At 47.9% G+C, this 70,647-nt stretch overlaps 5 protein-coding genes across 6 annotated transcripts; 4 read left to right on the forward strand and 1 right to left on the reverse strand.

Moving 5' to 3' along the window:
- Positions 1-17,460: 17,460 nt before the first annotated feature.
- On the forward strand, positions 17,461-22,354 carry LOC123098595 (nuclear pore complex protein NUP96). The gene is made up of 5 exons (XM_044520632.1): positions 17,461-20,246; positions 20,408-20,531; positions 21,119-21,267; positions 21,345-21,442; positions 21,787-22,354. Exons 1-5 carry the CDS (start codon positions 17,787-17,789, stop codon positions 21,980-21,982), a joined length of 3,027 nt encoding a protein of 1,008 aa, XP_044376567.1. The 5' UTR covers positions 17,461-17,786; the 3' UTR covers positions 21,983-22,354.
- Positions 22,355-23,160: 806 nt separating this feature from the next.
- On the forward strand, positions 23,161-23,754 carry LOC123098596 (uncharacterized). Its single transcript, XM_044520633.1, has one exon. It carries the CDS (start codon positions 23,315-23,317, stop codon positions 23,588-23,590), a length of 276 nt encoding a protein of 91 aa, XP_044376568.1. The 5' UTR covers positions 23,161-23,314; the 3' UTR covers positions 23,591-23,754.
- A 5,342-nt stretch (positions 23,755-29,096) lies between these two features.
- On the forward strand, positions 29,097-29,573 carry LOC123098597 (uncharacterized). The gene has a single exon (XM_044520634.1). It carries the CDS (start codon positions 29,164-29,166, stop codon positions 29,407-29,409), a length of 246 nt encoding a protein of 81 aa, XP_044376569.1. The 5' UTR covers positions 29,097-29,163; the 3' UTR covers positions 29,410-29,573.
- Positions 29,574-31,276: 1,703 nt separating this feature from the next.
- Positions 31,277-31,874, forward strand: LOC123098598 (uncharacterized). The gene has a single exon (XM_044520635.1). It carries the CDS (start codon positions 31,492-31,494, stop codon positions 31,738-31,740), a length of 249 nt encoding a protein of 82 aa, XP_044376570.1. The 5' UTR covers positions 31,277-31,491; the 3' UTR covers positions 31,741-31,874.
- A 5,785-nt stretch (positions 31,875-37,659) lies between these two features.
- LOC123100306 (putative MO25-like protein At5g47540) lies at positions 37,660-44,048 on the reverse strand. Of its 2 annotated transcripts, none has more exons than XM_044522249.1 (11): positions 43,411-44,048; positions 42,508-42,669; positions 42,241-42,359; positions 41,971-42,045; positions 41,632-41,725; positions 41,333-41,392; positions 40,822-40,890; positions 40,219-40,317; positions 38,294-38,338; positions 38,092-38,194; positions 37,660-37,990 (listed from the first exon to the last, which is right to left on the reverse strand). In XM_044522249.1, exons 1-11 carry the CDS (start codon positions 43,597-43,599, stop codon positions 37,926-37,928), a joined length of 1,080 nt encoding a protein of 359 aa, XP_044378184.1. In that variant the 5' UTR covers positions 43,600-44,048; the 3' UTR covers positions 37,660-37,925. The 2 variants fall into 2 exon arrangements, with proteins under 2 accessions (XP_044378184.1, XP_044378183.1); XM_044522248.1 differs by having other exon boundaries at positions 37,660-38,017.
- Between the last annotated feature and the right edge of the window lie 26,599 nt (positions 44,049-70,647).

The following is a 70,647-nucleotide window of genomic DNA, read 5'->3' on the forward strand; positions in this document are numbered from 1 at the left end:
AGGTGTCTCCAAAGGTACTTGTTGGGTTGGCGTATTTCGAGATTAGGATTTGTCACTCCGATTGTCGGAGAGGTATCTCTGGGCCCACTCGGTAATGCACATCACTATAAGCCTTGCAAGCATTGTGACTAATGAGTTAGTTGCGAGATGATGTATTACGGAACGAGTAAAGAGACTTGCCGGTAACGAGATTGAACTAGGTATCGAGATACCGACGATCGAATCTCGGGCAAGTAACATACCGATGACAAAGGGAACAACGTATGTTGTTATGCGGTCTGACCGATAAAGATCTTCGTAGAATATGTGGGAGCCAATATGGGCATCCAGGTCCCGCTATTGGTTATTGACCGGAGAGGTGTCTCGGTCATGTCTACATAGTTCTCGAACCCAAAGGGTCCGCACGCTTAAAGTTACGATGACAGTTATATTATGAGTTTATGTGATTTGATGTACCAAAGGTTGTTCGGAGTCCCGGATGTGATCACGGACATGACGAGGAGTCTCGAAATGGTCGAGACGTAAAGATTGATATATTGGACGACTATATTCGGACACCGGAAGTGTTCCGGAGAAGTTTTGGATTAAACCGGAGTGCCGGAGGGTTACCGGAACCCCCCGGGGAAGTATTGGGCCTTGGTGGGCCTTGAGGGGAGAGAGAGGGCAGCAGCCATGAGGTGGCGCGCCCCCTCCCAAGGGGAATCCTAGTTGGACTAGGAGAGGGGGGCGCAGCCCCCTTTCCCTCTCCCTCTCTTTCCTTCCCCCCCTTCTTTCCTAGTAGGACTAGGAAAGGGGAGTCCTACTCCTACTAGGAGGAGGACTCCCCCTCTCTCCTTGGCGCGCCTAGGGCAGCCGGCCTCCCCCTTGCTCCCTTATATACGGGGGCAGGGGGCACCTAAGAACACACTTGATATACGATATTTTAGCCGTGTGCGGTGCCCCCCTCCACCAGATTACACCTCGATAATACCGTCGCGGAGCTTAGGCGAAGCCCTGCGTCGGCGGAACATCATCATCATCACCACGCCGTCGTGCTGACGAAACTCTCCCTCAACACTCGGCTGGATCGGAGTTCGAGGGACGTCATCGAGCTGAACGTGTGTAGAACTTCGGAGGTGCCGTGCATTCGGTACTTGATCGGTCGGATCGTGAAGACGTACAAATACATCAACCGCGTTGTGATAAAGCTTCCGCTGTCGGTCTACGAGGGTACGTGGACAACGCTCTCCCCTCTCGTTGCTATGCATCACCATGATCTTGCGTGTGCGTAAGAAATTTTTTGAAATTACTACGTTCCCCAACAGTTGCATGGAGCAGACCTCGTCAAGCAAGGATATATATGGCGTGTTGGTGATGGTATGAATGTGGAGATTTGGAAGGATCCATGGATTCCGAGAGCATGGTCTAGAAGGGTTATCACACCGCGAGGTGCATGTCTTCTAACCCACGTCAACGAGTTGATTTGCCCAATTACTGGAGGGTGTGATGAACCTCTAATCAGAGACATTTTCTGGCCTGATGATGTAAAGCATATTCTTCAGATCCCGCTGAGAGAGGGCGTAGATGATTTTACTGCCTGGCACTTTGATGGAAGAGGAAGACATTCTGTCAGAGGTGCATACAAACTTCATGCCCAGCTAGAGAAGGAACGTAAAGGAAGGAGCACCGGCAGCAGTACTATGGTAGCTGGTGATCTGAATACTTGGCCTGACCAATCATGGAAGCGTATCTGGTCAATGCCGTGCCCACAGAACATCAGAATGTTCGTATGGCGTCTGAAACATAATTCGCTAGCCCTCTGCATAAATCTGGCAAACCGTGGTGTCAAACTTGATAGCACCAAGTGTTTCTTCTGTGGTCGGACGGATGAAGATGGGGCTCATTTGTTTGTCAAGTGCAAAGCAGTTAAGGTATTGTGGCGATCGCTTGATATGGAACATGTCCGGGCGCCACTTGAAGCAGCGCATTCAGTACATGAGACATTGGATATGTTATGGACCTTACAGGAGCAAGAGAGAGTTGCGATTTTAACCATGTGGTGGCAGTGGTGGCAGAACCGTAACAAGGTACGAGAAGGAGAGCTCCCTCTGTCAGCCGAGGAAATCGTTCGGCGAACGAAGAGCTATAGCCTTGAATATGCTGAGTTCTTTGGAAAGGATGTGAAAGCCAAATCTGACACACGCTGGAGACCGCTACCTGATGACATCATAAAGCTTAATGTGGACGGAGCTTTCAATGCTGGAGATGCTCATGCGGGATGGGGTGTGGTTGCTCGTAACAGCCATGGAAATATTCTTCATGCAGGTGTAGGAAGTACCAATGCTATCTTTGATGCTTTTGGGGCGGAGCTAAGAGCAATGGAACGTGCTATCACCATAGCTGCTGATCTTGGTATGCTACGGGTGGCTTTTGAAACAGATTCCAAACTGCTAGAAGAAGCGCTGGACTTTGCCTATGCCAAGTCGTCGCCCTACGCTCCAGTCATCGAGGACATGAAGCTACAAATGAAGATGTGGTTCTCATTCAGCGAGGTCCGAGCCTGTCGTCGTGAGGCCAATACTGTAGCCCACGAATTAGCTAAGATTGGTCAGTGTTGTTTTAATTCTGAAACTCTATACTGGGAGTCTGATGTTCCGCCCATTGTGGCTGGCTGTGCTTTGGGTGATATGCCCACGCACACGTAAGCAATAAAACTTTGCTTCCCCTAAAAAAAATCATCAATCCTGACAATCACTTTGGTGAGGGCATCACCCGATCTAGCGACATGACCACTCTAGCTTAGCCAGACCAGGGGGTGACCTTGCTCGAAAGGAGGGGTCATTAATGAAGGCCGCCACCGATACCCATGGAGCCACGTCGGCTCCTTGACAACACCGGACCAAACGCCATGTCGGGTGGTAGGTGCGACATATGCCAACGGATGGCTTATCATTGTGGGAGCCAGTAAGACGTCGCCGGTGCCTGGAAACGGGATAAGGCGAAGACATGCACGCCGGCGAATCTTACCCAGGTTCGGGGCTCTCCGTGAAGATAACACCCCTAGTCCTGCTTTGCGGGGTCTCCGCATGATCACTAGATCAACACAAGTGGCTACAAGTGGCTCCTTGAGCTGTTTGGCCAGAGGAAGAAGAAGGGCAAGGCTAGCTCTTCTCTTCTCTCTACGTGGTGTCTAAAAACCTCTCAGAGATCAACCCTTTGCATGGGTGCCCTGGGGGTTTATATAGGCCTACCCCCCAGGGGTACAATGGTAATCCGGCTGGACGTGGGTCCAGGCCGTCAGTGTCTGTATTCGCCGGCTTCTCCGCCGGCTCCTGGGGCCCGCCGACTGGTGGGTCCCGCCGGCGGCTGGTTACTGTAGCCTCGCCCCTGGTGACGAGGGCTTCGCCGAGGTAAGCATGGCTACAGTGCCGCCGTCTGGCGGGCTCTCACTGTAGCCTTACCCCGTCTTGTCTTCTTAATGATGCACATACTTCGAGGGAGGGAGGTGGCCAGCTATTTGGAGCCGGCTACGCCCCCGGTCGACTGGGGGAGGCCTGGCCGCCTTCGAGCATCTCTCTGGCTGAAGGGGCCCGCCGCCCGCGGGCCGTACTGGCGCCTGTCGTGGGTGGCGTCACGGTCAACGTGGCAACAGTGCCGCGCCGGACAGGGGATGCCCGACACGTACGGCACATTGTGGCCACGCGTGCTCCGGGATTCGGGGGTGGTAGGCTGTACTGTAGCCACGCCCCATCTCATCACCGTTAGGTGGGTGCAGTCCTTGAGGGTGCAATCTCGGCCGCTTGCCGGGAGCCGGTCCTCTCGTGGCCGGAATCGTGGAGTCGGTCTTCTTGCGGCCGGCTTCTGGGAGTCGGTCTCCTTGGGGCCGGCTTCCTGGAGTCGGCCATCTTGTGGTTATCTTCGGGAAGGTTCTTGAGGTCGGGTCGCCTTCCGGTAGTCGGCCTATGAGACAGCCGGCCAGGGGAAGGCGGCCCTGTGTGTTGGATGCTTGAAGGCTCGATCGGCTTGATAATTTCTTGAAGTGCCAGGGGGAGCCGGTTAGGCTACCCGTGGCCATTTACTCCGACAGTAGTCCCCGAAGCTGGTTGGGCTTCGAGGCTGAGAGGAGGACGAGAAGCTCAATCAGCTTCCTATCTTGAAGAGCCAGCAGCTAGGAGCCGGCTTTGGTCAGGTGCGCCGTCTTGTGAGGTTTTGAAGTCTGAAGGCGGGATCCAGCTGGTGTGCACGACGGGTTGCGAGCCGGCCGACTGCCGCCCGCACGCCACGTGGCACCCTCCGGCTGGAAAAGCCTGCCAGCCCACGTGCGCGACGGGACTCCGCCGCAGGTCGGGGCCCACCACTCCCACGCCTAGGCCTAGGTGTGGATCTTCTGTGGCCCAAAATGGGCCGTTCGCCTTCCAACGGCCGTTTCCGCACGCCGTTAGGGCGCAATGATCGCGGGACGTGGGGTCGTGGGCGTAGTTAATCCCACGTTCTCCCCACGCCTCGCCTCCTCGGCTCCGCCGCACGAGGCTATAAATAGGGGGAGGGGGAGTGGCAGACGCTCGCACGCTCACCTCGCTCCGCCATCTTCTTCTTCCTTCTCTCCGTTGTTGCCGCCCCTCGCCGTCGCGCCATCCCTCTAGTCTTCGCACTACCCCGCCGCATCGCCGCCGCGGGGCCGTGTTTTAGTCGTCGCCGCGCCCTTCCTCATCAGCTTCTTGCCGTCATGTAGCACGACAGAGACTGGGACGGCTCCACCGTCCATGCGGACCACATCGACTGCCTCCGCAAGACGCGGCGGCTGCCCGGCAGGGATTATGTGCGGGTCCGTCTCACGCCGGAGAGGGAGATCACACCGGCGCCGGAGGAAGGCGAGCGGGTAATCTTTCGCTCCCATTTCCTACGCGGACTTGGCCTGCCCGCGAGCGCCTTCTTCCGCTCCTTTCTTGAATTCTACCAGCTCCAGCCGCACCACCTCACTCCAAACACGGTGGTGCTGCTGTCCGCCTTCGTCACCCTGTGCGAGGGCTTCCTTGGCGTTCTCCCCACCCTCGAGCTCTGGGAGAATTCTTCCAGTCCAAGCTCGGCACCCGCATGCAGGGCGTGCCGGCTCAGAGCGGCGCCTTCATCGCGATGAGGAGGCCGGCAGCCGACAACCCCTTCCCTGCCATCACGCTGATCCAATCGGTGAAGCTCTGGCAGAAATCATACTTCTACGTGAAGAACGTCGCCCCGCAAGGCGACTTTGTCAACTTGCCGGCTTACGTAGCCGGCCCGCCGACTGGGAGGCGGCCTCAGTGGTCCTATCGGGCCAAAACGCTGTCGTCGGCTGGAGCCGCCGTCGTCGCCCGACTCCGGGTAATGATCCAGTCGGAGGGCCTGACCGGGTCCGACCTGCTGGCAACCTTCGTGGAGCGCCGGGTGCTCCAGCTCCAAAGCCGCCCTCATTTGATCTGTCAAATGAGCGGCCAACTCGATCCGAGTCGGATGTGCACCAAGGAGATGCCTCATGACGAGGTAGCTCACATGGTGAACTATCTCGCGAACTACAAGCTCTCCGCGGAGTGGCAGTTTGGCAAGGAGTCGTACTCCCGTGCCAATCCTCCGCCTGCGGTAAGCTTTCTTTTTCTTCTCTTCTTTACTTTTGTCACCAAGTTTCTCTTGGCCGACTCTGACCAGTCGGTTTGTCTTGATAGACCCTCCTCCTTCGACCATCAGCCGGGGCATCGGGGGCGGACCGCCAATTTCTCCCCGACCGGGCGGCGCATGACCTAGACGACCCCGACTTGGGGGCGGCCGCCATGGACGACAACACCGAGGGAGGAGGCGGCGAAGCAGACGGCGAAGCAGGCGGCTCCGGGCTTAGATCCAGCTTTGCCGACTGGCTGGATGACGACGAGGCGGAAATCATCCCGCGCCGCCAACCGTCGTCCGATCAAGGCACGGGCTCATTGCCGCGCCGGCTGCCCGAGGTGGCGCGCGGAAGCGCCGGGCCGCGTCGGGCCTATTCGGCAGTCGGCCGAAGAAGCCTAAGAGCACGGCGGCGGCGACCAGGCGGGACGAGGCTGCCGCGAAGGCGGCCCGCTTCCGCAAGGTGGTGAAGCAGCCGCAAAAGATTTCAGCGTAAGTGTCAACCTTCTCGCGTATTCCTTCTTTTTTGTCGATACTCTTCTTCTGAATCCTTGTTTTGATTCATCAAACAGGGCTCCGCTCTCTCTTGAGCGGACCGCTGCTGCCTCCATGGTTGGATCGGCGGGAGGATCCGCGAGCACCCGCCGCATGGACCCCCATGCCGAGCTTCAAGCGGCGACGGAGAGGAACGCGCGGGAGGCGCGGGAGGCGGAGGAGCTGAGGGCGGCCGCCGCCAAGGCGGCGCAGGGGATGGCGGAGGAGTCGGCGAAGGCGCAAGCCGACGCAGCGGCCAAGGCTCAGGCGGAGGCTGCAGCCGCAGAGGCAGCGGCAGGGGCCTTGCTTGTCACCCCACTGCGCGCCGTGGCGCCCGAGATCCCGGAGCCCCCGCCGGAGGAAGCCGGTGGTGACCTGCCGGGGATGGAGAGGGAGGAGGGCGACGTCGTTGTCCAGGAGAGGGAGGCGGCACCGCCATCGCTGACTGGGGCGGACCAAGGCAGCCGGCCTAGCGCGCTGCCCGCGCGACCGGCTGGGGGCGAGCCGGCCGCGAGGGCGGACCTTGTGGTCCGGACACCATCGTGCCAGCGCGCGGGGAAGGCGACTTCGGCGCCGGATCCGCAGAAGGCCGCGGGCTCTAGCTCGTCGGCCAGGATCCAGAGGCGGCCAGCGCCAGCTCGGGGTGGACGCCGGGTGGTGGGACAGCCGTGGTAAACGTGGCGGCGCTAGAAGTCCGGAACCGGCTTCAGGCCCAGGCCGCCGTGCTGAGGCAGTACAACCAAGAGTTCCTCGCGATACGGACGATCATTCGGGTAAGTCTTCCCGCTTTTTGTTTCTTGATCTTGATTTCTCCCGTGGGGGCACGTCAGCGCACCCACTGGGTGTAGTCCCCGAGTTCCGAGTCGGCTGCTGAGCAGGCGGCTTGGAACTTCTTAGTAGACTTTGATTGCTTATCTTGCTCTTGTTCGCTTCTCTGTCCGACTTGCAGGACTACCATAACCTCCGCGCGGCTGCCTTCAACTCCCAGGCTCGGGAGCTGTCCCAGAAGACCGCTGATCTAACCGAGAGCCGGAGTAAGTGCTTCATCTTTTATCTCACGTGGGGGCGCGTCAGCGCACCCACTGGGTGTAGTCCCCGAGATTCGGGCCGACTGCTGAGCAGTCGGTCGGATCTTTCCTGGTGACTTCTTTCTTATTGCTTTTTTCTTCTTTGTCATATCTGCAGAGGCTAATGCCGACCTGAGGGAGCAGTTGGGTGGGGCCCAGACCGCCCTTCACGCCAAGGAAGCCGAGTTCAACGCCTTGGCCCAGGAGCGTGACCGCTTGGCCAAGAGGCTGGCCGACCAGGAGGAGAGCCACAGGGCGGCCCTGAAGGCGGTGCGGGACAATGAGGCCGCCCTCCACGCCGAGTACGAGACCGAGGCGGCGAGCTGGGATGAGGCGAGGCAATCGCTGACCAATGGCTACGGCCAAATTGAAGACTTGGTTAACGGTAGGCTTCCTTCTTCTTCGCTCCATTGCTTGCCGCTTGCCATTTGGTCCATTCTTTGACTTTGTGTTTTTTCTCTTTCTCTTCCTTTCTTTCTTGTGCAAAGTACTTCCCTGGTTACTCTACTGCCGCCAACCAGGTCGTCGAGGCCCACCGCAAGGCGCGAAGGCAGGCTGGTGTTGAGATCGCGCTGAATGCTCGTCGGTCGCTTGAGGAGCAGCTTCTGGCGATCCAAGCCAGCCTCCAGCCGACTCACCGCATGCTCCGTCGTCTTCAACGCGTTGGGGCGCAAGTGCTGGCCGCCCTCTGGCCCGGCGAGGTGGTTCCCCGTACCCCCAGTCGGACTGCCGACTGGCTGGAGGTAGCGGTTGGACGCTTTGAGGCCTGGAAGGCTTCTGCGGCTCAGTCAGGCGCTAGAGTTCGTCAAAGCTTGGTATCCCGAGCTGAGCTTGGACCAACTAGCCACCTAGTGGCAGGAGGCTGACGAGGAGCTGGAGGCGGTGCGGCCGGATATCATCCAACGCGCCTCGGCAATCGCCGACTACACCGACACCAGCGCCTTTGCTCCTGAGGTGGATGATGACGGCGTTGCTCAGTCGGAGGAATGGTTCGGGTTGAACCCAGCAGATGGTGAGGACTCGGCGGAGGAGATCGACTCCAGCGATGAGGGCGAAGAGGAGGAGGGAGAGGATGGTGAAGACGCCGTGCCAGACGGTGGAGCGACCGGCCAGCCTCAACTTGATCGTGCCTCCAGCAACGAGGTGCGTGCGAGCGCGCCGCCTGCAGCCGGCGATGATCAAGACAAGACTCGCCAGCCGGCCACTCCTCCAGCCGGCACTGCCGCCTCCACTGACCTGCCCGGCTCGCCTGTTCACCCTTAGCCTGATCTGCCGCCTTTACTTTCCTGTTTTGTTACTCTTTGAACAATATTTTGTTAAATTTGCGCAGTTCCACCCACTGGGGGTGTATTCAAACTATGTTGAATGCCGGCCTTTCAAAGGCCTTTTGTGTAAATATAAGCATGCATGTGTTTGGCTTCCAATTGCTCTTGCTTTTCATCCTTTGGCTGTTTCCTTTATCGCCCTCCCTTGGTCGCCGCCTTCCCAGCCGGACAGCTGCTCTGCAGTCTGTGGCTGGAGAAGTGCTTGGCCGGTTGGGAGGGCAAGTACTCTAGCTTTCTTAGATTGTAGCAAGGTGAATGGGAAGCCGGCCAGCCGACTGTTCTGATAGCCGGATGGCGGGGTGGGAGGCCGGCTTGTGTTATATAAGTTCGTTAGTCCTTAGCCGTTTTTCGTGTGGGCATCCTTTCCTGCCTTTGGCTCTTTCCAGTCGGTCAGTCGGTTCTTCGAGCTGCGACTTTCAACAAGAGAGGGCTCGGGTACCGACACACTACTTGTCTGACTGCAGGCATAACTTTAATATAACTCAAGGCGGCGAGTCCCCGGGCCGACTGATCGAACCCGGTGCCGGACAGAAAATCAAATGTAATAATACATTCATAGGTATGACACTCGTCATACATAGATAAAAGATGGCAGTCCCCAAGTGCTCCTCGGGGGGCCGGTTGTCTTGTACTTAATACAAAAGGTAGCGTGGTACATACTGCTTTTAACTGTAAAATCTTCTGAGGAGATTGGCGTTCCATGGTCGTTCCGACTCCTTGCCGGAATCATCTCTCTTGCGTGCCTTCGGCTTCTGTGCGTCGATCAGGTAGTAGGAGTCGTTGCCTAGGGCCTTGCTAATGACGAAGGGGCCTTCCCAAGGGGCCGAGAGCTTGTGTTGGCCGACTGTTCGCTGGATCAGCCGGAGCACAAGATCGCCTTCTTGGAAGGATCTTGGCTTGACCTTCCGGTTGTGGTAACGGCGCAAACCCTGCTAGTAGATGGCGGACCGACTGAGTGCTAATAGCCGGCCCTCTTCCAGCAGGTCGACGCCGTCTTCTCGCGCTTCCTTGGCCTCCGCCTCTGTGTACATGGTGACCCGAGGCAAGTCGAACTCAATGTCAGTTGGGATGACAGCCTCGGCACCATATACAAGGAAGAAAGGAGTGAAGCCAGTTGACTTGTTTGGGGTAGTACGCAGACTCTAGAGGACAGCCGGCAGCTCATCGAGTCAGCAGCCGGCCGATCGCTCCAGTGGTACGACCAGTCGGGGCTTGATGCCGGAGAGGATGAGGCCGTTTGCTCGCTCGACCTGGCCGTTTGACTGCGGGTGGGCAACGGACACTAAGTCCAGTCGGATGCCCTGTGTCGCGCAGAAACGTGCCAGTGCTCCTTTGGCAAAATTCGTGCCATTGTCGGTGATGATGCTGTGTGGTATGCCATACCGAGTGGTGATATCTGCGATGAATGTCATGGCAGTCGGCCCATTCAGCTTCTTGATTGGCTTCGCTTCAATCCACTTGGTGAATTTGTCCACGGCGACAAGCAGATGTGTCATGCCGCCGCGCGCCGTATTGAATGGGCCCACCATATCCAATCCCCAGACGGCAAAGGGCCAGGTGAGGGGGATGGTCTTGAGTGCAGAAGCCGGCAGGTGTTGGTTGGAGCTGAAGACTTGGCACCCTTTGCAGCATTTGACTAATTCCTTGGCGTCTTCCAAAGCAGTCGGCCAGAAGAACCCATGGCGGAAAGCTTTGGTGACAAGTGATCTTGAGGCCGCGTGGTGGCCGCATTCGCCTTGGTGGATATCCTTGAGGATTGCTATGCCCTTCTCTGGCTCGACGCAGCGCAGGAATACTCCAGTGACGCTTCGCCTAACGAGTTCTCTGTTCACTATTGTGTATGCTCCGGCTCGGCGTTGAACTTATCTTGCCGAGATCTCGTCAGTCGGCAGCTCTCTGTTTACCAGAAAGTTGAGGATGGGTTGGGCCCATGACGGAGCTGCGACTTCTTCTATTGCCAACACGGCTACTGCGACCAGGGCGGGTGGGTTGGGTGGTGAAGAGTTGGAGTCGGCCACCGCCTGTTGTGTCGTTGCAGTCCCCGGGCCGGGTTTTGAAGTCCCTGAGCCGGGTGCGACTACGGCAGTCCCAGGGCCGCCTGTCGAAGTCCCCGAGCCGCCTGCTGGGTTCCCCAAGTCGGATCCGACTGCATCAGGGGCAGGCGGTACGAAGATGGAGTCTGATTCTGGAGACGGCTTGACAGACGGCTTGAGGAGGCGTTGGAGAGAGACGCCGGTTGGTATAGCTTGTCGGGTGGAGCCGATTCATGCCAGGGCATCTGCTTGCTCGTTGTCGGCCCGTGGCACGTGGAGGAACTCGCATCCTTCGAAGTATCCGCTGATTTGCTGAACAAGGAAGCGGTAGCTCGCCATGTTTGCGTCCTTGGCGTCCCAGTCGCCAGATGATTGTTGGACCACCAAGTCCGAGTCGCCATAGCACAGGATCCGGCGGATGCCGAGCTCTTTGGCTAGCCGGAGCCCGTGTATGAGCGCCTCGTATTCGGCCACATTGTTGGAGACGGCAAAATGAATTTGCAATGTGTATCGGAGTTTGTCGCCCTTGGGAGAGGTGAGGACGATGCCGACTCCCAAGCCGGTGCGCATCTTGGACCCATCGAAGTGCATCCGCCAATGAGTGGACTCGGAAGCCGGCGGTAGGTACTGGGTCTCGGCCCAGTCGACAAGGAAGTCGGCCAATGCTTGGGACTTGATGGCGGTGCGAGGCTGGTAGAAGATCGTGTAAGGAGCCAGCGCAATGGCCCACTTAGCCACCCGACCAGATGCATCCCGGCTGCCTATGATCTCGGCAAGCGGGGCAGTGCATACGACCGTGATGGGATGCTCTTGAAAGTAGGGCTTCAGCTTCTTGGCGGCAAAGTATACTCCATAGCACATCTTCTGGTAGTGTGTGTAGTTTTGCTTCGAGGTGGACAATACTTCGCTTAAATAGTACATCGGCCTCTGGACTAACTGAGCCCGGCCTTCTTCTGGGCGTTGGACCACAATAACTGTGCTGACCACTCGGCTAGTCGCGGAAATGTAAAGGAGCATGGGCTCTTTTTCAGTCGGCGCTGCCAGGACAGGCGGTGTGGTCAGCATCTTCTTCAACTCGTGGAAAGCTTGGTCTGCTTGGTCGTTCCACTCGAAGTGGGTGGACTTCTTCATGAGTCGGTACAGGGGGAGAGCCTTCTCTCCTAGCCGACTGATGAAGCGGTTTAGGGAGGCCAGGCACCCGGTGAACTTTTGAACGTCTCGCAGCTTGGTAGGAATCTCCATTCTCTCTATGGCCTTGATCTTCACTGGGTTGCACTCGATGCCGCGTTCGGAGACCAAGAAGCCTAGAAGCTGGTCGGCTGGTACTCCGAACACGCACTTCTCAGGGTTCAGCTTGATCTGAAATCGGCGCAAGTTGTCAAATGTTTCTTTGAGGTCTTCCAGCAGGGTGCCGCGCTTCTCCGTCTTCACCACAATATCGTCTACATAGGCGTGGGCATTTCTGCCGAGTTGCTTGAGGAGGCATTTCTGCATGCAACGCTGAAAAGTGGCACCGGCATTTCTCAAGCCGAATGTCATAGTCAGGTAGCAGAAAGCTCCGAATGGTGTGATGAAGGCGGTCTTCAGGCGGTCAGCTGGATCCAACTTGATCTGGTGGTAGCCTGAGTAAGCATCCAAGAAACTCAACAGCTCGCATCCGGCTGTGGAGTCTATCACTTGATCGATTCATGGTAAGGCAAATGGATCTTTGGGTCAGGCTTTGTTGAGGCTGGTGTAATCTATAAACATGCACCATTTATTGTTTTTCTTCAACACCAGGACCGGGTTGGCAAGCCATTCTGGAAAAAACACCTCCATAATGAAGCCGGCTGCCAGGAGCCGGGTTATCTCTTCTCCTACAATCCTTCTCTTCTCTTCCGATAGTCGGCGGAGAGGTTGCTTGACTGGTTTTGCATCTGCTCGAACGTGTAGCTTGTGCTCGGCGAAATCCTTCGGAACACCCGGCATGTCCTTTGGGGACCATGCAAAGATGTCCCGATTCTCACGGAGGAAATCAACGAGCTCACCTTCCTATTTGTTGTCCAGGTTTGCACCAATGACAGCAAACCTCTCCGGGTTCTCCGGGTCCAGAGGTATCTTCTTCGTTTCCTTGGCCAGCTAGAAGGAACCTTGAGCATCATATTCCTTGGAGTCAGGGGACAGGCCCGGCTGCTTGCCGGCCATGGCCACGACTCGGTCCAACATCTTCTTCTCTTCCGCAATCACGAGGGACTCGGCCAGCCGGCTGCTGGCTGCAGCACACTCGGAGGATTTCTTGTAGTCTCCGGCTATGGTGATGATTCCCTTCGAACTCGGCATCTTCATCTTGAGGTAGGCATAGTGGGGCACAGCCATGAACTTGGCCAGGGCAGGTCAGCCAAGCAATGCGTGGTAAGGGCTCTCTAGATCCACCACTTCAAACCAGATCGCCTCTCGGCGGAAGTGACCCTTGTCTCCGAAGAGAACGTCTATCTTGATCTTGCCTATCGGGGAACAGGACAGGCCGGGTACGATGCCATGGAACACAGTCCGGCTTGGCATGAGATGCTTCGTCTTGACGTTCAGCTTCTCTATGGTGTCGCGGTACAGTATGTTGATGCTGCTTCCACCGTCAATCAGCACACGGGAGAAACGGGCAGCTTGTCTTTCAGTCGCGAGGGTGGCGTCCAACACCAATGCATACGAGCCGGGAGACGGCATCACCTCTGGGTGATCGGCCCGGCTCCAGCTGATAGGCTTCTCAGACCAATGCATAAACTCTGGGTTGCTAGAGGCCACCGCGTTGACTTCTTGGTGCTGTCGGCGCCGACTGCGCTTGTCTTCAATTTGGCTTGTGAAGACGACGTAGGCGGCGTGCTCATCTGGGAACTCATCTTGAATGGCTCCGATTGCTGGTCGAGCAGCCGACTGCTGAGGGGCTGGAGGCGGCGGGCCAGCAGGTGGAGGCGGCACCAGCCCTTCGCCCTTGGAGATCCGCGTGAGCCAATGGCACTTCCGGGTCGTGTGGTTGGATGGCTTCGCGCCGCTGTGGAACTTGCAGGGGGCATCAAGGGTTTGCTCGTAGGAGAAAGCCGGCTGCCAAGCCGTCCTGCCGCCCTTCTGCTTCTTGGGCATGGGCCGCCCTTCAGGTTGTTCGTCTTCGACTGTGGCTACTTGCCGACTGGTGGAAGGCGGCACAGGGGCCTTGCGCTTGCTGTCGTTCTGGTAAGGGCGTCGATTGGAGTCGCCAGCCGGCGTCTTGGGAGCCAGAGCGAGTACCTTTCCAGAGGCATCCACTCGAAGCTCGGTCTTCATTGAGGAGTCGGCCGTGGCGTACTTGTCTGCTATGATCAGCAGCTCGTCGAGGGTAGTCGGCTCATCGCAGAGGAGTCGGTGCTTGAGGAGGGTGCCCTCTCGGCACCCGGCGGTGAAGTACTCTATGGCTTGAACCTCGTGCACCCCTTCGCAGGAGTTGCGGAGCTCGGCCCAACGCGTGAGGTAGTCGCGAGTTGATTTGCTGGGCCCTTGGACGCACAAGGAGAGCTGGCGGGGCTTGGGAGGCCGCTTGTACGTGCTGGTGAAGTTGCGGATGAAGACTTCCATGAAGTCTAGCCAGCTGTTGACGCTGTAGGGCTTGAGGCTGTTCAACCAAGTGCGTGACGTGCCTTGAAGCATGAGCGGGACGTACTTCACGGCAACGCGCCTGTTGCCGTTCGCTATGCGGACTGCAGTGGAGTAGTCGATCAACCAGTCTTCCGGCTTCACGGAGCCGTTGTATTTTGGCGTGTCTCTTGGGAGCGAGAATCCTTTGGGGAAGGGTTCGTCGTGGATGCGGGGGCCAAAGCAAGGCGGGTCGATATCATCTTCTTCTTCTAGCGCCAGGGATCGCGCTAGGCGGTCGATCCGGTGGCGGGCGTCATTCTCGCCGACTCCTTCGCAGTGGCCCTGTCGGCCACCGAGAGTCGGATGCATGACAGGCGGCGGGGTGAGATATCTCTCCCCACGAGGCAGGGGAGGAGGCGGATCGCCTCGTCGTTCCACAGCTCGGGGGCGGCCTTCTGCGTCGCGCTCGATGGTGAGCCGAGTCCGACTCCGGCTAGCAGCCAGCTCCTTGTCTTTTCTCGCGCAGGCGCCGTCTGCAGTCGGCGTCCGGGATGTCGCGTCGTGCTCTCGGCATGGGGGAGGACTTTCAGCGCGGGCGCTGGCTTCATGCCGCTCTGCGGCCGCGTCGATCAGCTGCTGGATGCGTCTAGTCATGTAGGGAAGCTCGTCGGCCCCCAGCCCGTTCAGCTCGTCTACGGCCGCCTGAGCGGCACGCAGGTTCTCGAGTGGCGTGGCGTAGACTGGGCGGTCTGCTCCCAGCATGTTGGCGATGGCTGCACCGCGCTTCTTGACGAAGCCGGCTCGGCTCGGCCCGCTAGGAGGCGGCGCGGTCAACTTCGCGCTGGTGAGCCTCAGTGAGGCGTCTCATGGATGCTATCTTCTGGCCCTCTGCGATGAGGGCGAGGCGGCGTGCCTCCAGTGTCTCGGCGTCGGCGTCGGCCGGGATGGGGACGGACAAGTCGTGCAGCGCCGCTTGTAGGGCGTCGTGGGCGTTCTCGCCAGAGGCGGCGCCGTGGCTGATGACCAACACCTCAGTGACAGCGCTGCTGCCGCTGTTGGCTCGAGGAAGAGGGTCGTTGATGATCACCACGTTGGTGGGGAAGGCGTCAAGCGATGCCGTGTTGGAGTCGACGATCATCGGGTCGGTGGAGCCAACCGACTCCAAGTCCACAGCAAGCTCGCTGGAGACGTGAAGCTGGTCGAGGAGGCTGACGAGGTGGCTCTCGGGGCAGTCTGTGCCCGCGTCAGACGCAGGCTCGTCGGAGATGCGAGCCTCGCCAAGAAGATCGGCGAGGCAGCTCGCCGCGCAGGCGTCATCGACGCTTCGCAGCGCGTCGGGGCAAGCGCCATCGGGCGTGCCGGGCTGGCTACGCTCGCTGGGGAGGAAAATGGTTCCCGTCCAGAATAGGTCTCCGGACGACGGTGCACCTGGCCCCACGGTGGGCGCCAAATGTTGGGTGGTAGGTGCGACATATGCCAACGGATGGCTTATCATTGTGGGAGCCAGTAAGACGTCGCCGGTGCCTGGAAACGGGATAAGGCGAAGACATGCACGCCGGCGAATCTTACCCAGTTTCGGGGCTCTCCGTGGAGATAACACCCCTAGTCCTACTTTGCGGGGTCTCTGCATGATCACTATATCAACACAAGTGGCTACAAGTGGCTCCTTGAGCTGTTTGGTCAGAGGAAGAATAAGGGCAAGGCTAGCTCTTCTCTTCTCTCTACATGGTGTCTAAAAACCTCTCAGAGATCAACCCTTTGCATGCGTGTCCTGGGGGGTTTATATAGGCCTACCCCTCAGGGGTACAATGGTAATCCGGCTGGACGTGGGTCCAGGCCGTTAGTGTTTGTATTCGCCGCTTCTCCGCCGGCTGCTGGGGCCCGCCGACTGGTGGGTCCCGCCAGCGGCTGGTTACTGTAGCCTCACCCCTGCTGACGAGGGCTTCGTCGAGGTAAGGATGGCTACAGTGCCGCCGTCTGGCGAGCTCTCACTGTAGCCTTACCCCGTCTTGTCTTCTTAATGATGCACATACTTTGAGGGAGGGAGGTGGCCGGCTATTGGGAGCCGGCTACGCCCCCGGCCGACTAGGGGAGGCCTGGCCGCCTTCGAGCATCTCTCTGGCTGAAGGGGCCCGCCGCCCGCGGGCCGTACTGGCGCCTGTCGTGGGTGGCGTCATGGTCAACGTGGCAACAATGCCACGCCGGAAGGGGGATGGCCGACCCGTACGACGCACTGTGGCCACGCGTGCTCCGGGATTCGGGGTGGTAGGCTGTACTGTAGCCACGCCCCGTCTCATCACCGTTAGGTGGGTGCAGTCCTTGAGGGTGCAATCTCGGCCGCTTGCTGGGAGCCGGTCCTCTCGTGGCCGGCATCGTGGAGTCGGTCTTCTTGCGGCCGGCTTCTGGGAGTCGGTCTCCTTGGGGCCGGCTTCCTGGAGTCGGCCATCTTGTGGTTATCTTCGGGAAGGTTCTTGAGGTCGGGTCGCCTTCCGGTAGTCGGCCTATGAGACAGCCGGCCAGGGAAAGGCGGCCCTGTGTGTTGGATGCTTGAAGGCTCAATCGGCTTGATAATTTCTTGAAGTGTCAGGGGGAGCCGATTAGGCTACCCGTGGCCATTTACTCCGACACGCCACCATTATGAGATTAGAGCGTGAGAACTATTCGAGACGACACCACTATCATTGTTCAAATGATGTTACCAAAACACAAATAACCAAAAAGAACTCCCCCTAAACAAACAAGAGATGAGGATCCCCTCCCCTAGCCCCATAGCATCGAAGCCATAGTTGGACGCAGATATGAGCGGCTGTAGGATCTGGATAGATCATTAAAGGATCATATCTTTATGGCTTAAAAGTGTTTTGTGTGTTGTTTAGCTAAACTAACAGATTATATTTATTTTTGAAAATGGTTACATCATCCGCTAAACACAGACTCCACGAAAACCGAGGGGCTCATATTGGCTTCCGTAGGGCAGTACTCAAACGAAACTTTTGAAAACTACGGCATAAAACATACAAATCTTCATAAATAGACATATAGGTTTCATGTGTTGTTTAGGACAGAGGATTCTCTTTATCATAGAATGGAAATAAAGTTTTTTTAAATGGAAATTAAAGCTGTTTTAGCAGAAGAAGAAAATTACACTTTTTTTAGGCTAGAAAATTACACTGACAAGATTACACTAGGCCCTGATTAAATGGGCCCAGAAATGCGGATAGAGCCCTAATTTTTTTGAAGCCCAACTAGGCCTAGTTCTGGACCGCAATAGCCCAATCGACCAGTGTGATTCGGTACGGCCCACGGGTCTGACGGATGGACGCGCCCTAACTCGCAGATCGCACTTCGCAAGCCGCGCCGCCGCCGCTCCCCACGCTCGTCGGGCACACGCCGTTCAGGCCACTCCACTCCGCCCACCCGTCCGCCCTCCCCCACGCGGCGAATCCGTCGCCTCCCTCGCGGCGCGGTGGCCACGTCTCTGCGCTCCCCCTCCCCAGGGTTGCGCGCCGGCGGCGAGCCCCGCAATAGGGCAAAGCGCGACTGAATCGGCGGCCAGTCGGAGGCGCCGGGCGGGGGCGGCACCGCGGCAGGCTGCCAGCGAATAGGCCGGTTGCCGCTCCATTCGTCTTCGGCTGATGGCTGTCGACGCCATGTTCCCTGTCCTGCGCTTCTCCGACTACTTCACTCGGCCGTCGGTCGAGGAGCTGGTCGAGAGGGAGGCGGCTGACCCGGGCTACTGCAGCAGGGTTCCAGATTTCGTCGTCGGCAGGGTGAGGTATGGGCAGGTTAAGTTCTCTGGCAGCACCGATGTGAGGGGGCTGGACCTGAACGAAATCGTCAAGTTTGGCCGCCATTCTGTGGTGGTTTACCGGGACGAGGCTGGCAAGCCGGCCGTAGGGCATGGCCTCAATAAAGCTGCAGAGGTGACCCTGAAGCTGGATTTGAGTACACTTCCGAAACCCGGCCTCCTAGTTGAGTTGCTAAGGTGCCGCGCGAAGAAGCAAGGTGCTAGGTTTCTCTCGTTCAATCCTGTGAATGGTAGCTGGAAGTTCGAGGTTGATCACTTCAGTAGGTTTGGCCTTGTGGACGAGGAGGATGATGATGTTGCCATGGATGAGCCGGCTGTACGACAACCGATTGCTGAAGCAAGAGACCCACCTTCCAATGGGCATGAACTGGAGCTTTCGCATTCGTTGCCTGCTCATCTTGGGCTTGACCCTGCAAAGATGCAGGAAATGCGGATGGCATTGTTTCCCAATGATGAGGAAGAAGAAGACATGGTGGATGGCTTTCCATCTGATCACAGACACCTCAGCAGAGAAAGGATGAATGTGGATTCACCCAACACAAGTGGTAAAGGTCCGAGGATGAGGTCTCCGTCTCCTTTGCACGGTTCTTCTCAGAAATTTGGAAGGAGATATGGTGTGCTTGCAAGGAAAGAACCACATGCACTGCTGGAATACAATGTAAATTCTACAGAGCTTGGTGCATCTTCTCATGGTATTCTCATGTCTGGAAAAAACAAGGGATTTCCGGTGAGAATGACCAAGGTAGAAGGCTTCAAACTACCAGCTGAGCAAGCAACTCCTGTTGCTGGAAAAGTATATTCTAACTGCATAGTGGATGCTGCTTTATTTATGGGTAGATCATTTCGAGTTGGTTGGGGACCAAATGGCATCCTTCTCCATTCTGGTAGTCCTGTCAATACTCCTGGAACTGGCCTTTCTTCTGTTATTCACATAGAGAAAGTTGCAGGTGATAAAGTTGTGCGTGATGAGCAGAACAAAGTTAAAGAGGAGCTGGCAGAACTATGTTTCTCGGATCCAATGGACCTCCATAAGAGGCTTGACCGCGAAATTCTGGAAACTGAGTCTGACTTGTTTAAATTAAAGCTTCAGAAAGTTGTGGCAAGTCGTTTGGTTTTGCCAGATATTTGCAGATCATATATTGATATCATCGAAAGGCAGCTTGAAATCAGTGATTTATCCATGTCTTCACGTGTGCTGTTAATGCATCAAGTTACAGTTTGGGAGTTAATTAGGGTCCTGTTCTCAGAGAGAGAAGCTGGCAACCAGTTGGAATTTTGTGGTGATGAGGATCAGGAGGGCATGATTTTGGATAAGAAAGAAGGTTCTGTGAACATTGACCCTGAAGCACTTCCTTTGGTTAGGAGAGCAGACTTTAGCAATTGGTTACAGGACAGTGTTTGTCATCGGGTACAAGGAGAGGTGGGTTCTTTAAGTGATGCCAGATACTTGGAGCATATTGTTCTGCATTTGACTGGTCGACAATTGGACACAGCCACAGAAATTGCTGCTTCAAAGGGCGATGTCCGCTTGGCAGTCCTGCTAAGCCAGGCAGGTGGATCGATGTTAAATCGCTCGGATGTTGCTCAGCAGCTGGATCTGTGGAAAATAAATGGTCTGGACTTCGATTATATTGAGGAAGACAGGTTAAAGATATACGAGTTGCTTACTGGTAACATACAAGGCGCTTTACTTGATTCACCAATCGACTGGAAAAGGTACCTTGGTTTAATCATGTGGTATCAGTTGTCACCAGATACATCACTTGATATTATCATTCGGTGTTATCACCAACTACTTGGTGAGGGCAAAGTTCCAAATCCTGTTCCTGTATACATCGATGAAGGACCTCTCGAGGAAGCACTTCAGTGGTCCCCAGGTGACCGGTTTGACATATCTTTTTATTTAATGCTTCTTCATGCAAACCAAGATGAGAAGTTTGGGCTTCTAAAGACTATGTTCAGTGCATTCTCGTCATCGTATGATCCCATGGACTACCATATGATCTGGCATCAACGATCTATTCTCGAAGCTATTGGTGCTTTCAGTACAAATGATCTTCATGTACTGGATTTGAGTTTTGTCCATCAGTTACTGTGTCTTGGGAAGTGCCATTGGGCTATCTACGTCATTCTGCATATGCCACATCTGGATGATGCCCCTTACATCCACGAAAAGTTAATCAGGGAAATTTTGTCGCAGTATTGTGAGATATGGAGCAAAGATGGGGCTCAGAGGCAATATATTGCAGAACTTGGTATACCAGCAGAATGGATACATGAGGCTCTGGTTAGTAACAATATTATAACTTCCTGCTAATTATCTGACATGCAGTCAATGTGTTTTCTTTGATGAAAATTTGTATAACCATTGATTACAAATACTCATGAATGCCACTACGAGAAAAACACTAAACATGAGCCTGCTTAGCTGACAATACCTATATGCAGGCTCTTTATCAAGAATACTATGGAGATCGACAAGGTGCACTGGGGAATTATATTCAATGCGGCAATTGGAAGAAAGCTCATACCATTTTCATGACATCTGTTGCTCATTCTTTGTTTCTGTCATGTAAGTCTTCCCTACACTGCATGCACTAAACAATTAGTTGTAAATACCTGATTCAGTGTTTCACTTTCCTACCTACATAAATATGCAGTTAAACCCACCAAAAAATCCGATCAAAAATCTAGAAGACAGAACTATTCATCCACATTTTCTTACGAAAAGTCCCTTCGTTTATTTTGAATATAATACTACTTACTTTTTTCCAATCTTTTTTAAGAAATTTATTTCTGTTTTTTATTTAATCCAGTTTCAATTATTCTCCTCGATAGATTCTATCTTAAAACATATACATTGCTAACAAACACAATAAAACTTCCCGTTTCTTTCTATTGAGATGAAAAAGGAGAAAAAAATTGGATTTCTACTCACAGGCAGCAACATTCAGTACAATTTGGAACCGTTAACTAGAATTCTCTTGGCTACTCCTCCAGAACCTAATGAAATGAAGATTCTTGTGAATTTCAGTGCTATTTTCCTAGTTACTCTTTTGTTCTTATGCATGACTGAGGATATCTTATCAGTTTTGTTCTGTTTCTGTTAATAAACAATGCATGAGTTTGTAATTGCTTGTCTCTTGGCATATGGTTCAGCCAAACATCAAGAAATCTTTGACATTACAAGTGCTTTGGAGAATCACAAATCTGAAATTGCTGACTGGGACGTTGGTGCTGCAATATACATAGACTATTTCAACATAAAAAACTGCATGCAAGAAGAAAGTACTATGGACGATGATTCAGTAAGTATTCCGTATTTTTACCATTCAAATATTTCCTGAATATTTCCGAGTTGACACAACTTTACTTTATCTTCCAGGATCCACTTGAGAGTAAAAATGAATTGTGCAAGAGTTTCTTCGATCGATTAAATGACTCGCTGGGTATCTGGGGAAGCAAATTACCCATTGAGGCAAGGTAAGATAGTATCTGTTGATGGAATAGATCCATAACCTGCAACTAACCATATATTGATGTTTACATGAAACTGTTAGGCTTCCATGCCATGTTTTAACTTAAGTAACCCTGCTTCCAAGAACACAATTTTGATTTGCAGTGTTCACAAGTTACCATATAATTAGATTTTTTTTTTTTTGCAAGGAGCTATTAATTTGCACCTGAATTATATAATCCATTCCAAAGCTAAGCTTCTTGGTCATTCCTTACACGACTTGGCTGATTCTTTAAGTCCGCCAAGATATTTGTTATTTCTTTTAGAAAAAATGTTCAGGCCCGTTCTCATTCTTATGTAACTGCGGCAGGGCATGCTTCTCGAAGATGGCAGAGGAGCTCTGTGAGCTTCTAATGAGTTGCCCCGGCAAGGGCTCGGCGCCGGATCTCTTCATGAGCTGCTTTCAGACGATGCTCAACGCCCCTGTCCCCAGTGACGACAGGGCGTCCTACCTGCAGGAGGCGGTCTCTGTTTTCACCGACATACTCTGCGGGGACTCATTCTAGGTGACTGATGGCGTAGTTCCTATGGATGATCCATAACGTAGTTTCCGCGTGCTCAAGTCAGTCACGGAATCTGGGTTGGGCAAGAGCTCTGAATCTGCATGCCGCACATATGGAACAAGTCACAAAAAAATTGCGTGTCCGATGCACAGCAGAACCTGCTATGGTCGGTGCAAAGAAGTGCTCATCGTTGTAAACTCCTGAAGTAGTCCGACGATATTTTTTCTGCACGCGTGCCACTTTTCTTGTAATCTGTGTGTGCCGCACCCATTCAGGCATCGTCTTTTTTGTTATTATTACGAAGAACAGCCTCTCATGTAGGGTTGGAAGGTGTATGTCAGTGTGGATTGAAAGATCGAAGAGTTGTTGTAGATCTATCCCCGGGTAAATCGTTGGCTGATCTTTGTAGCGTTGCGCACATGATGTTATCATGTTGCAGAAACCGCGCTTTTTTCGCAGAACCACGTGAAGCTGCTGTGGTTTGTGCAAGGGGTGCCTCGTAACACCGGGGGCGGTGGGCGACATGAATGGATGAATCAATCAACACGGCTCACATGCGGGCTTTTCTTTCTTGTTTTTGTTCGCTCGCTAGGCCCGATCCAGTTTCTGTATCGTGTTATTTCTCATCGGTCCCTCCTCTCCTACTGAAATCATTGGAGGAAATGGTTTATCCTCACGGCAGGGAGACAGCAACGCGCTCCCTTCCCACTCACAAGGCACCGTACACCCTCTGCCTTTTCTAACAAGTACGGCTGACTCGAGAATTCGTCGTTAGTCGTTAGTCGTCTAATCTAAAACAAAGGAAATTCGTCGTCGGTGCTTGCCGTCGTGTACTCCAAGTCTCCAACAACTGGAAGATAAACAAGTTCTCTATGCGTGACTGTGCAGGAGCCTGGAAGATACATATCTGCAACGCCAATAGCCCAGTGCCTTATCATCACGCTGCGACGTCAGGTTCCCGTCGCCAACGCACCCACTGATCCACCCAGCACCAGCACCGGCCAACGGGATTTTAAAAAGGCGACTGACCACCGAAACAGCCGCGGTGCGGCAGCAGGTGGCGCCCGTCTCCGGCGTGGCGGAAACATACATACAAACAAACAGGCGAACGGCACCCGGTAATAAACAAAACCGGCGAGCGATCGCGCCACGAACCCACCGCGCAGAGGCTTATCCGAACCGAGCACACCGTGTACCCAGACCCATCCCAGCATCCTATAAAATGCGCCTCCCATCCGAGATCCATCCATCCACAACATCCAGAGCAAAGAGCATCCAGATTCCAGACTCCAGAGCAACAGTTTCAGGCTGAGTTGAGTGTTTTTTAGGTTGCCAATGGCGGACATCGCGATGCTGGTGGCGGAGGAGCACGAGAAGAGGATGAAGCGAGGGGCGCCACGCGCCGTCGCCGGCGCCGACGAGGAGGCGTCCGGGGGGAGGGTGAACTTCGGGGCCGTCACCAAGGTGTGGGGCTCCTGGGCCGAGTCCGCCGCCGCCGCCGCGTCCGGGGTCAAGGTGCACGTCGCGGTGCTCGTCAGGTCCGACCTGGTGGCGGCCGAGCCCAGGAGCCCGGTCGCCCGGGCAGCCTTCGACGGCTTCTTCTCTGCTTGATGAGTGTGAATTAGAGTAATTCGGAGGAGTTTACCGTGTGGAGTACCTCTCCCCCTTAAGCCAGTGTCATGTAACTCCGATTTGTATGTACATAACCGTGTGCTTTACTGGTTTGCAACAAGGAAGAAGTGTACTTTTTGTACTGCTCTTCACTTGGACGGCAACTATGCGAGATTTTGACATTTGGTCTTTGAATTTGGGCGCTGCTGCTAGGTAGGCGCCGGCCGACCGGCCGAAAGCCCAAACCGATGACCTGCGGAGCCGTCCAGTGTCCAGTCGCAGTCCCATGTACGGTCACGATTGGTACTGACTCAGTTGTTTATGTAGCGCCACTATGGAGCGAGAAAAAAAAACACACACACACATACCGCCCCTGTGCGTTCCCTTTGCATGGATTGCACGTGGAAATTGCTAACCGTCGGTATGCAGTATGCTCCCCATTGACGGCCATGTCAGCCTCAGCCCGTCTCAGCAGCACCACTCCAAGGTCGCAACACCACCTCCCCCGGCTGGCAGCGGAGCGCCCCGCCGCCGACGGGGTTTGTGGTCGTTCTCCTCCGAAAGACAAAATCAAATCTATGCTGACTGGCGGTGGTGCAGGGTTTGGGGTTCTCGGATTCCAGAGAGGTGGCCCAGGACGGCGAGGCCACACGGTTGGCTCTACGGCGAGAAATGTGGCGGCGGCGGTGGTGTTTCTCTTTGGCTGTGTGGGCGACCAGCGAGGTGGTGGGGATCCTAGCGGTGGCGGTGCTTCGGCAATTGTATCTCCCATATCGTGGTGTGGAGGCTTGTTTTGGTGGTGGTGGACCTGGGACCGTGGTATCTCGGGTGGCATGCGTGAGACCCCAGGCGGAAGCTCCGTGGTTCAGCGCAGACGACGATGATGCATGTGGGTGTTGCGTCCCTCTCGGGGCGTTGTTGTGGCCCCCCTCTCCGTGTCAGAGCTCCGGGTGAAAACCCTTGATTGTCCTGCGGTCATGGCAGTGACGGCGTGGAGCTCAGGTACCTTTCGGTGCGTCCCTTTGGTATCGGCGGGCGAGCTTGGATCCTATCTCGAGGCAACTTCAGCTCTGGTTTGGGGCGGTCTCGGCGGCTTACTATCCGTTACACATGACATCGTTGACATCACTCTCAGTCCTCGTTGTCTGCAAGCAGGGTCATCGCTCCGCTGGACCGAGAGGGCAGGGGTCTTCTTCGACGCAACTTGGTGTGAGTGGTACATTGACGTCTGGTGGGTTCTCTTGGATGTGCGGTCTTTCTTCCAGTTAGTACCCTCAAGTGTTTCTTGATAGGGTGTAGCCACTCTCGTCAGTGGCGGAGGCAGAAAAATTCTACCAAGGGAGCAAGTGCTCTTAAAGCTGATTGGGGAGGGTCAAACCACTGAAAAAATGATTTTTATCAGCAATCAACACTAAATTTGCACTGTTTATTAGTAAATATGCAGCAAATCCATGATGTAAGGGGGGCTAGGTGTTGGGGAACGCAGTATTTCAAAAAATTCCTACAATCACGCAAGATCTCTTTAGGAGATGCATAGCAACGAGCGGGGAGAGTGTGTCCATGTACCCTCGTAGACCGAAAGCGGAAGCGTTTTATCAACGCGGTTGATGTAGTCGTACGTCTTCACGATCCGACCGATCCTAGCACCGAACGTACAACACCTCCGTGTTCAGCACACATTCAGCTCGATGACGTCCCTCGTACTCTTGATCTAGTTGAGGCCGAGGGAGAGTTCCGTCAGCACGACGACGTGGCGACGGTGATTATGAAGTTACCAGCACAGGACTTCGCCTAAGCACTACGACGATATGACTGAGGTGTGTAACTGTGGAGGGGGGCACCGCACACGGCTAAGAGATTGTCTGTTGTGCCTTTGGGATGTCCCCTGCCCACGTATATAAAGGAGGGAGGAGGAGGAGGCCGGCCCTAGAGGGGGCGCACCAAGTGTGGGGAGTCCTAGTAGGACTCCCAAGTCCTAGTAGGATTCCCTTTTCCTTTTCGGAGTAGGAGAGAAGAAAGAGGGAAAGAGAGAGGGAGTAGGAAAGGGCAAGGGGGGGGGGGCGCCACCCCCTTTCCCCTAGTCCAATTCGGACCCATGGGGGGGAGGGCGCCTCCTTCCCTTTGGCCTGCCTCCTCTATCCCCGTATGGCCCAATAAGGCCCAATACTTCTCCCGGCGAATTCCCGTAACTCTCCGGTACTCCGAAAAATATCCGAATCACTCGGAACCTTTCCGATGTCCGAATATAGCCTCCCAATATATCGATCTTTACCTCTCGGCCATTTCGAGACTCCACGTCATGTCCCCGATTTCATCCGGGACTCCGAACAAACTTCGGTCATCAATTCACATAACTCATAATACAAATCGTCATCGAACGTTAAGCGTACGGACCCTACGGGTTCGAGAACTATGTAGACATGACCGAGACACTTCTCTGGTCAATAACCAATAGCGAAACCTGGATGCTCATATTGGCTCCTACATATTCTACGAAGATCTTTATCGGTCAAACCGCATAACAACATACGTTGTTCCCTTTGTCATCGGTATGTTACTTGCCCGAGATTCGATCGTCGGTATCTCAATACCTAGTTCAATCTCATTACCGACAAGTCTCTTTACTCGTTCCGTAATGCATCATCCCACAACTAACTCATTAGTCACATTGCTTGCAAGGCTTATAGTGATGTGCATTACCGAGAGGGCCTAGAGATACCTCTCCGAAACACGGAGTGACAAATCCTAATCTTGATCCATGCCAACCCAACAAACACCTTTGGAGACACCTGTAGAGCATCTTTATAATCCCAATTATGTTGTGACGTTTGATAGCACACTAAGTGTTCCTCCGGTATTCAGGAGTTGCATAATCTCATAGTCATAGGAACATGTATAAGTCATGAAGAAAGCAATAGCAATAAACTAAACGATCATAGTGTTAAGCTAACGGATGGGTCTTGTCCATCACATCATTCTCTAATGATGTGATCCCGTTCATCAAATGACAACACATGTCCATGGCTAGGAAACTTAACCATCTTTGATTAACAAGCTAGTCAAGTAGAGGCATACTAGGGACACTGATGTTTTGTCTATGTATTCACACATGTACTAAATTTCCGGTTAATACAATTCTAGCTTGAATAATAAACATTTCTCATGAAATAAGGAAATAAATAATAACTTTATTATTGCCTCTAGGGCATATTTCCTTCACTAGGGCCATGTTAGTCCCTTGTCTCCATCGTTGACTTTTGTAATCTTGTTTTATCTTTAATCTGCTTTGTAAGAGGACTCCTCTTCATCTTGTATCGGTCTGGCCGTGTTGTGTTTGTATAAAGCGGGGTGAAAGCCCTTTTTGGGTTAAGACTTAAAGAGCCTCTTTTCATGGTTTTAATCGACAGTGTGTGTTGGCACACGTTTCTGGATTTTCATCTGAGAGAATTTTTACACTTGGAACTTACTTTCCTAAGTTTCTACATAAAAGTTGGTGCTTTTACAGATTAAAAGTAGCCTGTACTTACAGATACTCCTTTGGCCTCGTTTGATAGAGGGAGATTTCCAGCCCCAAAGGGGATGAGGATTTCAGAGGATTAGGTGAATCCCTCTCTTTCATCCAATCCCCTCAAATCCTCTCTTGAATCCTTAATCCCCCTCCACCCATAATATTTGAGAGGATTTGGTAGTCCCGTTTTCTCCCATCTCGCGTCGAAGGAACTGCTGTGAGTGGCAGCGGCGTCTCCGTTCCGCAAGGGGCTCTGCGGGGTTGTTGATCCGCATGGATAGGGAGGGGTTGACGAGGATTGGAGGGGTTTGGCCCGTTTAATCCCTTGCGAACCAAATGGGTTGTTGGGGTTTTCTGGGGATTCTGGGCCCTGCGGGGATATTCCCCTCTAAACCTCCTCCAACAAACGAGGCCTTAGAGCATCTACAGGCGGACTTGGCAAATCTGGCCCCTCAAACGCCCACGGACATGCTCGGACACGTCCGCGGGCACTGACCGGGCACTCCTCAAAAAATGCATTCCATATCCGGACACCTCAATTACTATATCTCAAATTCATACAAACTCATGCAACTATGTTGACGCACACGCATCGTCCGGCTACTCCATCACACTACACTAAACATGCCATTGTACTACCAAAATTTGACATGTTTGGCTATGGTGGAGTTCATCCACGGCTGCCCTTGCCCTTCCCGGCGCCCTTGCCGTCCTTCTCGCGGAAGTACCGGTCGAAGGCGCAGTACTGATCGAGCCGGATCTGCTCGTCGCCGGAGCTGTCCTCGCCGTCGCTGTCCTCGCCGTCGCTGTCCTCCTCCTCCTTCGGTGGCAGTCCGGCCATGGCACGGACCGCCCAATTCTGCTCTCGGGCGAGGGCGCGCGTGTTCCTCCGCTGTCGTTTCTTCACAATGTGGGCGCGAATGGCTTCCTCCTCTGCGGCCGCCCGCGCCGCCGCATCAGCCGCCTCCGCCGCCGCCATTTCTACCGCGATACGGGCCTCAGCGGCCCTTATCCTCTCCTTCCCATGGCGGGTCGCCCGTTCCCGGTGGGACTCATACTCTGCCCGACCGATGATGGGGAAGGACATGTGTTCCGGCCGGGACCACGAGGATCCAGCACCAGAGGACCCGAGCGTCGGGTGAGCTGACGCTATGGCGACGCGGCGGACGGATCCGTTCGTCGGTCGGGCGCTGTCCTCCCGGGAGCGGAGTGCAATGCAGACTACCATTGCCTCCTCCAACCCACACGGGATGACACCCCAATCGACGGATCCGGACTGGTCGGAGTCCAATCCGCTGCCTGCCATGACGGAGAAGGTCGGAAACCGCCGGAGGTGAGTTCGGGTGACGGAGGGGAGTAGAGTGGAGTGGAGTGAAGTGGCTAGGGTTGCTCCGGCAAGAGGATGATGACGAATATAAGTGGGGTCCGGTGGGCCAGCATGGACCGGATCCGACGTGGCGGGCGTGCCCGGGCGCCTCATATCCGCCCAATATTTGGGTTGGATATGGGGGGTGCTGGTTAGCCCGGGCGTTTGAGACCCGTTTGAGGCGTCCGTCTGAATCGAAAAAACGTCAACGGTTAGTGACCGGGTAGCCCGTCCGAGCGTATGAGACGGGTTTGAGAGGTATAGATGCTCCTATGGCTTATCGTAAGGCAGGAGACATCGACGTTTCTCTTTGATTATCTCTTGTTGCCACGTCAGGTTCTCAAGTTGCTTCCACATGGCAGACGTGATAAGCGACCAAATTATGCTAAAGAGAAAAGTTCTCAAGTTGCTGCAAAGCATCCACCCACCGGCCAACAGGATTTGAAAAAGGGAACTCACCACCGAAACAGCTGCAGCAGCGCCCGGAGTCGTCAAACAAAACAAGCAAACGGCACCCAGTAATAAACAAAACCGGCGATCGATCGCGGCACAAACCCACGACGGAGAGGCTTATCCGAACCAAAGCAATCAACATGCAGCGAGAGACATCCTATATAATACGCACCCGATGGCCGAAGATCCATCCATCCCCATTTCACAGCATCCATTCCAGACAGAGTGTTTTTCGATCGGTTGCCAATGGCGGACATAGCGATGCTGGTGGCCGACGAGGCGTTCGAGAAGAGGCTGCAGCGAGGGGCGCCCTTCGCCGGCGCCGGCGAGGAGGCGTCCAAGGGACGGGAGAACTTCGGGGCCGTGACCAAGGTGTGGGGCTCCTGGGCGTCGGGGGTCAAGGTGAGCGTCGCGCTCCTCGTCAAGGCCGACGTGGCCGAGCCCAGGAGCCCGGTCGCCCGGGCAGCCTTCGACGGCTTCTTCTCTGCTTGATGAGTGTGAATTAGAGTAATTCGGAGGAGTTTACCGTGTGGAGTACCTCTCCCCCTTAAGCCAGTGTCATGTAACTCCGATTTGTATGTACATAACCGTGTGCTTTACTGGTTTGCAACAAAGAAGAAGTACACTTTTTGTACCGCTCTTCACTTGGACGGCAACTATGCGTTTTGACATTTTGTCTTCGAAATTGGGCTCTGCTGCTATGTAGGGGCCGGCCGACCGCCCGAAAACCTAAACTGATGACCTCCGGCCCCGTCCAGTCGCAGTCCCATGTACGGTCACGATTCGTACGACTCAGTTATTTAATTGCTAGCTGTCGGTATGCTCCTCCATTGACGACCATTCGCTGCCGTTCTCCTTCGAAAGACAAAATCAAATCTATGCTGACTAGCGGTGGTGCATAGTTTGAGGTTCTCGGATGCCGGAGCGGTGGCCTTGAAAGGCGAGGCCACACGGTTGGCTGTACGACGAGAGACGTGGCAGCAGTGGTGGCGTTTCTCCTTTGCTGTGTGGGCAACGACGAGCGATGTGGCACGGATCCTGGCGGTGGCGGTGCGTCGGCAATGACATCTTCCATATCATGGGGTGGAGGCTTGTTTTGGTGGCGGTGGACCCGGGACCATGGTATCCCGGGTGGCCCGCGTGAGACTCCAGGCGAAAGCTCTGTGGTTCAGCGCCGACGGCGATGATGCATGTGTGTGTCGTGTCCCTCTTGGGGGCTTTGTTGTGCCCCGCCTCTCCGTGTCACAGCTTTGGGTGAAAACCCTTGACCGTCCTTCAGTCGCGGCAGCGATGGCATGGAACTCATTTACCCTTCGGTCACGTCCCTTTGGCATCGGCTGGCGAGATTGGATCCTATCTCGGGGCTACTTTACCTCTGGTTTGGGGTAGTCTTGACGGCTTCCTATCCTTTGCACGCGACGTTGTTGACATCACTCTCGGTCCTCGTTGTCTGTAAGCAAGATCGGCACTCTGCCGAAGAGAGAGGGCAGGGGGTTTTCTTCGGCGACAACTTGGTGTGCGTGGTACATTGATGTCTGGTGGTTTCTCTTGGAGGTGCGGTCTTTCTTCCAGTTAGTACTATCAGGTGCTTCTTGATAGGGTGTGGCCACTCTTGTCAATGGCGGAGCCAGAAAAATTCTACCAAAGACAATGCTCTTAAAACTAAATGGGGAGGGTCAAACCACTAAAAACAATGATTTTTACCAGCAAGTCATCACTAATTTTGCTCTATTCGTTAGCAATTATGCAGCAAATCCATGATGTTAGGGGGCTAGGGCCCTCTTAGTCCCTGTCTCCGCCATTGACTCTTGTAATCTTGTTTATCTTTAATCTGCTTTGTAAGAGGACTTCTCACCTTATATCGGTTCGGCCGTGTTGCTTCATATATAAAGCCGGGTGAAAGTCTTTTTTGGGTTAAAATTCAAGAGCCTCTTTTTATGGTTTTGATCGACACAGTTTGTGTTGGCACACGTTTCTAGATTTTCATCTGAGAGAATTTTTACACCTGGAACTTACTTTTCTCAATTTCTACATAAAAGTAGGTGCTTCTACAGATTAAAAGTAGCCTGTAATTACAGATACTCCGTATGGCTTATCGTCAAGGTAGAAGAGACAGCAACGTTTCTCTGTGATTATCCCTTGTTGCCACGTCAGGTTCTCAAGTTGCTACCACATGGCAGACGTGATAACTGATAAGCTGACTCAGCTTTGCTAAAGAAAAAGGTTCTCAAGTTGCTGCAAAGCATCCACCAGCCGGCACCGGCCAACGGGATTTGAAAAAGGGGACTCATCACCACCGAAACAGCTGCAGCGGCGCCCGGAGTCGTCAAACAAAACAAGCAAACGGCACCCAGTAATATACAAAACCGGCGACCGATCACCCACAACGGAGAGGCTTATCCGAACAAGCAAAGCAATGAAACGCGCAGCGAGAGCCATCCTGTTGCTATAAAATATGCACCCCACGGCCAAAGATCGATCCATCCAGCCACACTTCACGGCATCCATTCCAGAGCAACAGCAGGTTCAGTTTCAGTTTCCATCTGATTCGAGTGGTTTTTCGATCGGTTGCCGATGGCGGACATAGCGATGCTGGTGGCCGACGAGGCGTTCGAGAAGAGGCTGCAGCGAGGGGCGCCCTTCGCCGGCGCCGGCGAGGAGGCGTCCAAAGGACGGGAGAACTTCGGGGCCGTGACCAAGGTGTGGGGCTCCTGGGCGTCGGGGGCCAAGGTGCGCGTCGCGCTGCTCGTCAAGGCCGACCTGGTGGCCGAGCCCAAGACCCCGGTCGCCATGGCAGCCTTCGACGGCTTCTTCTCTGCTTAATTAGCCATCTTTTTCTTTCTGAAATGGAGTTAATTTGGAGGAGGTTTACCTGCATCTCCACTCCTCCCCTGAGTCAATTTCAGTATTGACTTGTCACTTGTACATAACCATGATGGAGTTTACTGATTCGCAAATATTTGTACTGCACTTATTTCTGAATTGGGGCACTTTTACTGTTCAATTTACCTTCGAAATTTAGTCCGAATAAACAAGCAACAAGACGGTCGACACCGCGATTGCTCAGCAGCTGATATTTGTTATCAAACGAGCAAGTGAGCTGTATGTACTCTACTTCATTAGAGAAGAGAACGCAACAAGTCATATGGTACAGGGTAACAGGCCGATCTAAGCAGGGGCGGAGCCAGGATGAAACACGAGAGGGGGCAATGAGGTACAAAATTTCTTTTTCTTGAGAAATGTGTATACAAACTAATGGCTAGATCCTTTAAGAAACTAACCACACAAAGCATACATATGTGATAGAAAAGCAAAAAATCGTATGAGCACACACGTAAATATGAAAAAAGAAAATCATTGCCAAAATAAAAGTAAACTAACCACTTTAGGCACAATAAGTTGAGGAATATGAATATGTCGTTCCTTTTTGTTGGTACGTCCGTGAATTCTAGCCTTCAAGCTGTAGGAAAAAGAAAAGTGTTTAAATGTAAAGAGAGAATGTAAACGTTGACTGCTAAAAATATAAGCTTGAGCACATTACCCCTTCCATTTAGATGATTGATATTAAAATATGTAAGTATCCTCCTTTTAGGTGGATCCCGAGTAAGCTTGTTCAGATAGATCGACTATTTCAAGCATACTACCAGTTGCGGATTTTGTAAAAGAAATTGTCCATTAGCTTTCTAAATAAATTGAAGTACATGAAGGCAGAATATTACTATAGTCCAGAGATTTATTCTACTCCCATGTGCTCAAACTTATTCATATGAAATTATTACATAAGCAAGATTAAATCAACCTAATTACCACGGAATCAGAATAGACTGAAAATATGAAAATTAGAAGCTAAAAATGAGAACTGAACCTAGGGCTTACCTTGATTGAAAGATTGATGAGTAGCGCACGTATTTTTTCTCCTTGGGACGGCAACCCGGCCGGCCAGCCGGGGTGCATGGTGCAGATCAAGGCTGATTGTCGGAGGGGAGGCCTGTACGTAGCTTAGAGTTGCAGGCCTTGACAGCTTCGGCTCGTCACGGCGGTCGCATGAGCAGCAGATTAGTCAGTCAGGAGCCAGGCGGCAGCGCATAGGTTTCCAGCGATTTGGCAAGCAACTGCCCGTATGCATCTGCCTGCTCGTATAATCTCTACATGGGCTGCAACTCACACATGAGTAGATGGGCTTTATATGACAAAAAAATTAAGGAGTGGGGGCAAATAGCATGGGCTGAGCGGGGGCAACGATATTACCCTCGGCCTGGTATACGTGGGCAAAAAAATCGAGTGGGGGCATTCGCCCCCAAAACCTTGTACGTAGATTCGCCCCTGGATCTAAGGCCGGCCGAAACAACTGCAAACTGAAAGAGAAGGAACCGGAAGCTAAACGGCGACCAAAACCAAGGCCATATCCAACCCAAACTGACAAAGGACAACCCTGCCTAAAGGTAGATAGCATGCAGGCCAGCTCCATTGCAAGCAATCAGATTTGAGCTTCTCAATCGTGGATTTTAAGGGAGATCGCTCTCTTTTCAATTCTCTTGGCATAAGCTTTCGTCTCGCTTTATAGATAACCCTTGTGCTATGCACATAAAAAAGGAAAAAGGGAGAGCATCCCATGATCCGTCCAAGCCGAAGCCGAAGGGAATCATTTGGGGAAGAGAAGAAGTGGAGGTAGCCACGAGAGTTATTTACCGAAAACCATCACACTTGGGCTAGGGTAACAGCTTGATACCAGATTTAAGCCAGGTCACAAAGAACCGCCAGTTCTGAGCCTAGTGCGTAGCGCGGAGCACTTATGCTAGAATTTGGTCGCGAAAACAGCAAAAACGACAGGTGGGCCCCGCCTGTCGGGCTGACGTGGCAAAGACTAATCCAAGTAAATGTTTGACCCGCTAAGGTGGACGGGGACCCATCAGTCAGCCGCTCATCCTCTTATACTCCTTTTATCTTCTTCTTCCTCCTCTGTTACTCTGCCATGCGGCGGCTGATTCGGAGCAGAGGCAAGCATGCGGCCGTGTTGGCGGGAGATGGCCTTCGAGAGGAAAGGGAGGAGGCGCGGAAGGGCCCGCCGGCGGCGGCCGCGCCGGCAGTAAGATGCTAGGGTGTCCAGTAGCGTTGATGGCGGCGAGCTGCGCGGTGGCGAAGCTCGGACTTGCATGAGCGCTGAGTTACAGCTTGCAAGCGAGCGAGCTAAGCAGCTAGATGGCATCGCTGGAGCTCCATGGTCTCAGTACAGTACTCAGGCACAATCAATTCATGCTCAAACAACGACGGCGGAGAGGCGCGACGGCCAGAGCTCTCCGGCATGGCGGAGGAATTAGTTACAGAACGAATTCGAAAACGGGAGAAAGGGGTAAAAGGAGAGGAGCTCATGGCGATTCAGATGAGCAGGCCGGCGAGGTCAGGGATGCTCTGAAGATGTTGAATTCGACGGCGACGGCTGGCGGCTCCGAGGTTGAAGACACGATCGATTCGGTCGTTCTGCGGCTTCTTCGTTCGTATTTGTCGTCAAGGATGACCAGAGTGAGGAGGCAAAGCTCTAGGACACCGTGTCTCGCGAAACTATGGTGGTGGCCACGCTAGTGCGGAGAGGCGTCGACGGCCAGCTCTCGGATGACAGCGGGAAGGGGGCTGGAGGATGGGAGCGAGCTCCACACGAAGGGAAAGGGAGAGGAGGATCTGGACGTCGAGCTAGGCTACGAGCAAGGGCTTGGCTGCCATGGCCATGAACCTCCCAGTTCGCATGGGCTCGACCACTCACAAGCTGCTGGACGCAATGCTTCATAGAAATAGAGATAGGATGAAGATGACCATGTAGTCAATGACAGGCGGGGCCCGTATCTCATCTGCCACCTTAACTGGTCAAAGTTTTTTTTGTGCTTGGCCTTTGCCACGTCAGCTCGCCAGATGGGACCCACTTGTCGGTTTTGCTATTTCCGCGATCAAATTTCAGCATCAGTGCTCCGCGTTACGCATTAGGCGCAGTTTCGGTGATTCTTTCTGACCTGGCTCAAATCTGGTACCAAGCTATTACACTAGCCTCAAGTGTGGTGGTTTTGGGTAAATAACTCTAGCCACGGTCGAGAAAAAGGAAAACCTTATGTTGGGACGATCATAGGATGCTCTAAGAAAATAGTGTGATTTTACGGTATGTATGTTTCACAGTATGAACCTCGATATGAATTCTTGTGGTAAAGTTATTCCATCTTCTGGAATTGCGCAATGGACATAGGTATTATTTTCTAGTTCAACCAAAAGATGGAAGTTTACCTTGCCATATTCAAAATTTCTTATACTAGGTGTACTCGTTGGGATATATAATTAAATGCATCAAGGTTATCTCTACTCCTATAAAAACCTGAGTTGGTTATGATGGTGTGCCTGCCATCTTTCACTAATAGTCATCACATCTAGATCTGACGCATACAAAGCAAACTGCTACAATTTTGCAAAAAGATGCTCGCACGTGTTTCCATATTTACAAACAACTCCTTGTCTCTCACAATCAGCCTTATCTTCTCCCCACCACATCCAGAAGGCCATGGAACAATCTGGTGTGATGGGCCAGGGATGGCACCCGCAGGGTTTGGGTACGGGTGGAGCCACCCCATACCCTTACCCGTCATCCCAAACCTTACCCATCACCCGTACCCATACCCGTTGACGGGTACAATTTTTTCCCATACCCGTCACCCATCAGGATAAATGGGTACCCGCGGATAAAATTACCCAGATTTGCAACACATCAATTTGAGCATTACATAGTCATAAACAACAACTTATAATAATAATTTACAAACAACAACACATCATGACAGCAACACATACTCGTTCGTGGGCTAGCTATTGTGGTGCGGCGGCCTAGCATGAATGCATGATGAAGTCCTTTTAGGGCTATGGGATTTATGTACATATAACATGTTTAATATGTGGATAAATAATATATAAGGCCTATTTCTCAGAGTATATGCCGGTACATGGGTACATGGGTATGGGTTATACTAAACCATACCCATACCCACTATACCCGATGGGTATGCATTTTTCCTATTTATGTATCCATGGGTATTTTTTTGACCCATACCCTTGCCCTAATAGGGTTTTTACCCGCAGGGTACGCGGGTAATGGGTACCCATTGCCCTTGCGGTCGCCGTCCACCCCCAATCTTGATGTTCCGTGTAATGCACAAGCATCTTACTAGTTATATATCAAACTCCCAAGTTAAGGCAACCCTTGTTTGAATTCTCTAAGTCTCTGATGATCCCAAGTCAAGGAAAGTTGGAAAAAAATTATATGATTCAATGTGTACTTTTGAGTTTTCTTTAGTATTGTAATTTGGCATGACAGTTTATTTTCGGTAAAATATGATGAGCAAAAAATTACAATCCCTATACATGTGCATCGACTCTACATTGCAACAAATTGATGGCACAATTGATTATTTGACAATTATCGCCAAAGGACTTGTAGATGATATGAATTCTATGAATATGAAATCATCATTTCCGGAAAAGCGATATGTTACTTGGAAGAAAAAATGATGATGCAAATAATAAAGAAAAGATTCTAGCAGTGGAGAATATTCTCTAAGTTTAGTTTTTTATGATGGAAATGACAAGTACTTCACTAAAGAAAATTGAGGAACATAAAATTTTCAAAAGCATATTTGTGGTATTCGTTGATCGACAAACTTGATGTCACTGGATGATGTTGAGCTATGTAAGTGATGCACTAAATTTGCTAAAACCTATTCTCATAATGGTTTATTCAATGTCAATTTCGATTTTTTTTCTGAATTAAGAATATTGCAAATAACCTTACTAGAGGAGCCAATGTGCACTATTAGATGTCTGGATTTATATTTTTTTAATAACCTTATTAGAAATATAGTTTTTTTAACGCAACTACATTGCTTATCGAATTAAACTTATACCAATGATTGTAGTTTCAGTTGAAAACAGTTTCCCAAAATTGAAATTATGAAAACATTATTTAAGACAATCAGCGTCACAAGAAAAAAAAGATACGCACACTCGTGCGTATTCGAGAAAAAAAAATTAGCGCCACAAGAAAGATTGAAACATTCTAGCTACAGTATGCATTGATAAAGATGTATCAGACTAGATTAACTTGATCTAAACGCTCTTATATTTACTTACAGAGGGAGTACTTTGTATCAAAAAAATGTTAGAATAATTTGCTTCAAGTGACCAGTGCACTTGTTTGTTTTGAATCAAAGGGCCTCGCTTTGTTATCTTGCACCAGGGCCCGCCTAGTCATATCAAGACCAGGTCTGAATGTACCTGGGCCATGCCCCGATAGACCCCTCAACTCTATTCGATTTCAAGGATCATTTTGCCATCAGATTGAGAGAAATGGAAACACTATATTCATTTCAACTAGCATTATTATAAATCAAGCAAAGCATAGCAACCAACACGTATCGAGACCAACCATATAGCACCCAATCCAGAGCAAAGCACACATAGCAACAAACTAAGCTGTGAGGGCAAAGCTAGAGAACCGATGAGTTATTAAAGTGCTTGGGACTTAGGAGTCGATTTTTTTTAAATTTTTTTTTTACCTTCCATGGCTTCTTCACTGCTTAATTAGTTCAATCTTTTGCTTACAAAAAGCAACTGTTATCTTCTACTAATGCTGAAATGAAATTAATCCCCAGAGTCAAAGTCAGAGCTAACAAAAACTATCTGTTACTCTATCTTCTAATGCTGAAATGAAATTAATTCCCAGAGTCAAAGTCAGAGCTATTTGTACATGACCGTGTGCTTCACTGATTTGCAGCAAGAAGTCTATTGCACTACTCTTAAATTACTCAGCAAATCAAATTAAAGCAATTCCTTCTTTTCTGCTCTGCTCAAGGATGAAACAGGGCAACATGTTGCCCAAAACAGCTTGGCATCCTAATCCAACTTCCCAGTCGGTTTTATGGAGTATATAATTAACAAAGGCAAAAGAACAAGAAGAAGGCATGTCGACACTGCATCCAGTTCTACAACTTCATGGCCATGACGTCAGCGAGTACTTGGGCCTTGTCCGACTCGAACACCCTATCCTCTGCATCGGTCAGCGCCAGAGAAACCCCTTTAGGATAACCACCTCCGGTTAATCGTGGAGAGATGCAAGTAATTAAGCTGCAAACCTAGATTTTTGTTTACCTTTTTCCAGAGTGAAGGCGTTGAGGAACCTGATGATTTTGCTCTTGTTTGCCACCAGTATGCTGGTGATGTCACGAGGCTTATTTTTATTCGCAGTGAACAGCTAGACGCAAACCCAAAAAAAGAACATATTTAGTTTTATATATACATGCAAATTAAAGAAAATGGGCAGGTGGAAAAAAATGGGGACTTGGCATTGTACCTTGAAAATATGAAATGCCTCTACTTGTATAGGTTGGCTTGGATCCTAATGATACGAACAATTGAACATTAAAAGTTGAATAAACTTTCTCATTTTTCAAAAGCCTAGCTAAGGGCATCTCCAACCCTGACCCTCAAACCGCCCACATTCGTCCGAACCGCGTTGCCCGGGCATGTTGTGTCATCCAACGTGGGCTTGTATCGGTCTTGTGTCATCCAACGCTGGCCTGTATCAGTTCGCAGGGCGGTCCGAATGCACTTTCTCCCGCAAACTAGAGACAAACATGGGGGAAGGGGGGGGGGCCTTTGCGGACGCCGGACCGCCGCCACGCCCACGTCCGACCGCCCTGTCCCACCCAAACCCCCTCACTCGCCTAGGCGCGCTTCCCACCTAAAACGATCAGCGCTGTTCCATAGCGTCAATGCCACATTCATGCCCGTCGAGAGCGGACGTGACCTCATTGACCGACATTGAAGCGGCGCGCCGACCGAGAGAGCGCCGCGCGCGGCGCTTCCCTGTGCACGTGACTGCTCTGCGTTCAAATGACACGCAGTTGCCAAAGAACCTACTCTGGCGCTACCCGTCCGTCCCTCTACCGCCTACCATTGCCATTCACCCGCTATATAAACTGCAGCCCCATTCATAGACGCATTCATCCTCCTCCGGTCCCTTTCTCCTCTTCTGCACCACTCCCCCCATGGCCTCCTCGTTCTCCAAAGCTCTCTCGGACAGACTGTCGCTGGAGCAGAAGGAGATGGCCGCCATTGCTATCGGCTGGCAGGCCGGCAGGCAGCCTGAGACTGACGACGCCCCAATGGAGGATGCGGCTACGGACATGACGACGCCATCCTTGTGACCATCGCCACCCTCAGCGGTGCATTGCACCATGATCATCGGCGAGGCCCGTGCCCATTACATAGACATGGTGCATGAAGGAGCGGGAGGAGAAGTTGCGTAAGGCGTAGGTCGACGCGGCCTACGACATCCAGCTCCTCCAAGAGCACCAGCAGGCGGAGGAGCGGCTCAACGCCGGCAGGCAGATCACTCCAGACGCGGATGTGGCGGAGCAGGCGGCGCTACTCGAGTCCTACTGCTCCACCCGCCAGATCCGCCTCGATCAATGGCGGTACCTCCAGCATCAGGCGGAACTGGAGGCCACCTACAAGGAGCTCGACGAGGCGGCAGACAAGGTGTGGGGGTAAGACCGACGACGAGGAGGACATCGCCGGCTTCGCCCCGGCCGCGCCCCGCCGCCACGACCACGAAGCCGGCACGTCCACGGGCGCCTCCGGTAGCAAGGAAGAGTAGTGCATGGTAGGTCACCACCGCTCGGGTCCCAAGAAGGCCACACTCTTACCCTCCAATTGGAGCCACGCTTGGTGGGCTGAACATCGTTGGCCGATTAGCCGAGGTGGAGGCAGGCAGCTTCACTTCCGGGGCTCCGGAGGCGGAGGTTACGGAGGTGGAGCTAAAGAGCGCTGAGGTGAAACTAGAGAAGGCAAAGCTTCAGTTCTCAGGGCTCATGGCCGAACACGGGTATTGGGCGCCGACGATCATTTAGATTAGGTATTATACCTTCAGAGTCGGACGAGCACCGCTTTTAGTTCAAGTATGCCCAAAATGTAATAAATTCCATCATGTTTATATGAAATCAGCTGTGTTTGCATGAATCTCTTCTGGTTTATATGAAATTCATTCGTGTTTGCACGAATTTGGTCAGGTTAGTCCGGATAGTAGTTGAAATATATGCGGGCAGCATTGGATGGCCGCCTCCCGCATCCGTGGTGGCGGACTGGCCCCCCTTGTCCATGGACAGATGCAGGAGAAAATTTGCAAGTCGGCGTTAGAGATGCCCTAAGGAAACTTGTAGCGGCTATAAGCATGAGTTTCTATTCAAGCATCAAAATGATAAAATAGTGTCTTACCCTTAAAAGGTTCATTAAAACTATGAGGTTTTCCTTTGAGCTGACGTAACGCAGCATCACTGATGAATTTGTTCTCTCCAAAAGAATATCTCCCAATAGCTGAAAGAAATACCATGCAATACAAGTTTAAGAAAAACCATTATTGCTTAGACGCGAGAAATAAAATTGTCGGTGTTAAAAGGTCAATAAGCATAAGCAAAACTATTGTTGATTAAATGTGATACAAAATGCCCCTCCTTCCCAAAATATAAGGCGCGCATTGACTTTTTTGGTCTTCATTGCACAACTTTGACTATGATTTTCACTTACTGTATACAACAACAACAACAACAACAACAACAACAACAACAAAGCCTTTAGTCCCAAACAAGTTGGGATAGGCTAGAGATAAAACCCATAAGATCTCGCAACCGACTCTGATTTCACTTAGAGACAAATACAATGATACTATTGATACATGTTCAATGTATGGATTTCGGTATATATTAATGGTCAAAGTCATGCATCAAAGACCATGCAAAGTCAAATGCGCCTTATATTTTGGGAAGGAGTAGAAAAGAAACAATTGGGGATACTGAAGCACAACTGTAGGAAAAAGTATACCTGAATAGACTGCCTTTTGGTGACATAGTTGGAAGAATGTAGCAATTTCGTGTGAAAATCTGAAAAGAACTGAAATATGATTTGTATAATTAGAATACATGCAGCTTCCCAAACGGAAATTCTCACATATTATGAATAATCATTGGGTCCCCTATCAAAGCTTGGTGATTTAGGACAAATTACGTTTGAGATTGGCCTATGAATTCGAGCTTCTATTTTTGTATTATAAACAAAGTTCATCTTTGTGTGTGAGTTCGCTTGTGTGCAACCTCATGATAAACCACGTATCACTAGTAGTTTTTGTTTTTGTCTAATAAATGGTAGGCTAACAAAACGTATCACAAATATTGCAATCCCACTATTATTAGACCAAGTATTAAAGATGCATAAGTTGGTTCGTTGAGATTGTCAACAATAGTCCGATTACTAGCATCATTTCAGTTTATGACAGGATATGATTATCGAATTAATTTTCTGAAATGTCTAAAATCTATCAACCGGAAAACCTTACCCAATCATAGTTCTTGGTGAAGAATTCAGCTGCTGATGATTTATGCCTTGTCAGAAGTTCCTGTTACATGTGTGATCAGAGCAATTGTCTTAAAAAACACTACACAAACACTTGATTTGAGAATGCTGCCTCGTTGTTCAGATCCAAGTCTATGGATCAAATGCTATAATTGTTCAGAAGACTCAGCGAAGAGACAATTCAAATGAGGATCTACTGAAAGTAAGGGGCTGCTTTTTGGGTTGTCTTTTAAAACAATCCCCTCTAATAGTAAAGATTAGGTTCCAAATTTACGTACTAACCTTAAATGTCTTGAAGGCTTCTGATGATGGACTGAAGTCAGGAAACTGGATATAATCAAAGAATTTCTTCATATGCTGAGAATATAATACATACCTGTAAAATAGTATTGAATATTTATTAATACAACAAACCAAAAAAGAAAAGAAATGAACTAACTTTCAAAATCAGTAGTAATAATAATCATCAAAGCAAATCATGATGTTTGGGTAACAAAAATAATAAGCGACATCAATGGAGATGACTGGATTATACATAACTTTGTTCGGCCATGAAAACGAGTTACTGTATAGATAGATTCCTTTCTCCGTAAGATAATTATATGTAAATCATGGCCATACCGTGCAGCCACTTGGTGGCGTACGCAATCCCTCAATATTGTACTATAATGTATCGCAATGTCCCTGTTATTAAACCTGCGCAAAGGATAAAGAAATAGCATGTGTTCAGTTCAAACTTATTATAATTAACATCACAAGTAAGAATCTGACAAATATGACGAAAAAGTAAAGCACTTCTATGAATTATCAATACTTGGTAATTAAGAGCAGATGAAAACAACTTTTGACACACAATCAAGGTGCAAAAAAGGAAGCCGAATGGTTACTGACCCAGCCATTAATATATCCAAAAGATCTTGGTTAACTTCCAAGTAGTCAGAGGCAGGGATCCTTGAATCTACCTTTTGTCTTGCCAGATTTGCATAAACTAGAGTTACTTCCTTTTGAGTCTGAGAAAAGAAACAAACTTCCATTTACAAATAGTTAGAAGTTTAAAAGCCAAATCTATATTAATAACGATAGGATCCAATGTTGTTCCTGATTGGAAAAATGAGGTTTCTATAGGTTGGAAAAAAAACAAGGTGTCCTTTAACTTACTTCCAGGTCCATATGCGGAACGCAAACAATTACTAGACGTAGAGTATTGTCCTTGAAAAACTCCCTTGTCAATTGCGTGCATGCTTCGGCAACAGGATCGCCGTCGCCGTCGCCATAGAGAATGGATTTCATTGCCCTGACACTTATGCTTAGATCTGCAATCTGCATATTCAGTCGAGTGTAGATTTAATCATTTGAGGTGTATCAAAGTGTCAACTTCGAATAAGCTTACTGAAAGAACCAAATGATATTTATAATTATAACTATAAATGCACTGTTCAAACTTAACTTTCATCAAACACAGACCCTCTTATTACACATAAATCAATGTAACGAAAAGGTTGTCCTATATTGACTTAGTTTATACCATTCTACTTCTGCAGTTCTGCTCATTATAAACATAAAAGTGCACCAGTCAAACTAAACATTCTCACTAGACAAAGAACTCGAGCACGAATCTCCGCAGCCCGCCTCTTGCTTTCATGCCCACCTCTAATGTCTCAACGCAGCCATCCTCTTTTCAGGCACTGGCCTAGTTTACTCCACTTTAGCATTGTCACTGAAACACAAATACTAGTGATGCCCTGTTTGCTCCTATATAATCACTCCTCACTGAAACACAAATATCAGCTGTTTGCTCCATCTATACTTCCATACCCCGCCCCCAACATACACACACACAAGCTACCAGCATAAGCACTACCATTTCTCTGCGTTTTGATATATGTCTACATGCTGATCATAGAGTGAGCAGAGTCGACTGATTTCTAAAAGTTTTGCCAACACTGAACTACTGTGGTCCATATATATATATAGATAAACACCACATATTTTGCATCTGTTGTTAACAATAAATTAACAATGGAGGAACATATATAGATTGAGCAGGCAAAGGCGAAGCACCTTTTGTTCGCGCTTGGCTTCTAGTTTGCCGCTGCAGGGTTCCGGATGGTCGGCGATGAAGCGGAGGATGTCGCGCGTGTGTCGCACCAGCTCCGCCGGGCTCCTGGCCTTGGGCCCGAACAACCCCCCGCCCATCCCCGCCGTCATGGCATTGGCGCTGGACACGCACGGCCACAGGCACCCCGACATGGATCGATCTTGACCTGGACGACCGATGGACGTAGCCACCACGGCTGCACGCCGGCCGGCTGGCCGCCCGCCGTCGCACAGATCGATCGCTTTCCACGATAGCTCGGCGGTGTCCACCCAGTGATTTTCTTGGCGCTGCCGCTGTTTCCCCTACCGGCGAGTGCGTGGGGATCGGATTGAGAATTAGGGCTCGGGCGAGACACTCCTCTACAGTGTGACTGCGCCACAGGTAATTCGTCGCCTCGCGGGCAGTGGGCGCGGCGATCTGTAGTGGCCGGCCTGCGGCGGCGCGGGGAGGAGGAGGGCGAAGGGACTGGATGGGATGGGTAGTGAATCAAGACGGGAATGGAATGGGATGGGATGGAATCGGATCGGATTGTGTTCAATCCATTTTGTGGGAAGATTTACAACTGATCGCGTGAAATCTGGATGTTTATCGCGCGGCTGCCTGCGGGTTTGTCTGCATGCACATGCGCTGTCGCTCCGATTTTTATTTTCGTATGGCTATGGGCCCAAGAAGATGACGGGCCTTCGCCGTAGTTTCAGCAGACGGAGTGGTATGGGCCTGAATTCTCAACCCGTACTATACTAGCCCGGCGGGATCTCCATATACATAAAAAGGGAGCAACTTTTTTTTGAGACAAATAAAAAGGGAGCAACTAACCGTCGTTCCCAGCCTCCCAAGGATTATATGGGGTGGGCTGAGAGCGCGTCGCCGCCCACGTGTCGTGCTCTAAGGTGGGCTCTGAATAATTTTTTTATTTTTTCACACGTGTTTTTGGCTTTTTACATGGTTTTTTCCGGGTTTTTCACTGGTCTTTCTTAGCTTCTGGAACAATTTTTTTTTTTAAAATGTTTTTGCGCAAAAAACATGTTTTCTTTTTTTAATCCGCGAGAGGCACAGTTTTGCTTTCGCGAGAGGCATTGTTTTGCTTCCGCGAGAGGCCCGGCTTCCGCGAGAGGCCCGGCTATGCCTCTTGGAAACGAAAAAAAACACATTTTCTCCTTTTTTTTCTACATGAGGCACGGTTTTGCTTCCGCGAGATGCACGGTCGTGTCTTTCGAAAACGAAAAAAACCGTTTTCTCTTCTTTTTTTCTTCCGCGAGAGGCACGATTTTGCTTCCGTGGGAGACACGGGCATGCCTCTCGAAACCGAAAAAATGTGTTACCTTTTGTTTTCTTCTGCGAGAGGCACGGCTTTGCTTCCGCGAGAGGCACGGTCGTGCCTCTCGGAAATGGCTTTCGGAAAGGAAAAAAACATGCTCTTGGTCTGGTTTCTTCATCCGTTTTTTTGTGAAAAAAAGTTTGTTAAAACCTGTCAACATGAGATCTTGTTTTGAATATCTCGACGCGAGGAACCCAACTGTGAAAACGGTTCGAGATTTGGACGCACGGTTTAAAAGATAAATCATTTTGAATAAACGGATCTACGAAAAAAGGGAAACTCCCAGGTTGCGACAAGTGGCGCACGATCTGAAAAGGTGGAAGTGATCTTTGAAAGAAGTACTTCTCAATTAGTGATTTCAAAATAAAAACGGGCGGTTCCTATATGGCACGTAGGTCGCTGCAAAGCGACCTGGCGTATACCCTGCCACGCCCTGTTGTGTATAAGCAGGCCAACCCAGGTAGTTCATGTTTAGTTAACCGGTTTTATTTTCTTCCCTTTTTTCTCTTTTTTTATTTTTGTTGCTTTGTCACTTCGTTTTCTCATTTTAATTCCTTTTCTTTTTGGATTTTTAATTTCTTCGTCATTTCCTTTTTTTCTTTGTTTGTCTTTTTTCTCGTTTTTGTGGACATTTTTTTAAAATCTTGAACATTTTTCTGTTCACTGTATTCAGAAAATGTTCATGATATTCAAGAAAATTTCATAGTATTCTAAATTTGTTCACCATAATTTGACAAAATTTTCATCAAATTTAAAAAATGTTCATCTAGTTTTCACAAAGTTTATCTGATTTTCAAAAAGGTTTTCTTAAATTGAGAATTTGTTCACCAAGTTTTAAAAAATAAAAAATGTTCAACTAATTCAAAAAATATTCTTTTTGTTCAAAATTTGTTCAGCGTAATTTTTAAAAATGTTCATCAAATTCAAAAAATGTTCTTCCAATTTTTTTAGAAAATGTTCTTGAATTGAGAATTTGTTCATCAAGTTCAAAAAATGCTTTTCAAACTGAAAATTTGTTCATCTGATAAAAGAAGTGTTCATCAATATCTAAATTCACAAAAAAATTTAAAAATCATGAACATTTTTCAAATTCGCATTTTTTTTAAATTGGACATTTTGAAATCCCGAATTATTATAAAAACAAAAAAGAAAATGAAAAAAATGAAACAAGAAAATAAGGGGCTCCCCACTACCTCTCATGGGCTGGCCCAAAGCAGGCGCACAGGGGCAGTGTGGGATGCGCGTGTGTCCGCTCTCTGGTTCGTGCTGCGCCATATAGGAGCTCCCATAAAAACTGACCCACCCGTGAACAAAATAATTTTCTACACCGAGAGAAGAGGGACGAGGATCCCCTGACGTGGGCTACCCTGCCATTGAGACACCGACACATGGGTCCCATCAAGCACGGGGCCTACATGTCAGCGACCGAAAGGCAGCGAAAGGTAGGGTTAGCTACGTCAGAGGATCTGTATGCAAAGTGGGAAAAAAAGAGTCGAAGCAAAGAGGACATAGCCATGTCAAAAAACACCCAGAAAAATTAAAAGGTTAAAAAAACACCCACAAAAAATTAAAAGGTTACATCGAAGTCCATGGGATTCGTCTTCATTCTCCCGAATGGCCATTATGTCATGATGGTATTCCACCACATGCCGCTCCATCATCGGAGCCTACGTGTTGACGGTCCTACTGGACGAGCGCCCCGCAGAAGAGACCTTCGCCGTTGGAAGAGCTGCAGATCCAAGAACGAAACATCCATCATTTCCCACTTGTCTGACGCCGGCACTAGAGGTTGCATTTGCACCGACATGATGGAAACATGGCGGAGGGCCAAACCGCAAAAAAGACCTAGCGGTTGGTTAGCGTTTTTGTCAACCCATCTAATCTTTGTGACCTACTATGCGCCAACAGGTGGGAATAGCCACAAATGAAATGGTGACACTTTGGCGGCAAAGTATCATCGGTGGCACGCAACACAAGAAATAGATGTCTCACCGCTATGTGTCCGTCCTGGTTCGACTGTTGTGGTCTACTCCATGCATCACCAAGAGATCATGTGGTCATCATTCGGGATTCACGAGGTCAAGCGATTGCTGCTGGATCAGGTAATATACCTTATATTATCAGCCCACTGCACACTGAAACGATTGCCTGTTTAAAGAGCCTACAAGCGGCTCAACAGCTGGGTATGACTTCTGTGATTGTGGAGACGGACTCCACCAATCTCATGCATGCAATAAAAGGAAGGGACCAAGACCGGTCTGTACTTGGTGTCATTTTCAAGGAGATTAAAATCTTTGCTAGGTTAAAATTTTCTCGTTTTGAGATTGTTTTTTGCCCAAGGGGTTGTAATAAAGTAGCTGACACTTTAGCTGCTCATGGTGTGCGTGTGACCCATGCATCCTTGGCCTTGTGGCCTGATGGGGCGCCAGACTTTGTTCATGCGATGATTGCCAGCGATTTGCCTGGTTGTTTTGGTTAATGGAAGAGAGTATTCCGGCTAAAAAAAAGAGATCATGTGGTCTTTTGTTGGTCTCATGAATCCAGCGGATTCTCGTCTGATGCTTCAGCCTGACTTGGCGATTGGTGGTATTGACGTTGATGCCATGATTGCTTAGGTTTGCGGTTCCACGTTCCATTATTTTGTGCTTCTTATGGTGCGGTGACGAAATAGTAATTCAACAACCTTGCCTTGTAAAGGGTGTGTCATTGGTCAGGCTGCATCCAGTGATGTTAAATTCTCGTATGTTGAGGTTGGCGTCTATCACTTGTTGAGGCGGGCAACTCATGTGTCTATTCAAGGCCTTTGATGTTAGTCGATCTAGTTCAACTTTGGTCGTCTTCTCCAAAAGTATGGAGGAAGAGTTCAATATGTTGTGAAACTTAAATTCCCTCGCAAAAAAAGTGAAACTTATTTTTTTATCAGGCTTTTTGTTGTTCGTGTTTGTTTCACCTTTTATTTGACCCAACATGATTTTTCTAGTTAATCAATAAAATCATCTTATTTACTATTTCTTTTCACTATTTCCTTGGACAGCAATTTTGAATTCAACACATGCATCACTTATATATGCACCCACTTGAGTGCGCTTCAATCTCATGCTAAAATATATAAATCATATATACCTAAATAGTTGATCTTTGATATATATATATATTTCTCTCAACACACATGCTAACTCACCATACATGCCACGTCAATAATTATTGAATGTTTCCTATTTTTTAGTTGCATGCTCCATCCCACTATCTACCTATTTTTTCATATCCATGCAACTCATCCACACCAATAAGTCATGCATGTTTACCAGGACATCGATATGTCATATCATCATAGTTAATCATCATTATATAACATCACAGAAGATGTGAAAATGGTGAAAATGTGAGATTTTGGGAAGACTGGTGGATAAAAGATAAACCTCTTATAAAATATATTTTGATAAGAACATATCTTCATTTGATTTTTTTCTAAAGGACTTGGCCAAGTATAATTTAGAAGGACTCTGTTTGGACACATCAAAGAAGTTTGTGATGGTTGGATCTTGATTGATAGAAAGATTCTATTAGATGGACAGTAAACAAAAAAGGGTTGTACTCTGTAATATATTATTATAGTTTATTGATAGAAAATGGGATGAAATACCCACACACTTTTTTTGGAAAGCTAAAGTGACACCCAGAGTTAAGGTCTTTATGTGGTTAGTTCTTAGGAATAAATTTTTTACCAAGGATAACATGATTAGAGGGAGGATAGATTGGGGATAAGAAATGTCCCTACTGTGGAAAAGATGAATCCATTAACCACCTGCGCCGCGGCCAGCACCTGCCCCGCCACCAGCTGCACGGCCTGCTCCGCCGCTACCGTCCTGCGCCTACGCTCCACGGCTACCTACGACGCCCGCCACCTTCCTGCGACGCCACGGGTGGGGCGCCTGCCACCTGCTCAACCCGCGGCACGGCCTCCTTCCGTGTGCCCGGCCGGAGTGCTCAAAGGTGGGGGGCTGCTGGAGCTATTTGAACTAGGAGGAAGAACCCTAGGGTGAAATGGCGAGCAGCGGCGACCCCAGAGTATTTGGTGAGGCAGGCATCGGGCCGGAGATCCGCCGCGTCCACGACTGGGTTCCCGAGGGGTAAGTCTCGCCTCCTGTTTAGATTGAGCTTAGTTGTGCATCTGAACACTCGATTCGAGTAGGTTTGCCCAATTAGTGTGCTGATTGCGTGTCTGTTTTTCGCCGGTTAAGATGGAGTTACGGTTTGCTTTCTTGGTGCACATTAGAAGGGACCCGTACATGTTCGATGCAAAGGATAAGAAGAAATACCAAGGAGGTTTTGGTTATCGGTTGCCAATGGCTAGTAATTGAAGTTTCAGACGATTTGGGAAGGTAATTTGTAGCCAATATCCTTGGGGTTTGCTTGATGAAGTGGTATACAAATACTATGATGGGGAAACGAAATGGGTGACAGTTAGTAATCATGAAGAGCTAGCTACCATGTTTGTTAGGCATAAAGAGAAAGATAATTTTCATGTGAGGCTGCAAGTTGATGTGCTTGAGCAGGCATTTGGACCTAGGATGACGGGTGCAACATCTCGGGGAGAACCAAGTCGTCGTAATGGCATCTCTAGCCAGAACAGTTCAGTTGGTGCACGACGACGTGGTGGCTCGACAAGTGTGGGCAACAGCAGTAGGGTCCCCCTTGAAGTGGAGCTTGATGACTACAATTCTGGGGTTGATGAAGAGAAGCTATATTCTGATGTTATTCGGAATTTACGACGGGCACCTCGGGCAGAAAACCAAGATGAGGATCACAATGCAGTCCGTGTGGATGATGACGCAGTGGGTGAGGACGAAGACCTTGCAGCTGTTGAATGGGACCCTTTGAACCCTCATATGGAAGAAGGTACAGTTTTTGCATCCATGAATGAGTGTAGAAATGCACTTGTGACATACTGCATCAAGGTAGAACGTACTTTCAAAATTGACAAGAGTGATCAAGTACGTTACAGAGTGCACTGTCCGACTGAGGGTTGTCCATGGAGGCTGCTCGCATCTAAAATGCGAAATAGCACTAATGTTCAGGTCAAAGTGAACCCTTTTAAGCACACATGCCAGGAATCAACCCTTAGGAAGGATACAATCAGTAGAGCCAAGTCAAGATGGATGGCAGAAGAAGTAAAGAAGTGGGTGAAAGAAAACCAGCAAGTGGGTCCAAAGGAATTGCAGAAGAACATCAAAGATAAGTTCAAGATAGATTTACCATACATGAGGTTTTTCAATGGTAAACAACATGTTATGGATTCTATTTATGGTAACTGGCAGGAAAGTTTTCGATTGTTGTATTCATTCAAAGGTGATGTGGAGAGGACAAGCCCAGGTAGTATTGTAGATATTGATCACCACACCATGGAGTACACATTCAGGGGAGTGACAAAGACCAAGGAATGCTTTAGGAGGGTTTCTGTCTGCTTTGAGGCTTGTCGCCGGGGTTTTTTGGTAGGCCGCAGGCCTTATTTGGCTATTGATGCCACTTTTCTCACAGGGAGGTTTAAAGGACAGTTAGTAGCAGCTTGTGCAGTTGATGCACACAGTTTTGTATTTCCAGTTGCCTACGGTGTGCTGGAGACAGAGTCTGAGGAGAGCTGGACTTGGTTTTTGCATAATCTGCACCGGTCTATTGCACATCCCAATGGGTTGGTCATTCATACAGATGCCTGCAAAGGTTTAGAAGTGGCCGTGGACAATGTGCTCCTTGGAGTAGAGTATAGGGAATGCATGCGTCACCTTGCTGCAAATTTCATGAAGAAATTCAAAGGAAAGGTGTATACCGACAATTTATGGCCAGCATCTTTGACTTGCAGTGTGAAGAAGCACAACTACCACTTGAGGCAGTTATACATGAATCCCAAAATGAAAGAATACTTGGAAACACACCACTCCAAGTTATGGGCCAGAAGCCAATTCAGTGAACTGAGCAAAGTTGACTATGTGCACAATAATCTAGCAGAGTCTTTCAACTCAATGATCCGGAAACTAAAGGGTCATTATGTGGTGGATTTGCTTGACAGGATAAGGATAGAATACATGCAGAAATTTCATTATCGTGCAGGAATATCCGAGGCAAAATTCATGGGCCACATTATCATCCCTGCCGTGATGAATGAACTGAAGCAGAAAACAACAGGCTTGGAAATGAACATGACTCTTTGCTCAGGTACCACAACAGAGATATCATATTTGGATAAAGAGAAGAGGGAATGGAGATATCCAGTGGATTTAGAAGCTAGAACTTGCAGTTGTAGGCAATGGCAGATTACTGGGTTGCCATGCATTCATGCCTTGTTTTTCATCACTTCTCTCCCAGGTCCAACAGGGAACATACATCAGTATGTGCATGATTACTACTCTGTTGCAAGGTTCAAAGCCACATATTCTTATGCCTTGCCTGCTATGGAGGGAAAACAACAATGGGACATGGTGGACCCTGGATTCAAGCTTTGCGCTCCAGTTCTCAAGAGAGCAGTAGGTAGACCAAGGAAGAGTCGAATCAGACCTCGCAGCGAAGGAGCTGGACTTGGAGCGAGGAAGCGTAAGTGCACAAGGTGTGGTGGGTCTGGTCATTTTGGTAAGTATTGTGATAACACAGTAGATCCAGCGTTCAGAGAGAGTTTCGATGAAGGCTTCGATGAAAATGTTGGTCAGCAGCCGGTTGCCTCAATAGATGATGACAATGATGGTCAATAGCCGGTTGCATCAGATGAGGATTTTGACGAGGTTCCAAATGATGATGGTCAACAGCCGCATGATTTTGACGATGATCCAAAATATCCTCCAAATAATGATTCAAGTGAGGCTCCAAATGGTGATCCAAGTGAGGCTCCAAATAGTGATCATGGTGATCCAAGTGAGGCTCCAAATGGTGATCATGGTGATCCAAGTGAGGCTCCAAATGGTGATCATGGTGATCCAAGTGAGGCTCCAAATGGTGATCATGGTGATCCAAGTGAGGCTCCAAATGGTGATCATGGTGATCCAAGTGAGGCTCCAAATGATGATCCAAGTGAGGCTCCAAATGGTGACCAACCTTCTGTTGTTGTGAGTTCTGCTAGGTATGTAAATCTTGCAAGGGTTAAATACTACTGTACATTTATCACTTGACATGATCTCATTACCCTTTATGTTTTGCACAGCTCTATGATAGGTTTGAAGAAGACGCGCAAGGTACCGACAACCAAGAGGAGAAGAGAAGAAGCAATGAGCACAAGGTGCACGAGGAGCAAAGTGATGGCAAGAAGCTCAAGGAACAGACAGAAGCCCAACGCTATATATGAATAATTATGAAACATTATGAATAATGTTGTATTTCTGTTGGATGATGTTGGACCTATGTTAGAACTATGTTTGACATGATGTTTAAATCTGTTGGATGATGTTTGAATGAGCACATGGTTTTTCCTTTTTTTGATTTTTTTGACTTTTTTGATTTTTTTTTGCTCATTTGAATTCTGGACAAACCTAACTTTGACCAAGATTTAAACAAGTCTAAAACATCAAAATGAAAAACTAAGCCTGGATTCTTCTTAGTCAATCCAAAATGAAGCTGTGGTGAGGTTTTTGAAATTTTCATGAAAAATGTGCTAAAAAGAGGGGTCCAAAGGTAGGGTAAACGACCTCATTTCTAAGCAAGGTTTTTTTCGACCTTGTCTAAATCAGCCAAATAACTTTCCTACACATATATTCTATATATACAGACTATGTGCACTGGTTTTTCCATCTTTTGATTTTTTTAATTTGTTTTGCTCCTTTGAATTTCGCCAAACTTAACTTTGACCAAGATTTAAACAAGTGTAAAACATCAAAATGAAAAACTAAGCTTGGATCCTTCTTAGTCACTCCAAGATGAAGCTGTGGTGAGTTTTTTGAAATTTTCATGTTCATTTCCCCAAAACACTTCTCTTCACTTCATACAAGAGAGTTTGAGATACTCGAGATATCACACAATACACATGAACTTATCGTTTAAATGTATGTAAACCTTGTTTATCAACTTAAATCGTTAGTATATGACATAAGAAGACTATGTGCGCAGGTTTTTTATTTTTCTATTTTTATTTAATTTATTATGCTCATTTGAAATCTGGTCAAACATAGCTTTGACTGCTCCAAACCCCTCCCAAACCCCGCTAACCCTAGCGCTGAACAAGGACCGTTCATCTAACCCTAGCGGCGATCATGGGCCGTCGATCTAACCCTTCTAGAAGGAATCTGCGGGGAGGTGGGGGGGCGATCCGCGAGGTGCAATCTGATTGGTTGGGAGATTGTTTTTTTAAACAAATACCGGGCGCGCTGGATGGACCGTTGGGCCGTCTCGTTGTCTGGGCCTGAGACCATAGTAAATAGCCCGTCTCAGCCTTTCCAGGCCTTGCATGCATGGGAGGCGGCGACGTGGGTTTGCATGTGCGGGAGGCGGCGACGTGCATGCATGCTAGCGAGGCGAGCGAGGCGCGCTAGGCGAGCTAGGCTAGCGAGGCGAGTTAGGTGGTTCAGGGCAGCGAGTCAGATGCACCGCCCGGTCAAAGAGCTATGCAGTGATTCAGATGCACGCACGCGCCCCATGCATCGTTTTCGTGCAAAAATTTAAGAGTGCAAAACGTAACGGATACACACACGCGTCCGGATTCACACACGCACCGTTCTCATCCGCTCTCTCTTCCTCTCCCACCCACAGGCCTATAAATGGGGTGCCTCTCTTCCTCTCCCACCCACAAGCCAGATCCGATCCATTCTCTCCAACTTCAAACACCCAAGCAACCGAGCCCTCCCCAAGCGAGACCAAGTGAAGATGCAGTTCAACAGGCCGACCTTCAACCGTCCGCCTGTCATGCCGGAGCCGCGCTACCCACCGGGCGTGCTTGTGGAGAGGGAGCTCCGTGTGTGGGCTATTGCTACCTCTTGGGCACTGCGTTGGTTTTCCCTTGAAGAGGAAAGGGTGATGCAGTAAAGTAGCGTAAGTATTTCCCTCAGTTTTTGAGAACCAAGGTATCAATCCAGTAGGAGGCCACGCCCAAGTCCGTCGCACCTACACAAACAAATAAAAACCTCGCAACCAACGCAATAAAGGGGTTGTCAATCCCTTCACGGTCACTTACGAAAGTGAGATCTGATAGATATGATAAGATAATATTTTTGGTATTTTCATAATAAAGATGCAAAGTAAAATAAAAGGCAATAAAAATAACTAAGTGTTGGAAGATTAATATGATGGAGAATAGACCCGGGGGCCATAGATTTCACTAGTGGCTTCTCTCGAGAGCATAAGTATTACGGTGGGTGAACAAATTACTGTTGAGCAATTGATAGAATTGAGCATAGTTATGAGAATATCTAGGTATGATCATGTATATAGGCATCACGTCCGCGACAAGTAGACCGACTCCTGCCTGCATCTACTACTATTACTCCACACATCGACCGCTATCCAGCATGCATCTAGAGTATTAAGTTCAAAAGAACAGAGTAACACTTTAAGTAAGATGACATGATGTAGAGGGATAAACTCATGCAATATGATATAAACCCCATCTTGTTATCCTCGATGGGAACAATACAATACGTGCCTTGCTTCCCCTGCTGTCACTTGGAAAGGACACCGCAATATTGAACCCAAAGCTAAGCACTTCTCCCATTGCAAGAAAGATCAATCTAGTAGGCCAAACCAAGCTGATAATTCGAAGAGACTTGCAAAGATAACCAATCATACATAAAAGAATTAAGAGGAGATTCAAATACTGTTCATAGATAAACTTGATCATAAACCCACAATTCATCGGTCTCAACAAACACACCACAAAAGAAGATTACATCGAATAGATCTCCACGAGAATCGTGGAGAACTTTGTATTGAGATCCAAAAAGAGAGAAGAAGCCATCTAGCTAATAACTATGGACCCGAAGGCCTGAGGTAAACTACTCACACATCATCGGAGAGGCTATGGTGTTGATGTAGAAGCCCTCCGTGATCAATGCCCCCTCCGGCAGGACGCCGGAAAAGGCCCCAAGATGGGATCTCACGGGTACAGAAGGTTGCGGCGGTGGAATTAGGTTTTCGTGGATGCTTCTGTTGGTTTGGGGTACGTAGGTATATATAGGAGGAAGAAGTACGTCGGCGGAGCAACATGGGCCCCACGAGGATGGAGGGCGCGCCGGGGGGGGGGGGGGAGGCGCGCCCCCTACCTCGTGCCCTCCTAGTTGCTTTCTTGATGTAGGGTCCAAGTCCTCTGGATCACGTTTGTTCCGAAAATCACGTTCCCGAAGGTTTCATTCCGTTTGGACTCCGTTTGATATTCTTTTTCTGCGCAACACTGAAATAGGCAAAAAAATAGCAATTTGGGCTGGGCCTCCGGTTAATAGGTTAGTCCCAAAAAATAATATAAAAGTGTATAACAAAGCCCATTAATCATCCAAAACAGAACATAATATAGCATGAAGCAATCAAAAATTATAGATACGCTGGAGACGTATCAAGCATCCCCAAGCTTAATTCCTTCTCGTCCTCGAGTAGGTAAATGATAAAAACAGAATTTTTGATGCGGAATGCTAATTGGCATAATTTTTTAATGTAACCCTCTTAATTGTGGTATGAATATTCAGATCCGAAAGATTCAAGATAAAAGTTTAATATTGACATAAAAGTAATAAACTTCAACCATACTAACTAAGCAATTATGTCTTCTCAAAATAACATGGCCAAAGAAAGTTCATCCCTACAAAATCATATGGTTTAGTCATGCTCCATTTCCATCACACAAGAATGCTCTCATCATGCAAAACCCCGATGACAAGCCAAGCAATTGTTTCATACTTTAGTAATCCCAAACTTTTTCAACCTTCACGCAATACATGAGCGTGAGCCATGGATATAGCACTATGGGTGGAATAGATAATGATGGGGGTTATGTGGAGAAGACAAAAGGGGATAGTCTCACATCAACACGGCTAATCAACGGGCTATGGAGATGCCCATCGATTGATGTTGATGCAAGGAGTAGGGATTGCCATGCAACGGATGCACTAGAGCTATAAATGCATGAAAGCTCAACAAAAGAAACTAAGTGGGTGTGCATCCAACTTGCTTGCTCACGAAGACCTAGGGCATTTGAGGAAGCCAATTGTTGGAATATACAAGCCAAGTTCTATAATGAAAAATTCCCACTAGTATATGAAAGTGACAAACCAAGAGACCATCAAGATTCATATTGCAAAACAAATATTTAATAGGAGACACATCAATAACTTTTAGATCTTCATCTTTATTTTCAGAAAAAAAATCCGGTTTGGCGGCCATCTTATTAACTAAGGTAGCCTGCTTATCCGAAATTTCAGCAATTAATTTCTCGAGATGAGCAATCTGATATTTCAACCCATAAAATTCCTTGGACATATCGTCGAGCTCTTTATTCATGTAACCCATAAAGCCTTTATGTTCCTTAAGCTCGTTCCTAAAGAAATTATTATGCTCAAATTGTAAAGTCATAAAACTCCTGACGTTACTTTCGATCTCTTCTAACCTTTTAAGGTGAAGATCACCAAATCTAGGTAGAGCCATCGTGACAAACAAGCAATCCAACACACGAGCAAACAAGAAACGAGCGGAAAAAAAAGAGGCGAACGGAAAAGAGAGGGCGAATAAAACGGCAAGGGTGAAGTGGGGGAGAGGAAAACGAGAGGCAAATGGCAAATAATGTAATGCAGGAGATAAGAGTTTGTGATGGGTACTTGGTATGTTGACTTTTGCGTAGACTCCCCGGCAACGGCGCCAGAAATTCTTCTTGCTATCTCTTGAGCACTGCGTTGGTTTTCCCTTGAAGAGGAAAGGGTGATGCAGTAAAGTAGCTTAAGTATTTCCCTCAGTTTTTGAGAACCAAGGTATCAATCTAGTAGGAGGCCACGCCAAAGTCCCTCGCACCTACACAAACAAATAAAAAACTCGCAACCAACGCAATAAAGGGGTTGTCAATCCCTTGACGGTCACTTACGAAAGTGAGATCTGATAGATATGATAAGATAATATTTTTGGTATTTTTATAATAAAGATGCAAAGTAAAATAAAAGGCAATAAAAATAACAGTGTTGGAAGATTAATATGATGGAGAATAGACCCGGGGGCCATAGGTTTCACTAGTGGCTTCTCTCGAGAGCATAAGTATTACGGTGGGTGAACAAATTACTGTTGAGCAATTGATAGAATTGAGCATAGTTATGAGAATATCTAGGTATGATCATGTATATAGGCATCATGATACGTCTCCAACGTATCTATAATTTTTGATTATTCCATGCTATATTATATTCTGTTTTGGACATTATTGGGCTTTATTATACACTTCTATATTATTTTTGGGACTAACCTATTAACCGGAGGCCCAACCCAGAATTGCTGTTTTTTGCCTATTTCAGAGTTTCGCAGAAAAAGAATATCAAACGGAGTCCAAACGGAATGAAACCTTCGGGAACGTGATTTTCGGAACGAACGTGATCCAGAGGACTTGGACCCTACGTCAAGACATCAACCAGGAGGGCACGAGGTAGGGGGGCGCGCCCTCAACCCTCGTGGGGCCCACGTTGCTCCACCGACGTACTTCTTCCTCCTATATATACCTACGTACCCCCAAACTACCAGATACGGAGCCAAAAAAAAACCTAATTCCACCGCCGCAACCTTCTGTACCCGTGAGATCCCATCTTGGGGCCTGTTCCGGAGCTCCGCCGGAGGGGGCATCGATCACGGAGGGCTTCTACATCAACACCATAGCCTCTCCGATGAAGTGTGAGTAGTTTACCTCAGACCATCGGGTCCATAGTTATTAGCTAGATGGCTTCTTCTCTCTTTTTGGATCTCAATACAATGTTCTCCCCCTCTCTTGTGGAGATCTATTCGATGTAATCTTCTTTTGCGGTGTGTTTATTGAGACCGATGAATTGTGGGTTTATGATCAAGTTTATCTATGAACAATATTTGAATCTTCTCTGAATTCTTTTATGTATGATTTGTTATCTTTGCAAGTCCCTTCGAATTATCAGTTTGGTTTGGCCTACTAGATTGATCTTTCTTGCAATGGGAGAAGTGCTTAGCTTTGGGTTCAATCTTGCGGTGTCCTTTCCCAGTGACAGTAGGGGCAGCAAGGCACGTATAGTATTGTTGCCATCGAGGATAACAAGATGGGTTTTATATCATATTGCATGAGTTTATCCCTCTATATCATGTCATCTTGCTTAAAGCATTACTCTGTTCTTATGAACTTAATACTCTAGATGCATGCTGGATAGCGGTCGATGTGTGGAGTAATAGTAGTAGATGCAGGCAGGAGTCGGTCTACTTGTCTCGGACGTGATGCCTATATACATGATCATACCTAGATATTCTCATAACTATGCTCAATTCTGTCAATTGCTCAACAGTAATTTGTTCACCCACCGTAATACTTATGCTCTTGAGAGAAGCCACTAGTGAAACCTATGGCCCCCGGGTCTATTTTCTATCATATTAATCTTCCAACACTTAGCTATTTTTATTACCTTTTATCCTATCATATCTATCACATCTCACTCTCGTAAGTGACCGTGAAGGGATTGACAACCCCTTTATTCCGTTGGTTGCGAGGATTTATTTGTTTGTGTAGGTGCGAGGGACTTGCGCGTGGCCTCCTACTGGATTGTTACCTTGGTTCTCAAAAACTGAGGGAAATACTTACGCTACTTTGCTGCATCACCCTTTCCTCTTCAAGGGAAAACCAACGCAGTGCTCAAGAGGTAGCAAGAAGGATTTCTGGCGCCGTTGCCGGGGAGTCTACGCAAAAGTCAACATACCAAGTACCCATCACAAACCCTTATCTCCCGCATTACATTATTTGCCATTTGCCTCTCATTTTCCCCTCCCCCACTTCACCCTTGCCGTTTTATTCGCCCTCTCTCTTTTCCCTTTTGTCTCCCTCTTTCTTTTTGCTCCGTGCACTTTCTGCCGTTATGTCTGAAATTGGGGAAATTATTGTCGATAAGGATAATAATAATATCATGGAAAATTCTGATGCTCCTGCTAAAGAATCCCCTACTTACATACAAAAAAATTCTGAATTGGTAGTGGTAACATTATTGGAAAAGGAGTTATCCAAGATTTCTTTACTTGTGCCGTTACTTCGCCTTATATGGGTAGTTCTATTCTTCATAGAACTAGTAGTCTTGCGGACGCTATTGCCATGCTTGTAGTTGAACTTGAAAAACAATTTATGCACATGCATCCTTGCATACAGAGGATTTTCCTAGAATTTTCTAACATTGAGCACTCTTCTGTTAAGCATGCCGCTACTATCTTTTTGGCTCATGAGTTCCGATTTATTATAAAAGAGGCCAAAGAAATCTTTGCACATTATAGGGTGGACGCTGGACATCCTCCCATAGAAACTATCTTATTTGATCAAGAGGAAATAATGCGTTTTCAATCTCTAGATTATGTTGCTTTTAATGAAAATCTTAGAAAAAAGGTTCCTACCAATATTCTAGTTGATAGAATTTCTGAACTTAATGATGATTTTGCTATTTGAAATAATGAGCTAGGATATTCTCTTGAATATAGGCTCACCAAGTTTTGTCAAAAGAATGCTTATAATGATGAATTGGTTGTGCAATATGAAGGGCCAATGGAGGAACCTATACCTCCTAAAGTTGATCTTGGGGATTTTTGTCCCATTAAATTTAGTCCTTTTGATTACTTTTGCTTGCCACAAAGAAGCCGAACGTAGAGAGTATGAAATGAGTTTTAATGATCTATCTTATTATTATGGCAGTACCTAGTTCTATCCTTGATTTTATGCCTAGCTAGGGGCGTTAAACGATAGCGCTTGTTGGGAGGCAACCCAATTTTATTTTTTAGTCTTTTTTGCTTTTTGCTTCTGTTTAGGAATAAATATTTGATCTAGCCTCTGGTTAGACTTGTTTTTATGTTTTAATTAGTGTTTGTGCCAAGTTAAACCTATAGGATCTTCTTGGATGATAGTTATTTGATCTTCCTGTAAATTTCAGAAACTTTCTGTTCACGAAAATAATTCTTAAAAATCACCAGAACGTGACAAAATATTCATTCCAATTTCTGCTGATCAATAAACAAATTGTCTAGGTCGTACTTTTTTGGCTGAATTTTTGGAGTTCCAGAACTTTGCGTTGGTTACAGATTACTACAGACTGTTCTGTTTTTTACAGATTCTGTTTTTCGGGTGTTGTTTGCTTATTTTGATGAATCTATGGCTAGTAAAATAGTTTATAAACCATAGAGAAGTTGTAATACAGTAGGTTTAACACCAATATAAATAAAAAATGAGTTCATTACAGTACCTTGAAGTGGTATTTTGTTTTCTTTCGCTAACAGAGCTCACGAGATTTTCTGTTAAGTTTTGTGTTGTGAAGTTTTCAAGTTTTGGGTAAAAGATTTGATGGATTATGGAACAAGGAGTGGCAAGAGCCTAAGCTTGGGGATGCCCATGGCACCCCAAGATAATCTAAGGACACCAAAAAGCCAAAGCTTGGGGATGCCCCGGAAGGCATCCCCTCTTTCGTCTACTTCCATCGGTAACTTTACTTGGAGCTATATTTTTATTCACCACATGATATGTGTTTTGCTTGGAGCGTCCTGTATGATTTGAGTCTTTGCTTTTTAGTTTACCACAATCATCCTTGCTGTACACACCTTTTGAGAGAGACACACATGATCCGGAAATTATTAGAATACTCTATGTGCTTCACTTATATCTTTTGAGTTATATAGTTTTTGCTCTAGTACTTCACTTATATCTTTTAGAGCATGGTGGTGGTTTTATTTTAGAGAAACTATTATTCTCTCATGCTTCAATTATATTATTTTGAGAGTCTTAAAACAGCATGGTAATTTGCTTAAATAATCCTAATATGCTAGGTATTCAAGACGAGTAAAAACTTTCTTATGAGTGTGTTGAATACTAAGAGAAGTTTGATGCTTGATGATTGTTTTGAGACATGGAGGTAGTGATATCAAAGTTGTGCTAGTTGAGTAGTTGTGAATTTGAGAAATACTTGTGTTGAAGTTTGCAAATCCCGTAGCATGCACGTATGGTAAACGTTGTGTAACAAATTTGAAACATGAGGTGTTCTTTGATTGTCCTCCTTATGAGTGGCGGTCGGGGACGAGCGATGGTCTTTTCCTACCAATCTATCCCCCTAGGAGCATGCGCGTAATGCTTGGTTTTTGATGACTTGTAGATTTTTGCAATAAGTATGTGAGTTCTTTATGACTAATGTTGAGTCCATGGATTATACGCACTCTCACCTTTCCATCATTGCTAGCCTCTTCGGTACCGTGCATTGCCCTTTCTCATATTGAGAGTTGGTGCAAACTTCGCCGGTGCATCCAAACCCCGTGATATGATATGCTCTTTCACATATAAACCTCCTTATATCTTCCTCAAAACAGCCACCATACCTGCCTATTATGGCATTTCCATAGCCATTCCGAGATATATTGCCATGCAACTTTCCACCGTTCCGTTTATCATGACACGTTCATCATTGTCATATTGCTTTGCATGATCATGTAGTTGACATAGTATTTGTGGCAATGCCACCATTCATAATTCTTTCATACATGTCACTCTTGGTTCATTGCATATCCCGGTACACTGCCGGATGCATTCATATAGAGTCATACTTTGTTCCAGTATCGAGTTGTAATCATTGAGTTGTAAATAAATAGAAGTGTGATGATCATCATTTTCTAGAGCATTGTCCCAAGTGAGGGAAAAAAAGAGAAAGGCCATAAAAAAAGAGAAGGCCCAAAAAATGAGAGAAAAAGAGAGAAGGGACAATGTTACTATCCTTTTGACCACACTTGTGCTTCAAAGTAGCACCATAATCTTCATGATAGAGAGTCTCTTGTTTTGTCACTTTCATATACTAGTGGGAACTTTTCATTATAGAACTTGGCTTGTATATTCCAACAATGGGCTTCCTCAAATGCCCTAGGTCTTCGTGAGCAAGCAAGTTGGATGCACACCCACTTAGTTTCTTTTGTTGAGCTTTCAGATATTTATAGCTCTAGTGCATCCGTTGCTTGGCAATCCCTACTCCTTGCATTAACATCAATTGATGGGCATCTCCATAGCTCATTGATTAGCCTCGTTGATGTGAGACTTTCTCCCTTTTTTGTCTTCTCCACATAACCCCCATCATTATATTCTATTCCACCCATAGTGCTATATCCATGGCTCACGCTCATGTATTGCGTGAAGATTGAAAAAGTTTGAGATTACTTAAGTATGAAACAATTGCTTGGCTTGTCATCGGGGTTGTGCATGATGAGAGCATTCTTGTGTGACGAAAATGGAGCATGACTAAACTATATGATTTTGTAGGGATGAACTTTCTATGGCCATGTTATTTTGAGAGGACATAATTGCTTAGTTAGTATGCTTGAAGTATTATTATTTTTATGTCAATATTGAACTTTTATCTTGAATCTTTTGGATCTAAATATTCATACCACAATTAAGAAGAATTACATTGAAATTATGCCAAGTAGCATTCCACATCAAAAATTCTGTTTTTATCATTTACCTACTCGAGGACGAGCAAGAATTAAGCTTGGGGATGCTTGATACGTCTCCAACATATCTATAATTTTTGATTGTTCCATGCTATATTATATTCTGTTTTGGACATTATTGGGATTTATTATAAACTTTTATATTATTTTTGGGACTAACCTATTAACCGGAGGCCCAGCCCAGAATTGCTGCTTTTTTTGCCTATTTCAGAGTTTCGCAGAAAAAGAATATCAAACGGAGTCCAAACGGAATGAAACCTTCAGGAACGTGATTTTCGGAACGAACGTGATCCAGAGGACTTGGACCCTACGTCAAGACATCAACCAGGAGGGCACGAGGTAGGGGGCGCGCCTACCCCCCCAGGGCGCGTCCTCCACCCTCGTGGGCCCCACGTTGCTCCACCAACGTACTTCTTCCTCCTATATATACCTACGTACCCCCAAACTACCAGATACGGAGCCAGAAAAACCAAATTCCACCGCCGCAACCTTCTATACCCGTGAGATCCCATCTTGGGGCCTGTTCCGGAGCTCCGCCGGAGGGGGCATCGATCACGGAGGGCTTCTACATCAACACCATAGCCTCTCCGATGAAGTGTGAGTAGTTTACCTCAGACCTTCGGGTCCATAGTTATTAGCTAGATGGCTTCTTCTTCACCGTGTACAACATCTACACCAACTACAAGAGCATCTTCCCCACTCCAGGCCAGATGCACTCCCTTCCCTACGACGAGGAGGAGGAGGTGTGAAGATGAAGACGGTGTTGAAGGGGCGCGCGCGGCCAAGGTGGAAGAAGGAGATCAAGATGAAGATGTTCAAGCCCGGTGTCAAGCTCGTCATGTTTCGTTTTTTATTTTGTTGCTTTTCTATGTCATGTCGTGTCGTGTCATGTTTCGTCATGTGTCCGTGAACTTATTATTGTAATGGTACGGTGTGTTGCATCTTATGTAAGTTATTAGGGTTTATTATGTGTGTTAAAAAATGTCCGTGCCCAAACATATCATTTCTTACCTAAACCAAGTCATGAAGTTCGAGAACTTGTGGTTTTCATTAATGAAAATCGGAGGGGGTGATAAGCCCTCTGTTTCATTCAAAAAAATAAGTCATGAACTAACATGCAAATTTATTCCCTTTAAATCCTAAACCAAGTGCCACTCTAACCCTAAACCAAGTGCCACTCTAACCAAAATCATGTGGCAGTGCAAACATACGTTTTCAACCTTCCAACCCTTCAAAATTTCAGTGCAAAACAAAGGAAAACTACTCTCACGCGTGTGCAAACATTCACGGTCTCACTATTTTTTTGACAAATTTCACAGTCTCACTATGTATACCTTCCTTCCCTACCCATGTCAAAGTCTTGCCATCTGTCCTAGCGGTTACCAGCGTAGCCCTAAACACCACAAACCCACGCAGTCCTGGGTTCGAGTCCCCAGCCGCACCAATTTTTTGTGCATTTTCCACCCTTCATTTTTTTAGACAAATTATTTTTTTCTCAATGTAATGCCCTTAAAAAATGTTCATTTATTTTGGCACTAGGTGTAAACCTCTACCAGAGCTGAGGCACATTTTCCATGACATTTTGGTCTTTGATTTAAATCACGGTGTATTTGAATTGGATTAATTAAATTGCTATTAAATATTTAACATCTCCAAAAAATTTCTAACCTTAATTGTTTGGCTCTGGAATGATTCAAGTAGCTTCCACAAAAAGTTTCAGCATTATGATTTACTGCCTAAATCAGAACAGAAAACAGAAAAACACGCAAGAGAACCCCCGAATGGGCCTAATTGTATGCAGTTGGCCCATTAGTCTAGCCTGCACTTGGCTCTACGCTCTGAATTTGGCCCAAGAGCAACCTTTTTTTGAGAGAAAGGCAGAGCAGAGAGCTGCATTTCATTGATCAAAAGTTTCTGAATTCCTCATTTCTTCTCCTTTTTTTCAACATATTTAAATGTTGGTCACTTCTTCTCTTTTTTTTCAACATTTAAACAACTTTGACCAACATTTAAACTAGGTGAATTTCTCATACCGCGTGCAACCGTATCACCTGTGCCCACCATCCGGGTGCCACTTGGTACACCGTGCCACTTGTGCCTAGTCTGTCCCAAGCCCACCCTGCCGGGTGCCACTTGGTAGAAAAATAGCACTACCTACAAACACCAGAAACTAGTTGCAACTCCTGGACAGAGATCAAGTTGGTTAATAAGTCGAGAGGGGTCAAGTTACCGGAACCTAATGTGTGGTAGTAGCTAGTCATTGGACAACATACACAGAACTCAGTGCTTAAGGACGGTTCTAGTGAGACAACCCACCATGTACTCCTACACGGCCTCTCACCACTACCTTTACCAAATCGTGTTCACACACTTAACTCTCAGCATCAGAACATATCATAACACTCCAATCCATTCCCAATGAATCAGACCTGTCACAACTCTAAGCAATAGCAGGCATGGCATGGTAGGAACACAACATGGCTCAATCAACTCCTACACATGCTAGTGGGTTTCAACTATTTACTGTGGCAATGACAGGTCATGCAGAGGACTGGGTTCAACTACCGCAGCATAAGGTAGCAGTTGAATCGTTGTTGTCCTAATGCAATAAAAGAGAGCAAGAGCGAGAGAGTGGGGTTGTATCGGAATGAACAAGGGGGTTTTGCTTGCCTGATAGATCAACAGAGGGGCGCTGCTTCTCAGACAGGTACTCTGGAACACTCTCCGGAGCAGGACCTATCGAGAAGGAATGGTGTCGACAATCAAAACACAAGCATATGCAACAATATGATGTATGAACATGGCATGAGTATGTGATGTGAGCTAATGCAACTAGCATTCATTTGGATGAAGTCCATTTGAACCAAGAATTCAAATGCAAGTCCAAGTTAAGTCTTTATAAATGCCATTTATGTGTTTTCACTTATACAGCAGGTATAAGTTGGTTTGTCATGCATGAAACTGGTACAGATGGGTAGATTGAATTTTTCTGACATTTGTTTTGACTTAGTAATAATACTAAATCATTTTATTTTCTTCTGACAATTTTTGCAGGGACCTAAGGGGTTATTCCAAAGCCCCTCACCAAAATTCAGAATTTTTGGACATATATAAAATATATAACATATATATATCCAATGCAAATAAATATTGGATTAATTCCAAATGGCCAAAATAAATATTCGTGAGCTCCTAAAAATATTGGTTTGATTTTTACCACTGACCAATATTTTCAGAGAGCAACATGAACATTTTCTTGGACCTTTTTGGAGCAATTTTTATCTGGTCATTTCCAGAAATGATTTCTGAGGGTTTCACAAATCCCCATTTCAAATTTAAATGAAATTTAAACATGATGCAAACATGAAGGCTAGCCTAGGTCATACTAGATCTAGGGATGTGACAACTCCTGTCTCAGTAGTAGTTCTGCATGGATTTCGATGACTAGCTTGTTATCTCAGCTACGGTCTTGTACCCTTGGGAGGGTCTTGTAGATAGTCAGGCTTCTCAGCTTTTCCTTTTGTAGTTGTCTGTACTCAGACATGTATGCTCCCGTTGCTTGTATGCTCTGAATGATGGGTCATGTGACCCCTGCTTGTAATAACTGCTATGTGGCTCTTCTGGGCCTTTATCTATATGAGTTTGTGTTATGTTGTGATGCCATGTTGTACAACACATACTTGCATGTTATGCGTACGTGTAACGTGTATTTCTATGTGTGGGATTCGACAACCTAGTTGTCTATCCTTGGTAGCCTCTCTTATGGGGAAATGTAGTCTAGTGCTTCCACCGAGCCATGGTAGTCCGCTACAGCCCGGTTTACCGGAGTCCTGCTAGCCCAGCACTACTACTCCGGAACACTTATACTAGCCGGCATGTGATTCACTTCATTCCTATGTCTGTCCCTTCGGGGAAATGTCACGCGGTGACATCCGGAGTCCTTCCTAGCCTGCTACAGCCCGGGTTCCCGGAGTCCTATTAGCCCAGTTGCTACAGCCCGGATTCACACGCTGCTGACTGACATGCTCGATGTTGTTTCATGTATGCCTGTCCCCGTAAGTTAGTGCCACTTTGGGTTCACGACTAGTCATGTCGGCCCGGGTTCTCTGTCATATGGATGCTAGCGACACTATCATATACGTGAACCAAAAGGCGCAAACGGTCCCGGGCCATGGTAAGGTGACACCCATGGGAATACCATGCGTGAGGCCGCAAAGTGATATGAGGTGTTACATGCTAGATCGGTGTGACTTAGAATTGGGGTCCTGACAGCTTTGGTATCAGAGCCGTAGTCTATGCACTTAAGACATGGCGACATTACCTTCTTGGTAAACGTTGCGAGATTTACACCGATCACCAGAGTCTCAAGTATATATTCACCCAACCAGATTTGAACCATAGGCAAAGACGTTGGTTGGAGTTGATCTCAGATTACGACTTAGGGATTACCTACACCCCAGGCAAGGGCAATGTCATGGCTGATGCGCTAAGTCGTAAGTCCTATTGCAACAATCTTATGTTGCAGCAGGGCCAACCACTTCTCCATGAGGAGTTCTGTAAGCTTACCCTTCACATTGCTCCTCAAGGATTCCTCTCTACCTTGGTTGCGAAGCCTACTCTTGTGGATCATATCATAGAAGCCCAGAAGCATGATACGGGGATTACCCGGATCAAGAGAAACATTGCCAAGGGTATTGCTGGTAGTTTCTCTATGGATGATCGAGGTGTTGTTTAGTTCCCAAGAATCAACATCTTCGGCAACTGATCCTTAAGGAGGCTCATGAATCTCCTTTCACGATTCATCCCGGTAGTACTAAGATGTATTAGGACCTACGCCAGAGGTTCTGGTGGACTAGGATGAAGAGAGAAATTGCTCAGCTCATTGCTAACTGCGATGTTTGTCGTCGCGTTAAGGCAGAGCATCAAAGGCCTGCTGGCACCCTTCAGCCTTTAGCCATTCCTGAGTGGAAATGGGATAAAGTTGGTATGGACTTCATCACCGGCTTTCCCAGGACCAAGAAAGGGAAAAATGCTATCTTCGTAGTCGTTGACCGTCTTTCCAAAGTGGCTCATGATACGTCTCCATCGTATCTACTTTTCCAAACACTTTTGCCCTTGTTTTGGACTCTAACTTGCATGATTTGAATGGAACTAACCCGGACTGACTCTGTTTTCAGCAGACTTTCCATGGTGTTATTTATGTGCAGAAACAAAGGTTCTCGGAATGACCTGAAACTCCACGGAACATCTATTTGGAAAATAAGAAAAATACTGGAAGAAAAATCCACGTCAGGGGGCCCACACCCTGTCCACGAGGGTGGGGGGCGCGCCTACCCCCCTAGGGTGCGCCCCCTACCTCGTGGGCCCCCTGACGCTCCACCGACCTCAACTCCATCTCCATATATTCACTTTTGGGGAGGAAAAAATCAGAGAGAAGGATTCATCGCGTTTTACGATACGGAGCCGCCGCCAAGCCCTAAAACCTCTCGGGAGGGCTGATCTGGAGTCCGTTCGGGGCTCCGGAGAGGGGGATTCGTCGCCGTCGTCATCATCAACCATCCTCCATCACCAATTTCATGATGCTCACCGCCGTGCGTGAGTAATTCCATCATAGGCTTGCTTGACGGTGATGGGTTGGATGAGATCTATCATGTAATCGAGTTAGTTTTGTTAGGGTTTGATCCCTAGTATCCACTATGTTCTGAGATTGATGTTGCTATGACTTTGCTATGCTTAATGCTTGTCACTAGGGCCCGAGTGCCATGATTTCAGATCTGAACCTATTATGTTTTCATGAATATATGTGAGTTCTTGATCCTATCTTGCAAGTCTATAGTCACCTACTATGTGTTATGATCCGGCAACCCCGAAGTGACAATAATCGGGACCACTCCCGGTGATGACCATAGTTTGAGGAGTTCATGTATTCACTATGTGTTAATGCTTTGTTCCGGTACTCTATTAAAAGGAGGCCTTAATACCCCTTAGTTTCCATTAGGACCCCGCTGCCACGGGAGGGTAGGACAAAATATGTCATGCAAGTTCTTTTCCATAAGCACGTATGACTATATTCGGAATACATGCCTACATTACATTGATGAATTGGAGCTAGTTCGGTGTCACCCTATGTTATGGTTGTTACATGATGAACCCCATCCGGCATAATTCTCCATCACCGATCCAATGCCTACGAGCTTTTCATATATTGTTCTTCGCTTATTTACTTTTCCGTTGTTACTGTTACAATCACTACAAAACACCAAAAATATTACTTTTGCTACTGTTACTTTTGCTACCGTTACCACTACTATCATACCACTTTGCTACTAAATACTTTGCTGCAGATACTAGGTTATCCAGGTGTGGTTGAATTGACAACTCAACTGCTAATACTTGAGAATATTCTTTGGCTCCCCTTGTGTCGAATCAATAAATTTGGGTTGAATACTCTACCCTCGAAAACTGTTGCGATCCCCTATACTTGTGGGTTATTAAGATTATTTTCTGGCGCCGTTGCCGGGGAGCATAGCTCTATTCTTTGAGTCACTTGGGATTTATATCTGCTGGTCACTATGAAGAACTTGAAAGACGAGAAAACAAAAATCTATCCCTCAACTACGAGGGGAGGTAAGGAACTGCCATCTAGCTCTGCACTTGATTCACCTTCTGTTTTGAGTAAGCTTGCGACACCTAAACCTGCTTCTGCTATTCGTTCTGATATGTCGCATATTATTGATGATGCCACTTCTGCTATGCATGATACTTATGATGAAACTACTTCTATGCTTGATACTACTGTGCCACTTTGTGAATTTCTTGATGAACAAATTGCTAGGGTTAGAGAGAAAGAAATTATTGAAACTGATTATATTGATGAAAGTGATGATGAAGACTTGCCTGTTATTCCTGAGGGTTATGTTTTTGAAAAAGAAGCTGCTTTAGCTATTTTAGCTTGCAAAGATAGATACGAGCTCAAGAGGTTATTAGCTAAATGGAAGCAGCAATCTCTTAATGCTAGAATGAAACCTGACCCTGCTTTTGCTACTTCACCTATCTGTGTTACTGATAAGGATTATGAATTCTCTGTTGATCCTGATATAATTACTTTGGTTGAATCTGATCCTTTTCATGGCTATGAATCTGAAACTGTTGTGGCACATCTTACTAAATTAAATGATATAGCAACCCTGTTCACTAATGATGAGAAATCTCACTACCTATATATCCTATTTCCGTTCTCATTAAAGGGTGATGCTAAGATATGGTTTAATTCTCTTGATCCTGGTTGTGTGCGTAGTCCCCAGGATATGGTTTATTACTTCTCTGCTAAATATTTCCCTGCTCATAAGAAACAAGCTGCTTTGAGGGAAATATGTAATTTTGCGCAAATTGAAGAAGATAGTCTCCCACAAGCTTGGGGGAGGCTTCTCAAGTTACTTAATGCTTTGCCTGATCATCCTCTCAAGAAAAATGAAATACTTGATATCTTTTATAATGGACTAACCGATGCTTCCAGAGATTACCTGGATAGTTGTGCTGGTTCTGTTTTCAGGGAAAGAACTATTGATCAAGCTGAAATTATATTGAATAATATGTTGACAAATGAAAATAATTGGACACTTCCTGAGCCAGCTCCTGAGCCAATTCCTGAGCCTATTCCTAAACCAACTCCGAAGAAAAGGGGTGTTCTATTTCTCAGTCCTGAAGATATGCAAGAGGCAAAGAAATCTATGAAAGAAAAAGGTATTAAAGCTGAGGATGTTAAGAATTTACCTCCTATTGAAGAAATACATGGCCTAAATCTACCGCCTGTTGAAGAAACATATGATCTTAATCCATTACCTATTGAAGAAACTCATGGTCTTGATAACCCGACACATGTAGTAAAGGTAAATTCTCTCTATAGATTTGATGAAGGTGATATTCCTCACTATAAGTCTGCTAGACAATGCTTAGAAGAGTTTGATAATTTTATTGTCAAACAAGAAAACTTCAATGCTTATTTTGGTAGACAATTGAAATACAATTCCGATACGCTTGAACACTTGGGTGATTATATGTCTAGAGTTAAAGGTGAACTTAAACTCATTACTAAACATGCTTCTATGGTTACCACTCAAGTAGAACAAGTACTTAACGCTCAAAATGATTTGCTCAATGAATTGAATAGTAAGAAAAATGATTATGCTGTTAGCGGCTACTAAAACTAGTAAAATGACTCAGGAACCTTTGTATCCTGAAGGCCACCCTAAGAGAATTGCGC

The sequence above is a fragment of the Triticum aestivum genome, chromosome 4D (genome assembly GCF_018294505.1).
Source record: "Triticum aestivum cultivar Chinese Spring chromosome 4D, IWGSC CS RefSeq v2.1, whole genome shotgun sequence".
In the NCBI taxonomy this organism is placed as follows: domain Eukaryota; kingdom Viridiplantae; phylum Streptophyta; class Magnoliopsida; order Poales; family Poaceae; genus Triticum; species Triticum aestivum.

Excerpts from the sequence above, each read along its gene's own strand:
- LOC123098595 (XM_044520632.1), top strand. The coding sequence starts at position 17,787 with ATGGCTGTCGACGCCATGTTCCCTGTCCTGCGCTTCTCCGACTACTTC. Across the intron at positions 20,532-21,118 it reads TCATTCTTTGTTTCTGTCAT|CCAAACATCAAGAAATCTTT; the intron begins GTAAGTCTTCCC and ends CATATGGTTCAG. Across the intron at positions 21,443-21,786 it reads AAATTACCCATTGAGGCAAG|GGCATGCTTCTCGAAGATGG; the intron begins GTAAGATAGTAT and ends TAACTGCGGCAG.
- LOC123098596 (XM_044520633.1), top strand. The coding sequence starts at position 23,315 with ATGGCGGACATCGCGATGCTGGTGGCGGAGGAGCACGAGAAGAGGATG.
- LOC123098597 (XM_044520634.1), top strand. The coding sequence starts at position 29,164 with ATGGCGGACATAGCGATGCTGGTGGCCGACGAGGCGTTCGAGAAGAGG.
- LOC123098598 (XM_044520635.1), top strand. The coding sequence starts at position 31,492 with ATGGCGGACATAGCGATGCTGGTGGCCGACGAGGCGTTCGAGAAGAGG.
- LOC123100306 (XM_044522248.1), bottom strand. The coding sequence starts at position 43,599 with ATGTCGGGGTGCCTGTGGCCGTGCGTGTCCAGCGCCAATGCCATGACG. Across the intron at positions 42,360-42,507 it reads TTCCGCATATGGACCTGGAA|ACTCAAAAGGAAGTAACTCT; the intron begins GTAAGTTAAAGG and ends TTCTTTTCTCAG. Across the intron at positions 38,339-40,218 it reads TTTTAATGAACCTTTTAAGG|GATCCAAGCCAACCTATACA; the intron begins GTAAGACACTAT and ends TCGTATCATTAG.